At 42.6% G+C, this 67926-nt stretch overlaps 9 protein-coding genes across 14 annotated transcripts in view; 5 read left to right on the top strand and 4 right to left on the bottom strand.

The window, feature by feature from the left end:
* mapk8ip2 (mitogen-activated protein kinase 8 interacting protein 2) overlaps window positions 1-6312 on the bottom strand; it is a 32184-nt gene extending 25872 nt beyond the window's left edge. For 2 of the 3 annotated variants that reach the window (XM_086208799.1, XM_086208802.1), the window contains exon 1: window positions 5918-6311. In XM_086208799.1, coding sequence (XP_086064925.1) covers window positions 5918-5982 — 65 coding nt within the window. In that variant the 5' untranslated portion in view covers window positions 5983-6311. Of the gene's footprint in view, window positions 1-5917 lie in introns of all 3 variants that reach the window. The other variant, XM_086208798.1, reaches the window with a different exon arrangement.
* Window positions 6313-13926: 7614 nt separating this feature from the next.
* LOC147258776 (zona pellucida sperm-binding protein 3-like) lies at window positions 13927-16695 on the bottom strand. Its single transcript, XM_086208805.1, has 8 exons — window positions 16182-16695; window positions 15844-15962; window positions 15621-15724; window positions 15287-15464; window positions 15065-15182; window positions 14516-14598; window positions 14255-14424; window positions 13927-14119 (listed from the first exon to the last, which is right to left on the bottom strand). The coding sequence occupies exons 1-8, from the start codon at window positions 16632-16634 to the stop codon at window positions 14058-14060; spliced, it is 1287 nt and encodes a 428-aa protein (XP_086064931.1). The 5' UTR covers window positions 16635-16695; the 3' UTR covers window positions 13927-14057.
* Window positions 16696-19536: 2841 nt separating this feature from the next.
* LOC147258775 (zona pellucida sperm-binding protein 4-like) lies at window positions 19537-21813 on the top strand. Its single transcript, XM_086208804.1, has 8 exons — window positions 19537-19929; window positions 20023-20207; window positions 20301-20398; window positions 20563-20720; window positions 20799-20991; window positions 21089-21299; window positions 21381-21456; window positions 21621-21813. Exons 1-8 carry the CDS (start codon window positions 19587-19589, stop codon window positions 21722-21724), a joined length of 1368 nt encoding a protein of 455 aa, XP_086064930.1. The 5' UTR covers window positions 19537-19586; the 3' UTR covers window positions 21725-21813.
* A 2108-nt stretch (window positions 21814-23921) lies between these two features.
* chkb (choline kinase beta) lies at window positions 23922-35127 on the top strand. Its single transcript, XM_086208797.1, has 11 exons — window positions 23922-24456; window positions 26952-27060; window positions 27201-27314; window positions 27724-27857; window positions 27946-28050; window positions 29140-29198; window positions 31705-31792; window positions 31899-32007; window positions 32683-32783; window positions 32866-32947; window positions 33032-35127. The coding sequence occupies exons 1-11, from the start codon at window positions 24011-24013 to the stop codon at window positions 33086-33088; spliced, it is 1404 nt and encodes a 467-aa protein (XP_086064923.1). The 5' UTR covers window positions 23922-24010; the 3' UTR covers window positions 33089-35127.
* Window positions 35128-35378: 251 nt separating this feature from the next.
* LOC147258773 (kelch repeat and BTB domain-containing protein 13) lies at window positions 35379-39231 on the top strand. 2 transcript variants are annotated; one of them, XM_086208795.1, is made up of 8 exons: window positions 35379-35984; window positions 36066-36257; window positions 36354-36538; window positions 36610-36961; window positions 37041-37186; window positions 37855-38009; window positions 38135-38292; window positions 38485-39231. In XM_086208795.1, exons 1-8 carry the CDS (start codon window positions 35718-35720, stop codon window positions 38665-38667), a joined length of 1638 nt encoding a protein of 545 aa, XP_086064921.1. In that variant the 5' UTR covers window positions 35379-35717; the 3' UTR covers window positions 38668-39231. The 2 variants fall into 2 exon arrangements, with proteins under 2 accessions (XP_086064921.1, XP_086064922.1); XM_086208796.1 differs by having other exon boundaries at window positions 35929-35984; window positions 36088-36257.
* A 488-nt stretch (window positions 39232-39719) lies between these two features.
* cpt1b (carnitine palmitoyltransferase 1B (muscle)) lies at window positions 39720-48115 on the top strand. Its single transcript, XM_086208793.1, has 19 exons — window positions 39720-39887; window positions 40973-41232; window positions 41331-41470; window positions 41601-41772; window positions 41862-41963; window positions 42388-42525; window positions 43009-43086; window positions 43206-43313; window positions 43479-43563; window positions 43768-43963; window positions 44045-44230; window positions 44319-44424; window positions 44677-44793; window positions 44886-45050; window positions 45134-45268; window positions 45838-45990; window positions 46083-46196; window positions 46800-46892; window positions 46990-48115. The coding sequence occupies exons 2-19, from the start codon at window positions 41092-41094 to the stop codon at window positions 47119-47121; spliced, it is 2361 nt and encodes a 786-aa protein (XP_086064919.1). The 5' UTR covers window positions 39720-39887; window positions 40973-41091; the 3' UTR covers window positions 47122-48115.
* Window positions 47910-54574, bottom strand: sephs1 (selenophosphate synthetase 1). The gene is made up of 11 exons (XM_086208794.1): window positions 54465-54574; window positions 54217-54310; window positions 52506-52628; window positions 52294-52390; window positions 51958-52061; window positions 51754-51861; window positions 51514-51668; window positions 51332-51422; window positions 51075-51174; window positions 50703-50915; window positions 47910-49934 (listed from the first exon to the last, which is right to left on the bottom strand). Exons 3-11 carry the CDS (start codon window positions 52599-52601, stop codon window positions 49720-49722), a joined length of 1179 nt encoding a protein of 392 aa, XP_086064920.1. The 5' UTR covers window positions 52602-52628; window positions 54217-54310; window positions 54465-54574; the 3' UTR covers window positions 47910-49719.
* A 371-nt stretch (window positions 54575-54945) lies between these two features.
* On the bottom strand, window positions 54946-59993 carry bend7 (BEN domain containing 7). Of its 2 annotated transcripts, none has more exons than XM_086207777.1 (10): window positions 59777-59993; window positions 58764-58841; window positions 58327-58671; window positions 57609-57728; window positions 57182-57522; window positions 56973-57080; window positions 56738-56855; window positions 56538-56651; window positions 56222-56263; window positions 54946-55655 (listed from the first exon to the last, which is right to left on the bottom strand). In XM_086207777.1, exons 1-10 carry the CDS (start codon window positions 59838-59840, stop codon window positions 55594-55596), a joined length of 1392 nt encoding a protein of 463 aa, XP_086063903.1. In that variant the 5' UTR covers window positions 59841-59993; the 3' UTR covers window positions 54946-55593. The 2 variants fall into 2 exon arrangements, with proteins under 2 accessions (XP_086063903.1, XP_086063904.1); XM_086207778.1 differs by having other exon boundaries at window positions 55581-55655; window positions 56170-56263.
* A 1007-nt stretch (window positions 59994-61000) lies between these two features.
* prpf18 (PRP18 pre-mRNA processing factor 18 homolog (yeast)) overlaps window positions 61001-67926 on the top strand; it is a 10008-nt gene continuing 3082 nt past the window's right edge. Inside the window, exons 1-8 of one of the 2 annotated variants that reach the window (XM_086208791.1) lie at window positions 61001-61176; window positions 63466-63543; window positions 63768-63794; window positions 65102-65203; window positions 66754-66867; window positions 67072-67218; window positions 67454-67522; window positions 67770-67910. In XM_086208791.1, coding sequence (XP_086064917.1) covers window positions 61111-61176; window positions 63466-63543; window positions 63768-63794; window positions 65102-65203; window positions 66754-66867; window positions 67072-67218; window positions 67454-67522; window positions 67770-67910 — 744 coding nt within the window. In that variant the 5' untranslated portion in view covers window positions 61001-61110. The remainder of the gene's footprint in view (window positions 61177-63465; window positions 63544-63767; window positions 63795-65101; window positions 65204-66753; window positions 66868-67071; window positions 67219-67453; window positions 67523-67769; window positions 67911-67926) is intronic. The other variant, XM_086208792.1, reaches the window with a different exon arrangement.

Genomic DNA, 67926 nt, shown 5'->3' with positions numbered 1-67926 from the left:
CAAATTGAGTTGGTCTGTGGGTGTAAGACTTTTCCACTTGGATGCACACAGACAGAAGAGGATTCCTATATCTGTCAGAATCCTAAGCAGTAAAATAGAGAAGAAAAGAGGACACTAATGAGCTCTTCACCCACCCAAAAGTCTTCAGGGAAGCTGTTTGTTTGTTCATGTCTGTGGGTGTGTGATACACACAGTGGAAAAACACCACATGTATCCAAGGTAGCTTCCCTCCACAAAGAAGGAGGAAGGAAGTCCCCTGTTAGGTTTTTTGGTGAAGAGCTGAGGAAAAATAGAGGGATACAGATAATGAGGAGTGACTCATGCAGTCGGTGTGACCCACACAATAAAATGATGCGAAGAAAACACTACCAATGCCTTTATAACGGTGGGAAGAATTTTTAAAGGAGTTGTAAATGGATTTTTGAAATTGTTGGGAAATGAGAAGCTTTGGCGGCAGCAGGGTGGGGGCGGGTGGCTGGGGGGTGGCGTGGCATTTGTTCTTGTTGCAGCTCCATTTGTAGGAAATTAAAAAAAAAAAAAAGCTTTACTGCATTGAGAGTGAGTTGATTGAAAGAAAAAAGATCTGCATGGCGGCAACTAAACTAATAAACATGATAAATGTGAGGTGGATATATTTTCACGAGCTTGTCCTTTATTATTGTCTATGTTATGTAATATTGCATTTTATTTCTTTTTCCCTTCATCTACTCCCTGGTCTCTCTCTACTCTCTATTGCTTGCTATCGATCTGTTGTGTTTCCAGACTCCATTTTGTCTCTCCTTGCATCTGCTTAATCTCCTGTGGCTCTGCAATGTATGCCACGACAGCCCCCATTTCCCTAACTAGGCTGACCCACCAACAACTAGTGGTTACTTTTCTTCTTTTCATTGAAAAACACATTAGAGTGATAACGGCATGATGTTTGCGAGGATTTGTATGAAACGAAGGCGCGTCCTTAAGTCTGTGGGAAACTGTTACCGTGACTGGACATGATCTCTGCAGCAGGAACTCTGACACAGCTGCTGCTTTAGATATTCATACAGTTTTTGGTCCATTTTTTTCAGCCTTAGCAAATCATCTTCAAAACACGTGAAGGGTGACAGAGTGACATCCAGAAGTCCCTCTTGAGGGACGAACGTACAGTAACTGTCAATCATCTGGGTTTGCAAAGATTTTAATGTTATGAGACGTACACAATAAATCTGCAGCAAAGTGTTACAAAAAAAAAAACCCTTGGCTTTCCTTACTATATGCAAGGCTACATCGAGGTTTAGAAAGTTAAAAAAAAATTGCGCAACAATACTTCATGAATGAGGCCAAAAGAGCGACTAACTGATGTCTTGACTCGTGCCTGTGATTCTGTGATTTCAGCATCTATGTCAGACTAGCGTATGTGTGTATGCGTGTGTGACATGTCTCGTTTGTGTTTCGACAGGATCTGATCGAGCGTCAGTCCCTGTCACACCCTGTTCTGTCAGTCCACTTCTGCTTGTGGTGAGTGTTCTCGATGATTAAGATCTGGAGAGCGGATCGTCACCGCTCTCCATTATTGTTCTGGGCAACAAGGCACCATGGGGGAAATGATGATCCACCATTATGTTGTAGCCATCACTACGAGGGATATCTGGTATCTGCTCCCGTAGAAGCCTCACGTTCCGTTGATATAGCCTTGTTTAAGAGGGGGGAAAAGGGGGTTGTTCTCAATCTCACCGAGAATAACTACATTACCCAAAATCCTTAAGTGTATCAGGAATGTCTCTGAATAGCGGAGCATGAAGTTACTATGGAAATGCAAGCTGAACTCATCACTGTTAGACATCATGACTTTCAAGAATTCACTTTTTGATGAGAAATATAGAATGTTTTCAAGTAAGCTAGCAGCAGCAAAATGGTCAGCTGGCCACAAAATGGAGTTATGGAGTCATTAGCAATGTCTTATAGGGTGAGTAGTTTCTGACATCTCAGGTTAACTATGGACACAGTCTTGTACCTTTGCTTTTCCTCCATTTTCTCAAAATATTTTTCTGTCGAATCAAATATTTTACAGGCAGGTTTCATCTTCACACTGGTTGACTCGGTTCCTGGTGTAAAATTGGTTATGTGAATTCAAATTAAAATCTTGGAGCCAGTGCCGTTCTGAACTCTTGACTGTGATACACAGAGTAAAATGACGAGATAATGGGCCAGTACAACATTTCCATTCACGGATGAAGACTACGCTGCTGGGGTGGCACACCCAGATTCACCGCCTCTCCTAAGAGCTGAAGGTCCTCAGCTTTTCTCAACATTCTCCAAACCGATTCATCCGCACAGTTACCATGATCTCTTCTTCTGTCAGTTCCAGACCAGCACATTCTCTGATACTAGTACATACTGGCTGCCTGCTCACACACGCTGGCACACACCGTCACTATCACAGCATGTCTGGAAATATAAGCTACCTCTGCTGCCAAAGAAATCTTAAATAATCCATTTAGACACTGTCTAACTTACCCAGATGAAATACACCTATTCCTTAAAACCTCAATTAGTCCAATCACAGCAAGGATTATAAAGCAAAGACCTCTAAAAAGAAGTGATTCCATGACAAAAATAAAACATAACGGATAATAATATTATTGTGGATGCAGAGGAGGATGTGGAAGCTTCCGTCTAACCATCGCCTACTACTTCACCGTGACATCATCATCTTCAAGGGCCAAGGACATGTGATGTGGTCGCTACTGACTCATTTACAAGATGAATTTCGAAAGGCTTTTCACTCAGCGTCCGTCACCGCACACAAGCAGACAAATACACACACACACACACACACACACACACACACACACACAAACACACTCAGGCACTGGCATATATGAGTCATGTATTTAACCTAATGAAGCAGTGTCTTGTTGTCTGTATCCGATACAAACTGGAGGAGCATGCCAGTTTTGAACCACCAGGACAGATGATTTCATGTCGATTTGGCTGGATTTGGAATAATGGAGTCATCAGACTGAGTCATTAGATTTAAACGAATACTGCTGGGAACCTTTACACTCATACTAATTATTCTTTTTTAATGGAAAAGCAAATGCTTATCAGCAGCTGATTTATGTGAAAAGATGACAAGTGGTGGTGAGAGTGAGTAGGGGTCAGAAAGACAAAACAAGAGAGAGGAAGCCAGCAGGGGGGGAGGCAACGATGGAACGCTTAAGCTAAAATGAATCTGTATTTGATTTAAGCCTCTTACACCATGGTAACCGTACCCATCACCCACTCCCCTCACTCAATTTTCTCTAGCGTGAAGGCAGAATTGGCTGGCTGAAAGGGAGATTTATGCACAACGAGAGCAAAAAACCAGCTCACATGTGCTTCTTTCAGAGCAAAACTTAAAGAACACAGTCAAACACCAGTCACCTCTTGAACCTATGGCTGCAGACAAATTTAGTTTGGTTTACCAAACAATAAGTTTCTTGATTAATCATGAATCCAAAAACAAGAAAAAAGAAAAAAAAATGTCCTATAGATTTTTCCCGTAAATATCTACTGTTCTTGGACCACAAGTCCATAATCCAGACATAAGAAATGCATCACAAGAGAACAAAACCAGAATATGTTCCCATTTAAGAGACTGGAACCAACTCATCTTTGCCTTGTTTTGCTTATTGTTTTTAATATTTTCTTCATTGACCGAGCCATTAATCATTTCTGCACCTTCAGCTTCATCAATTTATGCGACATCGATGTTATCATTCAAGGTCGCAATCTGTCTGGAAATCTCGGTGGAAATATTTTGTAAATTGAAAACAAAAATTTTTTAAAAATAGCAAGACGAGCCAAATTCACCAACTGGATCCAATATCAAATATTCGATCAGAACCAAACCCTCCTACAGCACATAGCTCCAAGACTCTATTATGACAGCAAAAGGAAATTACTTTTTCAAAATAGCAGCAGGAATTCATCTCACCGAAGAATCAAACCATACTGGATGTAGACCATTTCTATCTAAGTATTTCGGTCCTCAACTCATCTGTAATCAACTGTAGTTTTTGGTATTACGTGAAATTTGTTGTTCATCATCCAGGTTTGGAAGCAGGAGATGTTTTAATGTGTAACACATCTCTGGTGCTCAGGAGAGAGAGATTATGTTGCCCTTTAGAAACAGAGTTGGGGTTATGTAAGGCAGATTAATGTACCATACATCACACTAGCGATGGTTTCATCCATGAATCAGTCACATAAAAAGACACACACACACACACACACACACACACACACACACACACACACACACACACAAGCAACATTGTGACAGATGTGTACAAGAAAAACTCCACATGTATTTCAACAACTTGATCTGTTATGAGCCAAAACAAACGCCCTTCTTGAATGCACCCTGTAGTCACTGAAAGCATTTGAGTTATTGTCTCCATCCCATTCACTTATACTGGTCCTTGCTGTTCTCCAGAGATCTGTAACACTGGTTAGAAGTTGTTTTTGCTCTGATATAAGCCAATGACTAGCAACGTGCTGTTAGCCTGTGCCATAGCCTCCAAATGTTGATATCGTGGCCAAAGCTTGGTGCTGTACTCTGAACTAAGGTCACTGTGGAAGGTAGATCTATTGATCTGATATGATCTGTCCATGAGCTGAAGCTGCAGTGTGTAACTAAATCCCATATTAGTGCAGGCAGTGGAGAGAAAATCCTCTGGGACTTGGTTTAGTCATGTGATTTCTCTGACAACATAATGCAGTAATACTTTATATTAGGTGCTTGTAGTAAGCATCAATTAATGGGTAATAAGTCCCTTATATTCTCATTCGATGCTTATTACATGTTAATAACGTGTTACAAGGGTGAGAAGCATCATAAACAAGGGTTCGGGTTTAGTCTAACCTGTTAATAGTAAATTAAAGTTAATAACATCATGTTGTACTATATAATTTATTATAATGAAGTTATTCCCTAGTCATTAATGCTTATTACAAGCTGCTTAATATTAAATGTTCCCCAAAATACTATGGCATTAAGTTTCTATTGCTCCATGCATGATGAAGCCACACACTTTCACCTATTTTTATAGTTCAGTAGTTCTGTGCAGTGACCTAAAGTTAGATTCATGCAAGTCTGCAGCTGCAAAATATCAATTGTTATTAAGACAGCTATATACTGTTTGCTATCAGGGAGGGGGCTTGCAGCCCTAGAAAGGATGGACATGATCACATCACATGAAATCAGCTATGTTTCCAGGGAATATTCTTAGAATATGCCTGCAGTCAAAAGCTGATTTGCACATTGCAGCAGCCTCCACACAATTTTTTTTCCTCCAAATTTCGCAAAGTTGTGGATATAACTACGGCAGGTAATACTCAAGTTACCGGCTGCTAGTTGAATTTCTCTCAGCATTCAGGGAAATGCAAGCAGTTGTGTGCGGCAGAGGTCAGTTCAGAGACGTTTGAGGCAGCATCGCGGTGAGAGTAAATCATTGTTCAGCAACATGCCCTTGCCTGGGCTGGACTCAACAGGGCGTGGGCCTCACATTGAGAATGCGCAAGGCAGCTGACGGTCGCGACAGCTGAAGATCAATCATTTCTGTCTCCAATTACCTCATTCATAGTTTTCATAAAATAAATAAACAGTTGTTTTGAAAGATATAATAGGTTCACGAGCGCCCCAGCTCCAGAGCACAACAACCAGCCCTGTGTAACTGCAGCACCAGCGCGCGAGCAGGGAGGAGGCAGCACCAGCAGCAGGCCTGGCAGGTTATTCAGAAACATGTATTTGCTGAGATGTGCGTTCCACTGCATCATCAAAACACCAAGAGACATGTTTGCCGTCTTTCCTGCCCTTCCCTCCTTTCATCAGCATCTTCCCCCCATCCTCCTCCTCCTCCCCCGCCTGTCTCTTTGCATGTGAGCGCTTGCTTACCTGCAGCCAGGAGGAGAGAGGGAATGGAAAGTGGATAGGGAAAACATCTCAGCTCTGTCCGCCATCTTCTTCCACTAATGACTCAGAGTGACTGCAGAAAATCACGGAGGGAGCGCAGTCCATTCACAGTCACAGGGCAGAGAACGGAAGCAACCGTGGAGAGACGGAGGTTTAATTCTCTCTCTACGGCCCCACAGATGCCCCCCTGCCCGTAAGCCTTCGATCAGACGAGCCTGCTCAGCACCATCAAATCTGCAGTCAACCATCCACACAAGCAGGGAAGGAGGCGGGTGTCACGGCAGAAAAGGATCCTCAGAGATAGACGCGGTCCTCCTCCAATACGTCCAGCATAAGCGCGCAGTTCGCCTCCTCAGTGGTCTGCTGCTGCTGCTGCTGCTGAGATGCTGCGTGTGACACACAACGGAAACGGGCCAGCAGTGCGGAGACAGGCGGAGACGGGGAGGGAGGGGGTATAACGTCAGTACGGTCCTGATGAGGATGAACCTGCAGGCTCGACCAGCCGCGAAACGGTGACGTAGAATAACGTTTTCTCCACAAATATTTATATGACAGTTAAATATCTGATGCATTGACAAGATGTTTTTGAAAGTTTGGTCCGGGAGCCACCAGAGGTCCGGGATATTTGGAAGAGTTTCAAGGACACTCAAAGCAACACCCAGTAAACGGATAACCTTCAGGGAAGGTTCCCTGAAGACTTTATGAATAATGTTTAAAGCAATACTTCACCCAAAGACTGTATTTTCTCTTTCACCATTGCATCACTTCTTTGTGACTCCAAGAGCTAGCAATGTATATTTAGCTTGAAACTAATGGTACCCCATGGACACCAACTGCAACAGCAAAACTGTTCAAAAATGTGCATTGAAAAAGTCGAGTGCGAGTGAGTTGGAAGAACTGGACATGAAAATTGGCCATGCTTGGAGGTGGAGCACCGCAACACAAGGGTAGTGGTTCTGTTTTTGAGTCAAATCAAAGCGTTTGTGGATTACTGAGCATGCAGCTGGATAAAGAAGGCGTGGATTAGATGATGCACTTGGGAGTTTATTAATGCAAATTTTTGGACAGTTTTTTTGTTGTTGTTGTTGTTGTTTGTAGTTGGTGGCCATAGGGTAACATTAGCTTCAAGCTAAGTGTAAGTTTTTGGTTCTTTCTGCATTTTGGAGGTTACCTTTTGAGGGCGTGGAACCACCACATTTTTGTGAAAAATTTTATCTTGCAAGGATACAGAGGATGCATATATCTGTGACACTCTGTGAGAGAGCTGTTGGCAGACAATAATAATAATAGCAATGACAGCAATATTAAATGCATTATGATGTAATGGGTTCCCAGTTTATTTATATATGTGTGTGTGTGTGTGTGTGTGTGTGTGTGTGTGTGTGTGTGTGTGTGTGTGTGTGATGTCAGAATTATCAGCTTCTTATCTCTTAGCTTCTTATTTCTCAGAAACACTCAGGGATCCCGGCCTTCATTTTGAGAACCACTGGCATCTTCAGGCTCTGTTAACCCTCTTGTTACTGTGTCACCAGCCTATCAGTCAATCCTGCCCACCTTCCTTTGGGCCCACCCACTGACCTACTCACCATAACTCTTTATCACCACCTTTTTTGGTTTTGCATCACCCACATTAAAAAAAAAGCCCTTGGAGAGGACAAACCTCCATGAAAGTGAACTCAGATGAACCTAATGTGACACAGAAGGAAAACGAAAACTTTGGAGGATGTTGGACTTTATAAGGCTAAATTAAAGCTCGGTTGAGGCCTCAAGGACATCCTGGCTAGCCCAGAGCTCCAAAACCAAAATATCAGACATGATGATGTCATTAGAGGATGGAAAGACGGGACAGCAGTCATCCAGTCACAACCATATCTGTAGATGCTATACTTGCTGCAAATAACATTGGGCTGAGTAATCATGTAGGGTTCAGAGATTAGTCATCACTTAAAAGCATTGAAGTCCCCAAAAAGTGTATTGAGTTCACTCAGATAAGTGTATTCAGCTGACAAAGATGTTTTTCCACCCCTGCCAGACTTCTTTGTGACTCCAGAGAGCAGAAAGAGATTAGCCAGGTATATTTAGCTAAATCTAATCCTAAAGAACAATTGTAAAGACAACTCCACCAACTCCAAACAACAGCAAAACTGTTCCAAAATATTCATTCGCTTGAAACAGTAACATAAGCCTCTTTTTTTTTTTTTAGCTACAGTAGGAGGTAGAGTATGTTACGATTCATTCCTGTGCTTTTCACTACATGGCTGATTGACGATCAATCAGGAAGTATCATGTTGCTGAGCAGGCGTGCCGCACCTGCTAAACTGCAGTGAGCTCCTTGTACCACACACACGCAGTCATTGCCCTCTGTGACTGAGGCGAAAGCACTGAATCTTCGACTGAAGAAGGTTGAGCCATCTTAGGTAAGCTGAAACTTGCTTGGTTTTGTTTTTGTGTTGTGGGTCGTTAGCTGCTGGGCACTGGAGTTTCGCTTCCTCTCTTCAACAATAGGTGAGGTCAGTTGACGCGGGTCACACCCTCTATTGCTTGTTTCCCTAGTGAAATCGAGGCCTGAGAGTCTACCTGCGCGAGTCCATCGTGCTAGGACACCGACTACCGCTGCCGCCTGTCCGACCTAAATTTATCGCACAATGTGTCCCACACACATCCCGGTCATTATTGGCAATCGGAAAAAACACACAGTCTACCGGAAACGCAATCCGCAAAACCTGTCCGCACTCCCAGAAAGTGGTCCCAGCCCACACTTGGTCACGTTTGGTCTTTGGAACTGTCAGTCCGCAGTCAATAAGACAGAATTCATCAGTTCACTGATGAAACTCTCAGACATTCATGTCCTAGCCCTGACTGAGACATAGATCCGCCCAGAAAACACTGCTACCCCAGCTGCACTCTCTGAGTCCTCCACACTAAGCAACACCCCTCGCTCTACTGGACAAGGAGGCGGTGCTGGCATGCTCATTCCTGAGAACTGGTTTTTTTCTGCACTACGCCCGTCGAACAGCGAGACAACATTTGAATATCATGCTGTAAGTGTCACTGCTCCCATCAAAGCATATGTTCTGGTTGTCTACCGCCCACCAGGGGGTAATCTGGATGGCTTTGTCTCTGAGATGGACATGTTACTCTCTGACATCCCTGACGATGGCACACCACTGATTGTCATGGGAGACATGAACATTCATCTTGACAGAACTCTGGCAAAGGACTTCCTGGCACTCATCTCCTCCTTTGCACTCGAACTAGCTCCTTCTCCTCCCACCCACAAAGCTGGTAAAGTCCTTGACTTGGTGCTGACTCATAACTGCTCCATAACAGATGTGACAGTTACCCCACTCCACCTGTCAGACCATTTCTTGGTCAAATTTGCGGCTGCCTTTCCGCAATTGCAGACACCCACACAGACGGTTTCCTTCCGCAGAAACCTGAAATCCCTCACAGCAGCACAGCTGTCTGATGAGGTGAACTCCGTCATGCCTGACCACTCGCACTTCTCCTCACTTTCTGTTCATGAGGCTACAGAAACACTCTGTTCCTCTCTGGCATCCTCTCTGGACAAACTCCGCCCCCTGGTGTCCAAACCAGCCAAGAAAAAACAACCAAGTCCATGGCTCTCTGAAGTTCTGAGAGAACAAAGAGCTGGACTCAGGGCTGCAGAAAGAAAGTGGCGTAAATCCCAAGAACCCACTGACTTGTCCTTATACAAACAGAAACTTACTTCCTTCACCTCATGCTAACAGTCCACTAAGAAAGCCTTCTATCAGAACAAGATCTGTGCCACTTCTGATTCCAGAAAACTGTTTATGGCGTTTAACTCCTTGCTTTCTCCTCCAGTTGCTCAGCCTTCCACTGCGCTGACTTCAGACATGTTTGCCTCCTTTTTTTCTGAAAAGGTTGCTGCAATCAGCAACCAGTTCTCTGAGCCTGACCAGTCCAGTCAGCACCAACCTGCCACTGCTGCTTCACTCTTCTCCTTTGCTCCCCTGAGCGAAGATGAAGTCTCCAGACTTCTCCTGAGCTCAAAACCTACAACTTGTCCTCTCGATCCAATACCCACCAGCATCCTGCAGACCATTTTACCCACTATCAAACCTGCAGTCACATCCATCCATCCATCGTCGTCTTCCGCTTATTCCTTACTAGTAAGGGTCGCGGGGGGGCTGGAGCCTATCCCAGCATCTACGGGCGAGAGGTGGGGTTCACCCTGGACAGGTCGCCAGTCCATCGCAGGGCCAACATACAGAGACGAACAACCATTCACACTCACATTCATACCTACGGTCAATTTAGAGATTCCAGTCAGCCTAGTCCCCAAATTGCACGTCTTTGGACTGTGGGAGGAAGCTGGAGTACCCGGAGAGAACCCACGCAGGCACGGGGAGAACATGCAAACTCCACACAGAAAGATCCTGCGCCCGAGCCGGGACTCGAACCCGGAACCTTCTTGCTGTGAGGCCACAGTGCTAACCACTGCACCACCGTGCAGCCCCCCTGCAGTCACACTCATTGTCAATTCCTCCCTGGAAACTGGCATTTTTCCTGCTACTTTTAAGCAGGCCCCTGTCACCCCACTGCTCAAAAAGCCTAATCTCAACCCCGCCAAGGTTGAAAACTACAGGCCAGTATCACTTCTGCCATTCCTGTCAAAAATACTGGAGCGCTCAGTATTTAACCAGGTCTCTGAACATCTGCGGAACAACAACCTACTTGACTCTTTTCAGTCTGGCTTCAGGTGTGACCACTCCACTGAGACTGCACTCCTGTGAGTCACTGAGTCACTGAGACGAGCTCGAGCTGCTGGTCAGTGCTCTGACCTACTTCTGCTGGACCTGTCTGCTGCCTTCGACACGGTGAACCATCACATTCTCCTCTCCACACTCTCTAAGCTCGGCATATCTGGTTCTGCCTTGTTGTGGTTCAAGTCCTACCTCACAGGCAGATCCTTCAGAGTGTCATGGCGAGGAAAGGTGTCTAGGCCACATGGCCTATCGACTGGGGTTCCTCAGGGGTCAGTGCTTGGTCCCCTTCTCTTCTCTCTGTATACCACCTCACTTGGTGCAGTGATCCGCTCCCATGGCTTCTCCTACCACTGTTATGCTGACGACACTCAGCTTTTCCTCTCTTTTCCACCTGATGACAGAACAGTCTCAGATCGTATATCAGCGTGTCTGGCTGATATCTCCACTTGGATGAAGGAACGCCACCTTCAACTGAATCTCTCTAAGACTGATGGTCTTTCCAGCTTTTCCGTCTGTTCAGCCTCAGGTCACTGTCCAACTTGACTCGAGCCTACTTGCGCCCACAAACTCAGCCAGAAACCTGGGTGTCATGATTGATGACCAGCTGACCTTAAAGGTTCATGTGGCCTCAGTTTCTCGGTCTTGCCGTTATGCCCTCTACAACATCAGGAAGATCAGACCCTTCCTGACCCAACAGACCACACAGATTCTGGTTCAGGCTCTTGTCATCTCACGCATTGACTATTGCAACTCTCTTCTGGCAGGCCTCCCTGCATGCTCATTCAAGCCTCTGCAGATGATCCAGAATGCAGCAGCACGTCTGGTCTTCAACCAGCCCAAAAGGGCACATGTCACCCCGCTGCTGGTTTCTCTTCACTGGCTTCCAGTGGCAGCCAGGATCAAATTCAAGGCACTTCTCTTGGCTTACAAAACAATCACAAGAACGGCTCCAGCCTACCTGGAATCCCTGATCCAGGTCTATTCTCATTCTCACCCACTACGCTCTGCATGCGAAAGACGCCTGGTGCTTCCAGCCCAGCGCTGCTCCAAATCCCTAGCCAGACTCTTCTCTTCTGTTGTTCCCAAATGGTGGAACGAACTACCGAACTCTGTGCGTTCTGCTGAGTGCCTTTCTACTTTTAAGAGACAGTTGAAGACTCAATTGTTCAGAGAACACCTAGGCACTTAACCTGACTCTTCTCCTCTTTGGGGTAGAATAAGTCAGAGGGTCCAAGACCCAGCACTTAGTGATTATGTAGCAGTAACTGTGTTGTGTGATGTTGTATGTCTGTCAAAAAAAAAAAAAAAGGGGGGGGCGACACTTCTTCTGCCACTAGATGGCAGTACCTGTGACCAAATCACAACTGAAATACTTTTGCGCTTCCTATGGACTTCTCCTTAATTAAGTCTAAATTCTTGCTTGTGTTGTACATCACTTTGGACAAAAGCGTCTGCTAAATGAAATTGTAGAATTGTAGAATTGTAGAAAACCCCGGCAAAAACAGAGGCCTCCACTTCAGAAGCACAGCCTCCTGTCATCTCATGTGAAGATTAAAGTTCTTGCAGTGCATCATTATTTCATATCGGTGAACACCCACCACATTAAAGAAATGAGTTCACACAATGATCATGAAGCTCATTGCTGTCAAATAGATCTTTCTGTATCTCATGGTTGTAGGAGATGTGGTGACCTTCCTCCCTGCTCTGCCAGGAGGAGAGAAGCTGCACAGCTGGCAACTTCTGGCACTCTGCTCACTTGATAACTAATTTAACCATGTGGCAGTTACAGACTTCCCAAAAGTTGTTTGGCCAACTTGATCAAATTCCACCAATGTGGAAGTGAATCGTTTTGCCGGTTGTGTGACAAACATTTTTATTCTGTTTTCCAGCCAAAAGAGTAACAGTGGAGTTGGCAAGAGATGGTGATGTCTTCTGGTTAGTCAGAACTTGAATGTGGATAAATAATTCACTTCATCAGCTCTTACAACCCTTCCATCATTCATCCATCTATTTTCCACTGCTTATCCTGTTAAGGGTCATTGGGGGGTGGAGCCTATCCCAGCAGCCTTCAGGCGTGAGGCGGCATTCACCCTGGACAGGTCACCAGTCCATCACAGGGCCAACACATAGAGACAGACAACCATTCACACTCATAGTCACACAGTCAATTTAGAGTATCAATCAGCCTCGTCCTCTCTTGATGTCTTTGGACTGTGGGAGGAAGCTGGAGTACCAGAGAGAACCCACGCAGGAACAGGGAGAACATGGAGACTCACACAGAAAGATCCCGTGCTGGAGCCGGGGCTCGAACCCGGAACCTTCTTGCTGTGAGGCGACAGTGCTGACCACTGTACCACTGTGCCGCCCCCCCTTCAATCATTATTACCCCAACCTAATCAAATTGCTACAGTGACACGAGCCATTTGGTGGAGGCAACACATTGATCAACACAATCCATCCACTTATTTTTACAACGGAGTAGCGTACAAGGAGCCTATGACATCATGTTGCACACTACAGCTTTGAGAACCAGCAAACTGTGATTGGAGGACCCAGAGACCTCCTGGTGACATGCAGCTGCAGTTAATCTTTGACATTTGCATGCTGACTGCACAGAGACTGCACACAGTGTCAGACCCTGGACTGTGGTGATGCCTGTTTCTGACGAAGCACCTCATGGAGAAGAGCAAAACCCTCTCGGCTCCTCGTAGTCATGGATTGTGAATTTATAGTTTCCAGATTTATGAAATTGGCTCTTGTCATACTTTATAAACATTTATTTTTTTCGTATTTATTATTATGATTATTATGTAGGTTCATGTTTTATTTTCAACTGAACATGTATTTATTGCTCAGATTGAGAGAAATGTGGGCGAGTTTGCCTGTTCTATGATGGCCTTGCGCAGGTAACAAGACAAGCTCTTTATTTCATACACTTGCATCTTTATTTCCATCAAATGGAAGAATTTACAATCCCATGACCTGGACATATAGACAGATGTCTTCCATGAGTTACACTGGTATATCATTACAAAGTAGCAATCCAAAATAAAGGACATTTTAATCTGCATGTGTCTAATCTGCCAGGATCTTTGTTACATTTGTGCAGTCGATATATCATATTTTAATGTTTTATTTTCGACTGGCGACTCATCCAGGGTGAACCCTGCCTCTCGCCCAAAAACCGCTGGGATAGGCTCCACCCCCCCCCCTTAATCAGGATAAGTGGAAGAAAATGGATGGATGGATGGATAGATGTTTTATTTTCTTGTTAAAATTGAAGCAATAACAAGAAGAAAGGAATAACAATACAGACATTCATGAACCAATGATAATGTTTATTTTAATGGTCATGGCCACGGGTTGGTAAGTTAAGCTGCTGCCTCCATAATGGGGATGGGACCCAGGGTGACATCGCCCTCCCACTCAACAACTGTGAAAGAAAAGACAGAAGACATGTGTTACAGTACTGACTGTCTCGCAGTACAAAGTTGTGATCATGGAATGGTTTAAAAAAATGTACTCTGTCAAATTCATACGTATACTAATGAATATCTAAATAACATACATTGCTGAGACTGCTCCACTTCACGGGATTTCCTTCCGTGAGTAGGCAAAGAAGTTCCAGGGTTCCAGCTAGATTGACCTTTAAGCTCATGATTTGAAATAGGAATTTGTCCTAATCCAGCACTTTCACAGGAGTCACAGGCTGGATCAATTCCACTGGCCTCCTTCCACCTGAGAAGAAACGGTACAAGCAGCAAATATGAATAGAGTATTTAATCACATGTTTTTTCATGAAAAGTTATTGTCACACATGAGGACTCACCCACTGATGAAGGAACAAGCTCTGTGTTCAGCATCGATGGGACAGGCAGTAGAGGTTGCTTTCAGGTGGCAGGTAATATAGATCTGTTGGAATTTTTTTCAGATATTATTGTCATTTTATTGCATGTATGTATTCCTGTATAATAATACAAAAACTCTTGGCAGCACGGTGGTGCAGTGGTTAACACTGTCGCCTCACAGAGAGAAGGTTTCTGGTTCCAGTCCCAGTTTAGACACGGAACCCTGTATGGAGTCTGCATGTTCTCCCTGTTCCTGTGTGGGTTCTCTCTGGTACTCCAGCTTCCTCCCACAGTCCAAAGACATCAAGAGGGGACGAGGCTGATTGATACTCTAAATTGACTGTAGGTGTGGCTGTGAGTGTGAATGGTTGTCTGTCTCTATGTGTTGGTCCTGTGATGGACTGGTGACCTGTCCAGGGTGAACCCCACCTCAAGCCGAAAGCAGCAGGGATAGCCCCCCCACCCCGCGACCCTTAAGAGGATAAGCAGAAGAAAATGGATGGATGATTCTCCTCTTGGGAGATGCTTACCATGCCACTGTCAACTTCGTGGAACCTAAAGGCCTCCAGCTGGAATTGAAGCTTGTTCTCCTCAGAGCGAGCCATGAATCTAGAGTCAGAGCCTGTGACCCTGGCATCGATTAAACAGCTGCATGCAGGAAAAGATTCATTAGAGATGCTGCTTTGACGTTCTTGGTCATCTTTTCCTACACAGTTCAGGACAAACTTAGTTAATTCAAAAAAGTTACCTACCCATGGTTCTGAATGAACATGTATTTGGGGTTGGAATTCACGTCTGGTGCCAGAGTGGCTGTGCAGTGAGTCACATAAACACGGAGGGGCACGTGGTAGTACTGCTTGACGGCGGCCTCGATTCTAATCATATCTCCCAGGTAATACTGGTAGCTTGGCCTCTCAAATTTCCAGTCATCTGTGCAATGCAGTCATAGCTGAGAATTATACTACTATATTAAACATATAGATAGATAGATAGATAGATAGATAGATAGATAGATAGATAGATAGATAGATGTACATTTTAAATTCACACAGTAAGTTATGAGTAAATGAATGTATTTTAACTTACCAGTCATAAGTTTCAGAGTGAAGTACAGAAACTCTTCTGCAACCTTGACGGCGGAAAATGGGATCCAGTGTGGGTCAAGGGGCAAGCTGCTCACATTGTGCTTCCTGAAATGATGATCCATTTTTAGTGTTGTGGGGTACATTTCATTCAATGATTTCTATGTCATTTGTATTTTTGTTTGTTTGTTTGTTTTGGTCACACCTCCCACTGATAACCAACACACCTGGGGTAGTGGCACTCCACAATGACTGCAGCTTTGCTGGTCCTCACAACAGGGGCGGTACCCACAGGTCTGGGATCGTAGTTCACGGTGAAGCTGTAGATGATGAAGTCCTCTGTCATCTGGCAAATAAATAGTAAATATGATGATAAACACATCTTACGAAACAACATCATAGATGAAAAATAGTTTGTAATGCACAAATGATTAAGACGGGACAATGAACAATTATTTCAAATCATTTTCATATTTAATTGTATATGTTTAACTAGTGTACTTTTCGATGTTCTCATCGCATATAATGACCCACTATTTTTGCATTGAATTTTGCACGTACTTACCATTACTGAGCTGTCACAGTCATGCAGTTCGGCCAACAGAATGAACTCTTGATTAGCCACGTCATCTGCAGCAACAGCACAGCGTCCCAGGGTGAGGTCACTGCCGCTGATGAACTGGCCTATTCCAAACATATCCTTCTTGACGGCCACTTTCGCGTCCCTCTCCCTGCACTCGACTGAGACAGTTGCAGCAGGAACAGGATGCCTCAGTTCAAAAGGCCCCTCAGGCTTCGGGTCAGGCTTGGGGTCTTCAGGGTATTCCCATGTGAGGGGTTTCTGAAATGTCTGCTTTGACTGTTGGTTATCTGGAAATGGATTCTTGGTTTCCTGCCTTGGTGGTGGTCTTGGCTTCTGAATGTTGGGGTCTGAGTTGTAACCAGGCCACTGAGCATCACAGAGGCTGCCAAGCAGGGCCAGTGCCACAAGGCACAGAGCAGTGCATTTCATCACCATGGCTTCACAACAACAAGTGATCTGCACAGTTCACTAGGTGCTGTAAGGACGATGAAACTGCTCAGCTACTTTTATAACACTGTGAGCTGATTTACTTCCATGACATTCCCGCCCCTTCTGTTGCACATTACCCACTTGACCTGATAAGGGAAAATCTCAGCCAATGAAATCATGTTGACCAATGTTATTAAGCTGTTGAACAAAATCTGTGAAAGCAAGATAACTAAAGCCCTCTTTATGTATCTTCAGTTGGAAAAATATATTCTTTTAATCCACAAAATGTGACTTTGCCAAGAAAATAGACAGTAAAATAAAAACACAGTAAAAACACATGAAATGACACAATCATGATAAGGATAATTTAATGCTTAATGTATAATTTATTTGTGAGTACAACTTGAAAGTTCATTTTAACCTAATTGAAATTTTCTGTTTTAGAGCATTTTATACAACTCCCAGAATTCTGAACCCAGAAGCTTGTGGTCACACAAAGTTAGGCTGACCTGGGGTCAGGCCTACCTGCCCTCCACCTGACATGTCACACAGTGAATTTTGCCAAAGTACAATTTGCAAATCGATATGGACCAAACCACCATCAACTGAAATCAAATACAACCCCGGGCCAGCTGTTGAATCACATGCAGTAAATCCCAATCATGTTCAACTGCCATTCTTAGAAGAAAAACATTGACAGAGTCTGGAGCAATGAGAAAACATATTTCAAAGTCTTGCATTAGTTGGACATTGCATTGTTTGTTTAAAATATCAAGCTGTTTTAACCTGATAAAAAGCTTGCAGGGTTGATATGACACGTTTGGGGCAAATACGTTTTTTTGTTGTTGTTGTTCAATTAAAATAATAACTACTAAAACTACGAACAAAAATAACACCAGCTCTATACTGAAGCTGTGAATGGAAACCACAGTGGGGACAGAAAAGATCACGGTAATAATGACAATTGCCATGCAGAATTGTATAAAATAATTGAATTATTAAATACATTGTAAGTGTCAGAGCTCATTGCCAGTGTTTTAAGGCAACACCATTAAAAGTTGGTTGCTATTGGGTCAGTGCAGTAATGTTCTTAAGACTTACAAAAGTAAATTTAAGGAGACCAAACAATATTTTTGATGACAGTTTTAAAGTATATTAATATGTTCTGATGGTCATGTTTTCAGGTCTGTATATCTTTTGAAAGGGATCTTCCGTTTGTGACTCCTTTTGTCCCCCCTCTTAAATTTTCTTTCTTCAAGAGGGGGGGGTGTTTTTTTAGTAGGACAGTGCATCACAATTTGTGCACAGTGTGAAGCCATCAAATTGAAGTTTATGGCGATGCAAACAAAATGTGGCTTGACTTCAAATCCATCCATCCATCCATCCACACCTACAGTCAATTTAGAGTATCAATCAGCCTCGTCCCCTCTTGATGTCTTTGGACTGTGGGAGGAAGCTGGAGTACCAGAGAGAACCCACACAGGAACAGGGAGAACATGGAGACTCCACACAGAAAGATCCTGTGCCTGAGCCGGGACTTGAACCCGGAACCTTCTTGCTGTGAGGCAACAGTGCTGACCACTGCACCACCGTGCTGCCCTTGACTTAAAATATCAAGTGTAATGAAAGAAAAAAAGAATTCAAATCTTTGTCGTGATAATTGTCCAACTGATAGGTTTTAAATTTGGTAATCCCACAAGAGTCATCAGATATTCGATATTAACAAGTAGATGATCAGATCTCCAATTCAAAAGTTTGTTTTTCTGCATATTGTGATCATTTCAATGAAATATCTTGATCAGTATATAAAATGGGACTCAAATGCAACAGTCTGAGACAAACAGCTGGGATTTGCTATTGACAGACAGGAATCTCAGGATGGTGAATACATACGACATGGAAAAACAGAAAAGGGGAACAAGGGAATGATGTGCAGGTGGATGGAGGGGCAACTCTGGGATCGGTGCAGTGCAGGAGTGAATGGCACAAAGAACACAGACACCATGGACACTGAAAGAGTTCATTCATATCTTAAAATTCTCCACATCCTTTTAGTGACTAGAAAAAATCAAAAATGTGGAAATTTTTTTTTTTAAAATTTCATCTCCATGAGGAGACGAAAAGTAGCTTAACTGCGGTGAATATGAAGAGAGGCTACAGTGTATTGATAATTATTTGTGCTATTAGTCTATATTGTGTTGCTGGTAATAACCATTTATTAATATACATTAACGTCCCACACACCCTGTTTTTTCATTGCCTGATGTATGTTAACATGTGTTCCTTCATGTGAAATGTTGACAATTTCCCTACGAACTGCAATGTTATTCTTCATGTCAAAATGCACACGTATGTACATACTTGAGGAAAAAATTGTGTCCACATAGACAGAAATGGCAACCCTCTTTCACTGAGATTCTACTTAAATGACGCATGTCATTTAGTTGTTAACAGCTTCATTATGTTCAAAATTTTTAGCAGAGGCAAAATGTTCTTGAAGATAAGAAGAGGTGTTTGTCTTGGTCAGCCATCCTACGCAAAGACCGTGTGACCTGCTCTGTGCAGGTCACACAGACCCATGTGAAGGTTTTTACTTTGAAATTGTTCAAACAACCTGGAATTTCAGTCAAAGGTGATCAATAGTAATTGCAGAGTAGCGAAAATAATCTGAATTTAATATTCTATAATTACTATTTTGTCCATATCTACAGATGCATTATAGCAGTGAATATGTCATTTTTTTATGCTGTAAATCTACTTCATGGAATCATAGGGATCATGCCATTGCTTCATCACACACCAATCAGTAACAACAACCTTTGATTGGCAGCTGTGGACAGCAAATAGGATGTGCGATATCAATGAGTCAGCGAGGCCAATACCTTATAAAAGTCAACATATCAGCACCCTGTTTTCCACAGCATTCAGTCTGAGTCCCAGTGCTGTGAAACCAAGGCAATGAAGTTGATTTGTGGTTGTGCTCTGGTACTTGGCCTCCTTGGCTGCCTGGTGGATGCTCAGTATGGGGGCAAGAAGGGCCAGGAGCCTAAGAGGCCCCCGCCAGTACAACAAAAGCCTACAATCCAAAGGCCTACATATCAAAGGCCTACACAACAGCAGCAGACACAGTATGACCAGAAAGGCGGCCAGGTCCCTCAACTACCTGCTACAGAAACATTTCACAGCTGTGAAGTGCATGAGCAGGAGAAGATACTGTGTGGCCCCACAGGGATCGGTGCTAGTGACTGTAGCGCTATCAACTGCTGCTTTGATGGACGCAAGTGCTTTTATGGTAAAGCCGGTAAGTATTTATTATACTCTTCAAGTTTTGGTAAATGGACATTTGACATATCTAAATAATCAACACTGGTCCTTCCTAACCTCCTGCTACCAGTGACTCTTCAGTGTACCAAGGATGCCCAGATGATTGTGGTTGTGGCCAGAGACGCCACCCTACCCAACATTGACTTGGAGACCATTTCCTTCCTTGGAGAAGATCAACGCTGCAACCCAGTCGGCACGACTTCAGCTTTTGCTATCTATCAGTTCCCTGTCACTGCTTGTGGCACTGTGGTTATGGTGAGACCTGTGACCCATACTGTTCTTTGATTAGCTTTGTGGTCACTTTGTCTCCGGTTATAAAAAGTCTGAAATACTGCCAATTTACTGTAGGAGGAGCCTGGAATTCTTATCTATGAGAACAGGATGTCTTCTTCATATGAAGTCCTTTTGGGACCCAATGGCCGCATTACCAGGGACAGCAGCTATGAGTAGGTGTTTCTCTGTCTTAAAACACTGAGTGGCCACTACATGTAGGCTGAGGATTAAAAAGCTTCCAATTATTGAGCGAAGATTTAATTCATTGCAATGCTTTTCAAGCATTACTCAAAGTTTTTTACTGTCTGAATGACACTGATGATATTTTTTGTCTCAGGCTGCTTGTGCAGTGTAGATACATTGGCACCACAGTTGAGGCTTTGGTCATTGAGGTTGGTTCAGTTCCTCCACCACCTCCAGTTGCAGCTCCTGGACCCCTACGTGTGGAGCTCCTGCTGGGCAATGGAGTTTGTACTGCCAAGGGTTGTGTGGAAGGTTAGTGCTCAGTTGGTGTGTGGTTTGATCCCCCTTAAGCCGAGACTGTGTAACTAACTGTGTTCTCTGTTTCAACAGTGGATGTCGCCTACACCTCCTTCTACCAGGACACTGATTACCCAGTCACAAAGGTGCTCAGGGATCCCGTGTATGTTCAGGTTCATATGCTTGAGAGGACTGATCCCAACCTTGTCTTGACTCTGGGGAGATGCTGGGCAACTGCCAACCCCAACCCCCTCAGTCTTCCTCAGTGGGACTTGCTGATTGATGGGTAAGAGTAAGAGCTGCTCTGACTTAAGAGATGAAATCAGCACATTTTATCTGTCTTTCTTTCTTATTATAGAATACTAAATTATTTTTCTTCTTAGCTGCCCCTACGTTGATGACCGCTACATGACAAGCCTGGTCCCTGTGGATGCCTCATCAGGGCTGGCATTCCCAACCCACCACAAGCGTTTCGTTTTCAAGATGTTCACTTTTGTGGCAAAGGAAGGAGGTTCTGAGCAGCAAAAGATCAAGACAGTCAAGGGAAGCCTTGGAGGGGCTGCAGATGTCGTTCTGACACCTCTGGATGAATTGGTAGGATGCATCTATGAAGGAGTTTTTGTGTTTGTTTGTTTTTTAACCGCTACTTTAACATCAATCTTTGTTTTCTACCAGGTGTATATCCACTGTGACGTAGCTGTGTGCCTGCCCTCTATGGGAAATAACTGTGAACCCAGATGCTTCAGAAAGAGTAAGTGTAGTCTTCAGTTCTATACATCACCAACATGGCGTTTGATGTTGCTTCCTTTAAGCTGGACAGCAATCAGAAGAGGAAGCCGATCATATATGTAACAGTGTGGCTTGTAGCGCCAACGACAGTTGTTAACATCTGCCGTCATCTTTTGTTTCTCACAGAGAGAGACATTGCTGCCTCTGTCATAAGAGCCGCAAGAGCTGAGACCACGGTGGTGAGCAGTAAAGGGATTATCATGCGTGAGGAAGAGGACGCTCTTCAGTAGCATCATCCAGACAGAACAATGGCACCAGGAAAAATCTGGCTCTGATACTGAAAAAAATGATTTGAGTTTGCAATAAATATTCAAGCCACTGTTTTTTTTGTCTGATCTCCTCAACCCTTTTAACCCAACCCCCCATATAATATTATATATAATACACCAAAGTAGCACGCTAAAATAGTTGAACATGTGTTATTTTGATCAACACGACATATTTCAAATCCACATTCAATAAATCTTAAATTCCTCGACTATGAGGGAAAAAAATAATGGCTTTTATCACTCTACCTGGTGTAGCCTGTTCGAATATCCGAATAAATCTCCCCCATCCCATCGTCATCTTCCACTTATTCCTTACTAGAAGGGTCGCGGGGGGGCTGGAGCCTATCCCAGCATCTACGGGCGAGAGGTGGGGTTCACCCTGGACAGGTCACCAGTCCATCACAGGACCAACACATAGAGACAGACAACCATTCACACTCACAGTCACACCTACGGTCAATTTAGAGTATCAATCAGCCTCATCCCCTCTTGATGTCTTTGGACTGTGGGAGGAAGCTGGAGTACCAGAGAGAACCCACACAGGAACAGGGAGAACATGCAGACTCACACAGAGAGATCCCGCGCCCGAGCCGGGACTCGAACCCGGAACCTTCTTGCTGTGAGGCCACAGTGCTGACCACTGCACCACCGTGCCGCCCCCGAATAAATCTAATCCATTAAATGAATAAAAAGGATGTCAACCTTACACTTGTTTGAAGAATGTTTGTATAGAATACAAGCAGTATCCAACATTATTATCAAATGCATTATATTATACACTCATTATGACCGATATTTTGGGTTTCATTCGTCTTCAACATTCAGTTTTCTTCAAGGACAATAGCGATGTTCTTAAATTTCCAAGTCACTCTTACACCGTTGACGTCAAACATAAAAACAGGCTACCATGCAAATGATAAACGGTGAACTCATTATGCTGGAAATCCCCTTGAAGATCACGTTGGCTCAAAAGCTCTGTCAGCAAATACAATAATGTGTGACTAACATTGTGCAGATAAACAATGATACTTTCAACAGTAAAATCCATGTGTTCTACTTCTAAAACCAGTTCGTTCTCACTCCCTGAGAACTGGAGGCTTCGTAGTTCCGTATCACATTCTTATATGCTGAGCATGTGGACCAGGATCAGTTTCTAAAATATTCGTGATGTCACAAATCATCCACGTCGAGATTTTCACTGAGCAAAAAATTGACACTTTCACCGGTGCATGTGAAAAAAGCCTCCTAGCGCAAAGCTCTACACATACATCCCTACACACAGACGCTCCAACTCTCAATTATGAGAGTAAGAAGAAAAACAAAATGTTGACTGGAGAGGTCATTTGAATATCCGGCTCAATAAAAAGCAGGCTGTAGTGTGCAGCCATGTAACAGCTCAAATAGGTTAATTTTAGAATGTGATAAAAAAAAAAAATAGAGGCGTGTGCTATATTTAGGGTTGTATTATTAGCTGGTGCTGATTTGGGGTCCAGAGGTCAACTGAAGTGGAAGCTGTTGGAAAAAACCAAAACAAAACAAAAAAAACCCAAAACAACAGAATTTTGGCAGTACATGAATCAAGAATATTTTTTACACTGAAATCCATCAGCAAGTTCTGAAGGTGGTTCTGACCGTATTTGGGATGGAGCTGGTGGACCCACTAAAGGAGTGCATCAAAGTTTTCACAAACACATCATTTCCTTCACTCACTCACGATGAAAGTCAGCCTCTCATTTATTCACCTACCAGGGGTGTGAGAGTCTGCTCATCATTGCTTGTTTCTCCTTGGTTGTGGCCCACCTTGGAGGAGGAGAGTGAATTAACTCCAAGTATGACACAGAATTAAAGTTGTAAAGTTAATTTCTACAATGCTGGGAAAAAAAGTCGAATCTGTTAGAAACCACATATTTGGGAGCCACAATGTGATGAAAATCGAAGGTCATAGCTTTTTTCTAGTGCCCAGTTGAACACTCGAATTTGCCAAGAATGAACTAAAATCGTCGCCTGATAGAAGAACTCAATTACCCAAAACCCCCATGACTCCTGTTTGTGACGTTTAAGTTTAACGAAAAGAAGAAAAAAAAATCCAATCGTATCATCATGTGAACGCGGAAACGACTCGTGATTGGACATTAATAAGGGCTGTTTGGATCACGTGACCCGGTCTGTGAGCTAGCCAGGAGGAGGAGAAGCAGCACAGCGGTCTACTCAGAATGAGGCTGTAATACTTGATGTCTCTCGCTTTCCATGCGGTTCAGGCCATCGAGCTATGTTTGGCTCTTCCGGTTAAGCAGCTTTACGGGCGTGCTGAGTCCATCAGCTCGTCACTCCAGCCGTCTCACTCCGACTCTTCAACACGCCTTTCCGCTTCTCTTTGTCCGGAAAGTCACGATGCTTTCCGGTCGTAATGTGAGCAACAGCGGCAAATTCGGAGAGGACCCCGATGCTGGCCCTCCGGCGGAGAGGAAGCGACTGGGAATCGCTCTTATCGATAACGAGAGAAGATCGAGGACCCCAAGTCCCCTGTTAGGAGCCAACTGTGATGACGACTCGGAGGCAGAGTCGTTCCGGGATGGAAGAACCGAGGATGTAGACCGGGAAACGAGGGGCAGGGCGTTTACTTGGTGTCGGGACTTTCTGTCCGGCTCATGGAAGGCCATCCAAGAAGCGGACTTTCAGATCAGCATCGTCAGGTGAGGAAGAGGACCAGAGAGTCCCTGAGCCCCTGAGTCCTTCAGCATTGAACTGTCCCACATAGAAGTGCCACATGAGACACGATTGACGTTTGAAGAGCGTTTTCTGACACTGACATAATGATGATGTGATAGTAGAAAGATGCAGGTGCAGTTGTTCAAGAGTGATTTACTGTTAGAGTTTTAAACTGGATAATATTTAAATACGTTATTTTAAAAATATATTCATATCATATGATATGTATTCTTTTTTAACAGGGTGAAAAACACATGTAAACATTGTGAAATTGATGAAAACACATATTCATGACTTCCAAATTACCTGGAAAGGAAACCAGGTGCCCTTAAATCTTATATTTATCGCATCAACTGGATCGAAGCAAAGTAAAATCTGGTCAACTGGACGTAAGTTTATCTTGAAGACGTTTCACCTCTCATCCGAGAGGCTTCTTCAGTTCTAGTGAAGAGTGTGGAAACTCCAGCTTATAAACCTATGTGGGCGTGGTCAGTGCTATTGTGGTGGAAACGACCCCCCCGAGACTCACCTGGCCTCCCCAAACGACAGTCGTTGTGAGGTGTCAGGGAGTTTCAGGGGTGGTCGTTCGGGAGTTTCACCGACCACTCAGATGCTAATGGGCTGTGCTGGCAGCAGCCGTTCCACATGGGTCTTTCAGCTGAGCTCTTTGGGGAAGCTTTGAAAGGACTTGGTTGTAAATAGGTGAAAGGAAACGTCGCAGTCCACCTACTCTGTTCAAAGATAGTTTCTCTATCCTGACGTGGATGGCTTCTTTAACTCCTCTTTCAAACCATCTGTCCTCTCTGTCGAGGATTTGGACATGGTCGTCCTGGAAGGAGTGGCTTTCCTCCTTGAGGTGGAGGAAAACCGCTGAGTCCTGTCCTCCAGAGTTGGCTCTTCTATGTTGGGCCATGCGCTTGTTGAGGGGCTGTTTGGTTTCCCCTATGTAGAGATCCGTGCAGGCCTCACTGCATCTGACAGCGTATACCAGATTGCTTTTCTGGCTGTGAGGGGTGGGATCTTTGGGGTGAACCAGTCTTTGTCTCAGAGTGTTGTCTGGTTTAAAAGACACAGGGATGCGGTGCTTGTTATAGATTCTCCTTAATTTCTCAGAAACCCCTGCCACATAGGGGATCACTATGTTTTTTCGTCTGCCTTCTTCATCTTCCCTCCTCCTGGAGCTCTCCTCCTTTCTGGACCTGGAAAAGGATTTTACAAAGGTCCAGTCTGGGAAGCCACAAGTTTTAAGTGCTCTTTTCAGATGCTGCTGTTCTTTTTTCCGGCCTTGGACGCTGGTGGGGATGGTCTCTCCGCTCGGTGTTGCAGCGTCCTGATGACACCTAACTTGTGCTCCAGAGGATGGTGAGAGTCAAAAAGCAAGTAGTGGTCAGTGTGGGTGGGTTTCCACCACAATAGCACTGACCACTCCCACATAGGTTTATAAACTGGAGTTTCCACACTCTTCACTAGAACTGAAGAAGCCTCTCGGATGAGAGGTGAAACGTCTTCAAGATAAACTTACGTCCAGTTGACCAGATTTTACTTCGCTTCGATCTACGATGACCTGGATGAATGAGAACCTACACAGACATCAACTGGATCATGAGCAAAAAAAGAGAAGACTAAGCAGTTTCTGAATTGCTATCACAAGATTTACAAGCACAACTTTCCAATCGGCAATTTTTTAAGTGCAATTAAAGTACAATTATTTAACGGTCATGGACCATACAGTTTTGAGATAATCACACATTAAGTTCATGTTCAACGTCTCAAATAAGAAATAGCAGAGTAGAAAGTATTGCTCAAGAAACTATTCAGTTTGATTGCATAATAAAATAAAATTAAAAAAAAACAACAACATAATGGCGTGCTGATGTTATCTTGCATCCTTGCTGTTAAGTCTACTGAATTTACAGAGACAGACATTAGGAGTAGATTTCAAAAATAATCTTTACAGCCCGAGACTTCTCTATTTTGAACTGGTGTTTTACCATCTTCTTTTGAGTTCTATCGCAAGTAAAGGAGTCGCCAAAGTATTTTTAAAAAAACACAGTTGGAGTGAGTTGTTTTTTCCCCCCAAAAAGCTCCGGCACTGATGCAGTACTTCATCCACAATGTGTATTTGTCCTTTCATGTGCTCACAATTTGGAGGTCACAAAGATGTTTTTACACTCAGCAAACTTCTCTGGAACCCCAGAATGCAGGAAGAGCCAGCCATGTATATTTAGCTGAAGGCTAAATGCATCTGATGGACACCAACCTGAAAATCTCAGTTTACAAACCTTCAGGAGCATTGTCTGCTGTAATCCTCAGCTTTTGAATCTCTCTCCATGCTCAGTAGTCCACAGATACTGTGATCTGAGCTAGCAACAAACTCGAGCACTTTAGTTTTGCACGATTGTGAACGAAAGTGTTCACAAAACGCAGCTTTTTGAGTCGTGTGATTAAATGTCGTCCTGCTGTTTTTGGTGTTTTGCAGCGGCGGACTGAGTAATCTGCTGTACCTGTGCAGTTTGCCGGATCACGTGCACACTGTGGGAGAAGAACCTCGCCAGGTTCTCCTCAGAGTCTACGGCGCCATCCTACAGGTTGGTCCGCCCACATCAGGGGCATCCTTAGGAAAACGTCGCCTGTGAATTTGTGTTGTGTTGTGTTTTTTATGATCGGGGGAGAAGAATGATATTAATCTGGTGAAATGATGTCATCTCTGTGTATCTCCTTGTCACAGGGCGTGGACTCTCTGGTACTGGAGAGTGTGATGTTTGCCATCTTGGCTGAACGGACTTTAGGGCCAAAACTTTATGGCATCTTCCCAGAGGGACGCTTGGAACAATATCTCCTGGTATGACACACACACATAGAATAGTAGTATAATGTGTGGAATACTATTACAAGAACTTGTATATCAAGGAATATCCGGATGATTTGATGACATAGGGTGTTTTTCGACTGGTGACCATCGTTAGCGTTGACAGCAGCTAGCTCTCCTAGCTTCCCGCATGCTAGCTGGGCCTTGATTGGCTGTCTTCAACCGGCCAGTGGTTAGTGACTGTGCTTTATCCAGATAAATAACCTCCGATTAAAGTTAAAAACACCTACATTCTCTTGTAAAATAAGCTAAAAGTGTTGTCAGTTGACTCCGGTGTTTACCAACCCATGCTCAGATCTGGTGAATCAGTTAAATTACGATGTGAATGTAGAGGAAGCATTCATAGAATCAGTCATTTTCTTTCCGTCTCTGTTTTTCTAAGAACACCCGCATGCGCACAGCTCAACTGTCCGACCCCGACATCTCAGCTGAGATTGCCACCAAAGTGGCTCGTTTCCATGACATGGTTATGCCCTTCAACAAAGAGCCCAAGTGGCTGTTTGGGACCATTGACAAGTAAGACCGCCTTCGTGTGTCCCTCTCGTCTCTCCTGCTGCTGTCAGGTATGGACAGTTGATAGCTGATGCGTGTTGATTTCCCTCAGATACATGGATCAAGTGATGAAGCTCAGTTTTGTGCGGGAGGCTCACGTGAAGAAGTACAAGAAGCTCATGAAGTTGAATCTGCCCGCTGAGCTGGAGAGCCTCCGGTGAGCTCAAATGATCCCATTTGTGCCCCCCCCCCCCCCCGGTTCACTTCCAGCAAGAAATAACTAAATAAACTTTTCAAAAACAAATAAATGGTAGAACACCACCATGACCCGGCAACTCAGCCCAGTGTGTCTTGACACTCTGCTGATGAAAGTACAACCTATCCTCCCGCAGGCCCCCGCCTGTGTGTGAGACCAAGGACACCATTTGGTTTGCACCAGACAACTCCTGACTGGTGACCCAAAGCACAAGTAACAACAAGTTGAGTTGGTCATGCGTACATGCTGTTTCCACTCGGTCACCGACCTTTGTCCCGGTGACTTCATGACTCCAGAGTCCTCCAGGCAGCGTGTCCTCAGCAGAGAATCAGCCCACTGTTTATTGTCTTTATCTCTTAACATGCCATCGTGAGGATGTGTTCCAGTTCCATGCTGAAGCAGACTGAAAATGTCATCAGCACTGCATGTTCCCGGTTTATCACACCTGGACTTGCTTCATGCAGCTCAGCCAATTCCGTGATATTGTTATTATTTTTATTAAATCTGTTTTAGTTCGTATTGATTTACTTGTTCATGTCACGTCAAACCACATAGCCCCTCACTGATTTTTAGCTAACACAATGTTCGATTCTGACGTGCGTCTTTGTATGTGAACAGAGAACAAGAGAATATACGCTCACGCAAATTTTCTTAAAAAGGTACGGAAAAGTTATGGAGATGTATCTTTAAAACGGATCCTGCAAGCGTAGATATGGACTCAGTTCGAGGTCTCTCCGTTGCGCCATGCATGCTCCACATTAGCAAGCGGAACATTAGAGTGGGTTGCGCAATGCAGCTTGTCATCAGCACAACACGGTCAGTTTTATGTTGCGGTACACTGAATGTGTGCGTCTTATTGTCTCATCTTCTTTCTCTTCCATAGAAAGTCTTCAACTGACGAAGAGTTCGCTTGGATTTGTATTCTGTGCATTTCTAACGCTAACATCCTCTTTCCCTGCTTTTTCACTCTCTCTCTCTCTCTCTCTCTCTCTCTCTCTCTCTCTCTCTCTCTCTCTCTCTCTCTCTCTCTCTCTCTCTCTCTCTCTCCAGTGCACTACTAGCAGCGACTCCATCACCTGTGGTTTTCTGCCACAATGACGTCCAAGAAGGTAGTAAAAATAAAACTTCCTTCTACCTCCTCGTCTTTTTTCTTATACGGCCGGTTTATCCACCCTTTGGCTCTGTTGGCGCATTTCCCTAGAGTAGCAGGAAGGAATTCTAGTTTGCAGTTATTAATAGTGACGGCTCATGTTCTTAGGCATCATCCTGTGAGGTAAATTGAGCAGCAGAAGTGGACGAGATGACAGTCGGACATTTAGGTTTGCCATTGTTGTGGCTTTCTCTGATCAACCGCCAACCTTAACATGGCTTAGAGAGAGAGAAACACAGAGAGGGAGGGAGAGAGAGAGAGGGATCGTTCCACCAAGTGTGTGTGTAAATATTTTCACCTGTTTTATTGATACTCTGACTTGAGAGTGTCAGGCCTCTTTCATATGCACTCTGCACTCTCACGCTGTGTAACCTGAGCTGAGCCCCATCAGAATTGTGTTAAGTTTTACATCACTTCCTTCGACCACGTAGGTCCACATGCAGACTCATAGTACCACACGACACAACCACTGGACAGCCAGTCAGCTGCAGTGTGTCGCTGGCTGATAGTGCTGAGTGTGTTTACACCGTGAGTAAATTTACACGAAACACACTTCCCATATTACACTGCATATGAGCATGTGAACACATGCCATAATCCGATTAAGGTCATATTCCAGTTACTAAAAAGCAGATTCAGACAAGTGGCATTTGCCTGTATTAACCGGAGTACTGACTCGTGTAAACACATCACTGCATTTGAGAATATTCACTGGGGACTTTTACTGTATCACCTTAGTATTTCTTATGGCAGTTTAGCGAGGTTGCCTAGCAATGAACTGGAAGAGGAGCAAGTTCACTGTGTGTGCTTCTTCCCACATGCAAAGACTAGATTATTGGGAATATGCCAACCAACATGGAAACGGGAATATTTCTTCCGCTTCAGCACATATCAAACATGTGGAATATTACTTTCACCAGAATATGGACCTTTACTGGTGTGTGTGTGTGTGTGTGTGTGTGTGTGTGTGTGTGTGTGTGTGTGTGTGTGTGTGTGTGTGTGTGTGTGTGTGTGTGTGTGTGTGTACGCGTACGCGTACGCAGTCCTTACGAGGAATGGGGCTGATTAGACACGCTAAACACTTTGTTACACTTGCAGTTCCAACCTACCCAGGTGATTAAGCTTGTGGGACGAGCACCACTGCAGATACACCTTGCTCAGGGCGCCAGTCCCATAGCAGCTTGGTGAGGGACGTCAGCAAAACCAGAATGTTCCGTCATCCGGAAACATGGGGCCTCATGCCGGAACCGTTGGTGCACGCACCCAACCCTTAAATCACTTGTAATCAAACCGCCTTTCACCCTCCTAGTGGAATGATGACTGAGTTATGTCCCATTCATCACTTTGAGGACATTTTCAGTGTGAATACATCAAGTAACACAATGTGGTTACAGTGTCACTGTCATTCATGGAACGCCGGAGTCAATGTGTGTTATGGACATTAATCTGGTTTCTAGGCTGTAAAATAAAAGTTAGGGGTGTGTGTGTGGGTGTGTGTGTTGCTGTTGCTGCTGCTGCAGCTGCAGCAGGCATCAAGCTGGTATCCAGAGGTGCATCAGCTGCAATACCTGACAGTGTTATCATACGCCACTCATCCTCTGTGTTAACAGTCTGCTCCGCCATGTCTGTGTTAGTTCTAAACGGTGAGCGGTCACGGCACAAGTCAGTTTTTCTCATCCCTTGGATTTCTCGGGAATTTAATTCTACTTACCCTTCTCTTCTTCAGAGCTGGAAAAGTTCCTCATCTTCTGTGTTGTTCCCATTAGCTCAGCTGACCTTACATGGTATTGTGAGGGCATCCGTTAACGCTAATTTTATTATTTTCGGGGGAAAGGAGGGATCCAGCGTGCTAAGCAGCTACTTTCCGAGTGTTTCCTGGTGATTCAAAAGTTGGGGAATCTGATGTGGCAGAATCCCATCTCTCCTCCTGACGAAAACTTAAACTGAATATGAGTGTACAAAAAAAACTTCTCACCTTCTTGCATGAGGCCCATGGTGGCTTTTCCTCTGTCCCGGTGTTTTGTCATCAGAATATTACACATCAATGTCCTGTTCTTACCACTTGTGACAGCAGAGGCTGCTGTTTCTTCTTTCTTCAACAGTCTTACTTTTAAAGGATCCGTGTGAGCAGTGTCCCAGTCTTGTGCCATCTAGGACTTAATTTGGAGATTGCAGCCCCTCCTTCCTCCCTCAGGGAAACCTCTATTTGCTTAAAGGGCATTCACTCATGGTTTGTCAGCAATCATTTATTCAAAATTGGAAAAATAAACAACCTGGATTGATTCACTACAGTTTCTCGAACAAAGTTTGGAAGGAGTTTAGTTTTGAGGTTGAAATCTCTAGAGATTATGGGGAATGCAAATTTAATCCAGAGTGAACACACTCAGTTAACTGGCGATGATGGTTTTTCTGTCGTTGTTGTTGTTGTTGTTGTTGTTTTTTAACTTCCTGTTTTGTCACTGCAGGTAACATTCTGATGCTGGAAAACGGGGACCAAACCTCAACTGAGCGACTGATGCTGATAGACTTCGAGTACAGCAGTTACAACTACAGGTGTCGTCTCTTAATTACTGTCATTTCTCGTCAACAACATCAGTACCTCTTACTCCGAACGATGTGGGTTGTGCCTGTGAAGTGATCAGTATGTTGTTTTGCTCAGGGGCTTTGATTTCGGCAACCATTTCTGTGAGTGGATGTATGATTACACCTACAACCAGTGGCCTTTCTACAAAGCCAAACCAGAGGACTACCCCACCAGGGAGCAGCAGGTCAGCCTACACGACCTCCTGCTTGGTAACGCTACAACATCTTTGATGATTTCACGAACTCGCGTACCTGGAAAAGGGATGATCATCTTCCCTCAGCTTTTGTGGACAGGAGCAGCCGCTACGATCAAATATCACGTTGCCAGATTTCAATCTCCAGGCCAGAGAAATTCCTCCTCACGGCCCGGTTAGGCTCCTGCATGTCGTAAACTTTAGGGGCCTATTTTATGAAAATATACTGGGGCGTGATATTCAAATGAAGATTGATTTCAACCGCCACATTTAACAACGCCAGATCATTGGTACGCTGTAATTGGTAAGACACACACAACTCTTCTGAGCATGGATGGATGATGCACCTGTTCTGGCCTTCTGAGGCCCTCTAGTGGTAAATTGTGGCAATGAAACTTTGTGTTCAACGGGAGTCTTTGTCTACTGTGGCCTATTCTGGTGAGGCATGTACTATGATTTAAATCCAATCTTACCTAATCAGAGGTATTTTAGGCAGAAGTTTTATTGACGGGGATCATAAACAGTATCTTTGTACGAGTGGAATGAGCTGGAGGTTTTAAAATGGTTTTAATCTGATACTGAAACCGAAAACATTTCTTCCAAAGACATTTTTGGGATTCGTCTCTTAACATTTTTAACGCAAATATTGTGTTCTTTATATCTCAGCTTCATTTTATGCGAAGTTATTTGGCTGAGCAGAGAAAATCCACCGACGTTCCCAAGGACCAGGCGCGGATTGAAGAAGCCATGATAATTGAAGCGAACAGGTAACGCACACAGTGCTTTATAATGTTAGAGTATGATCACGAGTCATGGGGCACCTTCGTAACAGTCATCATCTCTGCGCAGGTTTGCATTAGCATCACACTTCCTCTGGGGTCTGTGGTCCATCATTCAAGCCAAGATATCCAAGATTGAGTTTGGATACATGGTAAGGGGGGGTCCTTCTGTTTTTAATCTGATGCTCACCGCATGTGTTACAGCTCCTACATTAATGTTCTTCATTGTGTTGCAGGACTATGCCCAGTGTCGTTTTGACGCCTACTTCAAGCAAAAAAAGCTCTTCTCCTAAATCCCTCCTCATCACCTCTTTTTTATTTTGTTCTCGTGATTCTTCAAACCCCCCCCCGACGTTCCTCTGTCGGGGATTCATTTTTAGAGCGAGAGGTAATCCAGTTCCAGGCGGCTCTGCTAATGATGAGCATGTTTGGTAAACGGTCGACATTAACACTTGAATCATGCATGAGCGCAATGAAATTGTGCGGGCGGTTTCTTTGATTCAACAACTAACTATTTTCCTGTAGTTTGATACTGAGTTAAAGAAAGTATTGCTCCTAGTATTTTCTAAAGGGTCTCGGTTAATGTGTTTATTTGATCTCCCATTTGTAGATGCACTCCACTTCTTTGGACCACTTTCTTTAATGGCTGTTTGTCAGATCCTATCCTACTGTAACGATACCACTGGTTTACTGAACCCACAGCACTGTTGTGAAGGCTTTTTATGTTTTAGTGTCTCTTGTCATTCTAGCTCAGTTCTTTCTTCTGATGCGCTGTATGCAGTAGAGTGGCATGAAGGCACATTGTGACGATACACTTTAGGTGTAGACTCACCTAACTACTCAAGGCCTCGAAATTCATGCACCGCAGGTAGTTTAATTAACTTGGAAGTAAATAATGCTAATTTGATCAGCCTCTCCAGAGGCAGATTATAAAACAGATCCCCTTCTCTGCGTGCTCAAGGACACACACGGAGATCGCATGACTCCTTAGCTTATCGCAATTATGGTAGCGGACGGGTGGGTTAGCATTCCTCCATTTTGCGCTTTCTGCTTAGCAGTCACGTGTTGCAAAACGAGGACTCGACTCACAGAGTTTGCGAGTATATTCTTGGTGTTATTGGGTCACTTTAGGAGTTGTTTCAGCTCGATGTTTGGACTTAAGTAAGCTAACACCTTGATTCACGACCATTCATTGCGCTAAGCTACCTAGTGGTCTTTGGGTCTTAGCTCCCACCTGCACACACAGAGGAGAGAAGGATACCTATCCTCTTGGAGTGAACCACCTCTTCCCTGGCAAGTTGGTCTGTTCCTTCAAGAACACATTCAAATAAATCTTCACCAATTATTCAGCAAAGTTCGGTTAAAAGACACTCATTCAGCATGTAATTCCAAGAGGGCTATTTTATAAAGCATTACTGCAAATAAATGTCTGATTTACCATAAAAATGGTTATGAATTACATGATCTTAAAAGAAAACTCTACTGATTTTCAACAGTGAAGGACTCTCCAGTTGAAGGACTGTACAATTGAAGGACTGTACAATTGAAGGACTCATTTCCAAGTTTATAGGTGCAGAAGTGACATGAAGTTAATGTGTGAAAGCTGATAATTACCCAAAGAGAAGTAGACTGTAAATAAGAAGCAGGCAAAAGTGAGGAATGCTGAGGAATGTAAAAGATTGACAACGTTAAAGATGTGCAGTAATAAATCAGTGGAGTACTCCTGTAAGTGAGTAATATTGCAGCTTGTAAATGTCAGTGTTTAACCAAGCAGCACCTTTTAATTGTCTGCCCGTATTAACAAAATCATGGGTCTTTTGTGTCCGTCTTGGCATTTTTCTGACACATTTTTCTGGATTATTTCCGTTTTATCAGGTTTGTTTTTTGCAAGAGTCTGAATTATGTAGACATTTATATGTAAAATATGAGCTTAACTAATATGCAACCACATCAAAATGAAAAAAAACGATGTAACACTTGAAACATATTAATGTCACATAACAGTTTTCTTTCCTTTCAGCCTCAGATGGCCGTATTCATGTCTTTGATCTGTGGAGTCTTTTCATCCCTCTTTGTTTTAGATTCTCTGTATTTTCTAGTCAGTAGGCTGTATTAACCTGAATGCACTGCCATTAATCTCTGCCTTGGCGTCCATGTTTTACACATAACTGCATCGCAAGAAGACAACTAGAAGCTTGACTGTGCCTACCTGTTCAATTTTTCAACATCCTCCCGATACAGGTTGATGTCTGTTAAAACTTACTGTACCATTATTGGTAGTATGTTGGTCCTGTTTGTTCAAATCTAATTTAAAGGTAATAAACATTTGTTGACAACCTGTCAGTGCCCCTGTTTTTTAATCATCCGTGCTCAACATTATCATGTGTAATAATTTCACAATAAGGGATATTTAATGACACATAACTATATTGTAATGCCTGAAGTAACTTGAGTGGCTACTGATGACGTCAAGAGCAGAGCCAAGTGGGCCGTGTTTCATTTGAGGCTGACGGTTGTCCCACCTCCATGTGCCTAGAATAGACCAGCCTGAACCAACAACACTGCCCTGGGATAGAGAGGCTTTCTTATGAATCTACTGGATCTTTTACAGAACAATCAGGAATCCTGAGTGGAAATTTCACTTTATGGCAGATCTAGTGGTCTTTGAAATATCCTCACAGCTGTTTCTCTGAAAGACCACGTGACAGTGAGAACTGAGACGGGGAAATGGAGACAAGCTGCTGGTACTTGAAGTAAACTGACTGTTGCGTCTTCTATTTTTCCTTTTACACTGGCTGTTTGGAATTCATCAGGCAGTTGTCGTACCTTATTTGGTGGATTTGGAGAGCATGATTCAAGTAGTGGTTGTTCATCTTAAGACCTTTTAGAAATTTAACAAATAACATCTTGCACAGACCGTATATGTTAGTGAAACTGCTTTCTTTCATGAAACCCGTCAAGCAGTGTTTTATGAGACTCTTTAGATGGGTAAGCTTATGGGTGAAATATGGTCTAATGAGACTGTGTGGGACTTTTCCAATAGTTAATACTTGGATAGCAACCCCATGTGTTAAAACATGTCAAACAAACTCAGAGCAGTGGAAAACCAACAGGGCACTCCGCACTTATCGCCGTGGAGACGGAGGTGAAACCATGGTGGCAGTTCAAACCAGCACACATGCGTTCCATGTGAGTAAACCCTCAATCCTCAACGCTCTTGACTGTACTGGCTATTCACAGCTACTGTAGTCAATTTGGTTCATTTTCAAGGTGGATCTTGGGCAACTTTCAGAGTGCAGCGAGTATTTCCGAGCCTTGTACCAGTCCAGGATGAGGGAGACCAGAGAGAGCATCATCTACCTGGACCATGTGCCCTCCCTCGTCTTCTACAATCTCCTTGAGTTTTCCTTCCATGAAAAGTTTAAAATCCCTCAGGAGGAGGAGTTGGGGACTCATATTCAGGTATGAAAACTTTTCATTTATTCATGTTTTAATTTGCTAATAGAGTGAATGCCTCTCCTTGAAATGAACTCAGCACATCTGGTTTTGTCTCTGGAGGTCAGCAGCTACCTGCTGGCAGAGGCCTTCCTCTCAAAGATCCTGTCTGTGCTGGCAGATGTTCTCAGCCCAGATAACTGTCTGTCTTACCTGAGTCTGGCTCAAGAGATCTGCTGTGAGGAACTGAAGATGACTGTGTTCTCCTTCCTGAGTAGAAACCTGCTGGAACTACCTCACCTCATCAGGTATTAATTCATGAATTACATGATTGTGTTCCTCACTTGTTCACTCACTGAGTTTGTTTCTTGTGGTTCAGGGATCTCAGCGATGAGGACAGGGTGGAACTCACCCTTCTGAGGACTCAAGGAGACCCTCATCTCTGCAGCCTCAGGAAAGAGAACCTGATATCTTGGAATGACCCAGGAACTGAGCGTGCCAGACATATCTTCACCCTGAATGGGTCAGAGGAAAGCGGAGATTGGCGTGTTCTTACTGAGTTTCCTTTCAGGGCTGATAAATGGTGTTTCACTGCAGTGGTTCTGTTTAACTACCTGTACATCCTAGGAGGCTACAGGCAGCGTGTGAAAAGAGGTTGGGAGTTCAAACTGGCCTCCTATAGATATAATCCATCTACTCATACGTGGGTTGCCATAGCGCCTCTCATTAAGGTAAGATGGAAACGGTAACTTGGACAAGCTGATAAAGAATAATACTGTCAACAACTGTCGCCATCTGTTGCATCCACAGCACAGGAGACACTTCAGCGCGGTGGCGTGTGACGGTGGTATTTATGCTGTGGGAGGCTGGTACTTGGACTCCCTGGTGACCCCTGACTCCTGCACATCTCTCTATACAGCTGTAGAATGCTATAATCCCTGGACGGACACGTGGAGGTGTGTGTGTGTGTGTGTGTGTGTGTGTGTGTGTAAGATGTTTTTAGGGGTTACACTGAGACATATAGCTGACACTTTATACTATGTGCTTGTAATGGGAATGAATTGATAGGTCATGAGGTCCCTAAATGTTTGATAAGATGGTTCTCACATGTTGATGTGACAATTTAATTGTTAATAACGGCCCCATAAACACGTTTATTATCATATTATAAAACTGTCTGAAAGAATATAGCACTGTTAAACTTTCTAATGCATGTATCAGTAGTCAGCTTTAGCTCCAGTCGCTCAGATAACTTGTAATAATTGCACAATAGGTTATTTATTAACCTTAATAAAACGTTGCTTTCCCTTTAGATCCGATTAGTGCAAAAAGCTTTTTTTTATCTGTTGATAAGTGCAGAGTAACTGCAAACAAATGCATAAAAAAGTTTATTCTCTTTAGTCATATGTCTTTGAACGATAAAGGTATCCATGGTGCTATTACCAATGCTTACACAGTGTTATTAACGTACCGCAAGCATCTTTTAAGGACTTAGGGAGGCCATAATACCAATAAATTGATGTTTATTACGAGCACCTTAATCAAAGTGGATTTTTTTTTCTCCATGAAAAAAACCAAGTCTTCACTTAATTGTTGGTGTGAGTCGATATGATCTTTGCCTCAGGTTCGTCTCCTCACTGCCACTCAGTGACTTCCAGTTCACTCTGTCCTTGTCCCATGATGTACCTCTGGCTGCGAGTCTTGGAGACTGTCTCTATGTTTTAGGGAATATTCAGAGGACTGGAGAGAAACTGCTGCTCCAGTACAGCACGAGGCAGGGTAAGTCACAACAACCCTGGACCACCCAAGGATGTGGTTTTATATCCAGAGCTTGGATTCTCCATTGTTTTGGCCTCAGTTTGCTCATTGTAGCTCCTAACACCAGTGCACCTCCTGCCCTGTAGACTCCTGGTCTGAACTGCTTCCCACGCTGACCAGAACTGATGCGGACCTTCCAACTCTTTACTTCCTGGGTGCCACCGATAAGCTGATTGTGATTGGGGGCAACAATTCAAATAATGTGATGACGTCATTTTGTGTGGCGTCTCAGAAATGGGGAGAGGTAAGAATCAAAATGAGTGGTGACTTCCTCACATTGAAGCTCAGAGGCCCCTGAACAGATAGATGTAACAGAAACATTTAAATTCTTACATTTTAATTGATGACATTTGACTTGTTACAACTTCTTCATCTGAGCACTTGTGGGTTTTTTTTTGTTTTAAATTTGTATTTCTGATACCACATCTCGCTCCAGATTCGCACCACTCAGAAAGCTGCATATGCAGGACAGGGAACCGTAGTAGGTGACCAGGTTCTGATGCCAAGTATAGAACACAACACCATTACAAGGATGGATCTCCCAAGTCTGGAGCTGAGAACTCTTCCTCCTCTACCCATCTCCATCTGCTATGAAGCTGTCTTTTATCTTCACTTTTGACCTTGCATTTTATGTCTTTGATGTATGTGGGATTAACAATGTGTGAATATAACAAAAACCCAGTGTTTTCATGTCTTCTATACATTCTCTCCTCATGGGTTTCTAAACCCTTCAGTTTATAATTTGCCTCCAAACACAGATAATAATCTTACCTTGCATTAATGTTCTCTCAAGTTTCCGTTAAGAGGATGAATATGAACATCCTAAACCTTTACAGAACATTGGGCAGAATTCTCATAACATCTTCTATACTATACTAACTATATGGAAACATTTGCTTTAGGTTCCCCGACATTCCAAGAGCATCACCTTGTAAAATGTCAGCGTGTAGCGGAGGATCATCGCACCAGGATGTTCCCTCTTGGTCTTCACACCAGAACATTTCTGGTTGGTCGAGATGTTGAGATCTAAAGGGAAGGAGCATTCTATCTGGGTTGAAGGAACATTCAGGATGCTCAGGAAACATCAGATGATATTTTATGGAAAAGTATTTTAGATGTTCCCAAGTTTCCAGAACCTTTAGTGATATTACAGGAAGCTTTAGGGTACCAAATAATAACTTTCATCTTTGGATCTGTTTAGGTTCTAGCATCAACTTCCCTTTACTCTGCCTTGTACTCTGGGATGCCACCTTTTAAATAAATAAACTGAATTGAGCTGCTCAGTTCCAATTATATGTTCTCTCAGAGAACCACAACTGCCTCACCAACAACAGCTTTACACTTGTCACTTGATTTTTAAAAAAATGTTTTCTATATTCTCTTGATAAACTCCATTAACTATTAAAGCGATCAAGGCTCATAAAAACAGGCAGCGTCTCAATTGATTGAATTGATTGAGAGGAAATGTTAGATTCTCAATTCCCATCATAACACGGCGCTGAGGCAGATAAGGTTACACAGCAGAGACGTCACGGCACATGAGGTTAGACTCTGTTTATGTTTGGTGTCCTGTTACAAGAAGAAGCGTGTCAGAGAGAGAGAGAGAGAGAGAGAGAGAGAGAGAGAGAGAGAGAGAGAGAGAGAGAGAGAGAGAGAGGTTGGGGAGTTCAAAGCCCAGTAGAGGACGCCTCTAATGTCACTACCTGAGGAAAGCGCCACTTCAAGGGCAGTGGAGTCGCATAGAGCACACAAACCTGAGCACAGAGGCATTCAGGTGCCTCGGTCCCGGAGTCCCAGCCTTCCTCTACCTCACTGGGTCACACCGATCCCTTGACTAAGGTAAAATTCTCTTTTGTGTCACTCATGTGTGCGTGTTGTGTCAGCTGCAGGGTCGTTTCATGGCTGTGTATCTTAACACACTGATGATGCAATTATGATATTACAGCGAGGGGTAAAAAGTTTATCAAAAAGAGGACGAGAAATGAATGGCATATTTCATTATGACCATCACTTGTACGCAGACATCACGATGGGGAAGTTCTGAGACAAAGTCAGGTGATGGAAACCACATTTCAGCATTTCTGACAGGATGTAAAGGACCAGTCACCTCTGACCTACTTGTCCATCCCGTCCTCCGTGTCCTATGATACCAGAGGGGTCAGCACGCATTTATTGTCTGTGCTGTGTTTACATTGTCATGCCCATCTGAGGCCTGCGCTCTGGCTCGGCCTACCCTGCTATATCTGGCCAGTGAACTTTGTCCCACTGAGAGACTCTTCAGTCATATGACATGGAAAAAGAAATCCTAGACCAGTCACCGAGTCAGTGACACTACGCGGTTTATGAACTCGAACAGTACAAATATCATTGTTTGGAATTTTACACGGTTAACTTCCTCTTCTAGTCTTTATATTATTTCAGTTCTTAGAAAGTCACTCGCCCCCTTTGTCATTTTAACAAACCGTGCAGCTTCCTGCTCTACGCTCACTTGTTCGAAACATGAGTCAAGACACAACCGACACATTCGCAGATTCGGAGCAGATCAATGAAGCAGGACAGGCAAAACGCGACCGGGGGGGGGGGGGAGGAACTGCAGCGACTAGGAAGACGGACGCGGTCTGCGTCGGTACCGGAACGCGGCGCGGCTTTGACGACTGGAAACTTGGGGGTTACACACCACGCACAGTTAAACTATCGTTTATCTAGTGCGACTCCAGATTCCCTCTTGAATGAATGTGATGGTTGACTTTTTGAGTGTATTTCAGGCTCCACGTCTTGTGTATGTTGTGTTTGTTGCATGTACGTTACTGTGTTGTGTATGTTGCACAGCTGTAATAATTCAAAAAAGAAAAAAAAGAGCTCTGGGCCAGATTAGCGGCTAATAAACTTTGGGATTATTTAAATAACTACTTGTATTTATGCAGAAAAACTCCAGAGGGGCAACTTTGCCAAAGAGTGCTAATGGGCTGTTGCCCGGGCAACAATAGCCCGCACCTGTGACGACCACCGCAAAAATCACCTTGAGCGATTGTGACCTGCAGACATGGCCGAAGCCCATCAAGCGGTGGGCTTCCAGTTCACCGTGCGACCGGATGGCACGGATCATAAACTGAGTCAAGACGTCATCAAAAACATCTACCTGTCAGGGGTGACAGCATGGAAGAAGAGAGCCATTCAGTTCAAGGTGCACCAACCCTATGCAAAGGGTTACAGTAAAGTTCTGTTTGTGCTCTAAGTGATCAAAAACCATGACCAAAATGAATGCTCGCTTTCCTCTGACAGAATGGCGTTCTAGCAGGAGTCTACCCAGCCAGCCCCTTCAGCTGGCTGATGCTGGTGATCACAATGATGAGCAGCTTGTACATTAGACTGGACCCTTCTTTAGGAATGATTAACACCATCAAGGAAACCCTTCCACTCAGGTCAGAATCCTCTCGTCATTGATTACTGGTTTTTTTTTGTGTTTTTTTTTTAATTAAACAGATGTCTGACATTTACACGCTGCAGAAAAATTCTCTTTTTGATTAAATCTTTGAATTTGTCCCCGAGCAGAGAGTACCTGTCCATGCAGGCCCGAGCAGTGCTGAGCTCCATCCTGTTTGCAACGGGACTGTGGCTCTTTCTGATTTATCTCCTGAGATACACGCTGAAGGCTCTCCTCTCCTATCACGGCTGGATATTTGAACCGCATGGAAAAATGAGCACACCTACCAAACTGTGGCTGGTGGGTTTCTCCTTCTGTCCTCCAGTCAGACTGCTTGAACCGATTTATTTCATCTTTGTGCTAATCAAGTGTTGTTTATTTGTTTGCAGAGCCTTGTAAAGATGTTCTGTGGACGCCGCCCGCTGCTTTACAGCTTCCAGGCATCCTTACCCAGACTTCCTGTGCCCAGTGTAGAGAACACAATTCACAGGGTATGTAACAAAATTGTGCCCCTTTATGGCCATATAGAAGTATAACGTGTATAAAAAGTGGCTGTATTTTAGAAGAAATGGATTCATACTTACTTCATAATGTGTACGTGTGTGTTTTTTTTGTTTTTTTGGAAAGGACTTAAAATTTCAGCTGTGAAAGTAGTGTTAAATGAAGAGTCATTTCAATTGAAGCTAAGAAAAATAAAACTAGCCAGAATGCGGTTTGAAGGCAAGATGGTGTAGTCAATACTTGTCTGGATGAATATGACACACACACACACACACACACACACACACACACACACACACGTACGCGTACAGATTTCTTTCAGATTCAATGTTTTATTTTTCAGAGAGCGTGTGGATTGTCTGTGACTGTGTATTTACATGACAGTGCTGCTTCAACTACGTTCCCCCTCCACAGTACCTGGAGTCAGTTCGTCCTCTGCTAGATGATGAGCAGTACAACAAAATGAAGACTTTGGCTAATGATTTCAAGGACACCAAGGCAGCCAGGCTTCAGAGATACTTAATGCTGAAATCTTGGTGGGCAACAAATTATGTGAGTATGTTGAATTGATGCAACGTTTGGGTTCGAATGAAAAAAAAAAGAAAAAAAAAAAAAAGCTCCAATTGAGCAAGCTGGGATGAAAGCAGGAGGTTTTAAAACTGCAGACAAAAATGTGAACTGCCCCAGTGAAGCTGCAACAATCAGTGGGTTCGTCGATTGATAGAAAATGAATCGCCGACTATTAGGGTTGTCAATTAATTGCTTCCTCTATTTTTCAACCAACAATATCAAACATTTGCTGGTTCCAGACTCTGAAATATAAGGATTGGCACCTTTATGGGAGGGAACCAATCTTAATCACTGAGCCAAACTGCTTTAAAATTAGTACAACTTTGACTGAAAAACAGAAAAAAGCAATAACACAGACATAAGCAATAGCAAAAAAGTCACCAAAGTGCAGCAAAAACATCAACTGATCTAAAAGAAAAAGTAGTAATATTGTCATTCATCAAATATGTTTATATATATTTTTAGGTAAGCGACTGGTGGGAGGAGTACATTTACCTCAGGGGCAGGAGCCCCATCATGGTCAACAGTAACTTCTACGTAATGGTGAGACCGACTGACGTTGTTGTACAGTTGGACACATAAATGACAGGAGTTCTTCTTCTTTGATTTCGTTCTGTGCTGCTTTTCCTGTCTCCAGCTAACCTGTGTGTCTCTATTTGAAGGATCTCTTGTACGTGACTCCAACTCACCGTCAGGCCGCACGAGCAGGAAACGTGGTTCACGCTATGCTGCAGTACAGACGCAAACTGGAACGTGGTGAACATGCGCCAGTAATTATACTGCAGCTCTTTTATTTGAACCTCAATCACCCATTGATTTTCCACTAATTCCGCTGGTTTTACCACCCTCAATACTCTCCTCAAATTATACAGAGACAATGAAGCTCATTTTCATTTGAACTTGAGGATCTTTTCCTTTCTTTTGCTTCCCCTCAGCTGAGGGCACTGGGGACTGTTCCTATGTGTTCCAGTCAGATGGAGAGGATGTTCAACACCACCCGTATTCCTGGGATTGAAACAGGTAAGCAACTTTAGTTTACAATTGAAAGAGTAAACACTTAATCCCAATGAGGTAGATATCTTCTAATGCACTTGGATCTAACTTCCTGCAGTTTGGTTGTGCCTCTATCTTGCAATAAAATTTGTCTGCACATATGAGATCTATGACTTTCTGGATCAAGTATTAGGCCTTCACGCAACCTTATGTTTTTTTGGTTGCTTGCAGATATTGTGCAGCACCTGAATAACAGGAAACACTTAGTAGTCTACCACAAAGGTCGCTTCTTCAAAGTGTGTCTGTACACTGGAGGGCGCCACCTCTTACCCAGTGAACTTGAGATGCAGTTTCAAAGGATCCTCAGCGATACATCAGAACCACAGGCAGGAGAACTGAAATTAGCTGCAATGACTGCCGGAAATAGGTATGTAATGTACAAAGACATGTATTGTTCACTTAAATCTTCACAAAAGAACCGGCAATGATAAGGTTTGATCCCTTCCAGAGTTCCGTGGGCACAGGCACGGATTAAATATTTCAGTCAGGGAGTGAACAAAGCATCCCTGGATACCATTGAGTCAGCTGCCTTCTTCCTGACGTTAGATGACAAGCCGCAGGGTTATGATCCTGAACGAACCGATTCACTCGACAGCTATGCCAAGTCTCTGCTTCATGGAAACTGTTTCAACAGGTAGGCTGAGATATCAAGGTGTAAACCCCAGTTGGTGAAAACACTTCATTTGATTGTTTGGTTTCTTTCTTTCTTTCTTTCCTCACAGGTGGTTTGACAAATCCTTCACGCTGATTTCTTATCCGAATGGAAAAATGGGAGTAAATGTTGAGCATTCTTGGGCTGATGCTCCGATAGTTGGACATCTATGGGAGGTATGAAGCCTTTGACTACTTTTTTTTCCCCTGTAAAATGGAACCTCTTTCCATTTAAGAATATATAATTTCACTTCTCTAAGGTATTTGAAATCATTTGCAGCTGGGATTCATTCGCAAATACATCAGTTTTGTTTGGAGTATTAACATAACACATTACATAGATACTGATCGAATTATCAAATGGGCGTTTTTCAGGTCACATTGTGATAAGGATTGCATTATAATGCTGTGATCGTCTGGTTCGTGTAGTATGTCATAGCAACAGACTGCGTCCAGCTTGGCTACACGGAGGAAGGACACTGTAAAGGAGACGTGAACAAGGGTCTGCCTCAGCCTACACGACTGGAGTGGCGGATTCCAAAAGAGGTAGATTTATTTCTTTAGAACATGTCCATGTAAATTGTTCAATAAGTTATCTGTGTAGGCACATAATGCCCTTCTGTTTTCCTCTTGGTCAGTGCCAACGCATCATTGAGAGCTCATACCTAACTGCTAAACAGATAGCTGATGATGTGGACTTCCATGCTTGCCTGTTCAGTGAGTTTGGGAAAGGTCTTATCAAGAAGTGCAAGACCAGCCCTGACGCCTTTATTCAAATGGCCCTGCAGTTGGCCCAGTTCAGGGTAAAGCTGTAGTCCATGTCTCTACACCAGAAACATGCCAGTATTTTAACATGTAACTAAATTTTAATCCTCCTGTTTTATAGGACCAGGGAGTGTTCTGTCTGACGTACGAGTCATCGATGACTCGTATGTTCAGAGACGGTCGGACAGAGACAGTGCGCTCCTGCACCTCTGAGTCTGTTGATTTTGTCAGATCCATGGAGGACACGAAATCAACAGTAAGCAGGACACTCACACACCGAAACACTTCAAACCAGAGAGCTTCGGTAGGGTGTGTGTGAACGTGTACCTGTGGTGGTGAAGTCACAAACTGGTTCAGCAGGACATTGAACTTCAGCCGGTGTCTCACCTCTGCAGCTACGTCTGGACTCCCAATCTAGAACCACTTTGAGAGGGCGGAGCTCTCACCTTGACAGACAAGCTCCTTCAGCCAATGGCGTTACCAAAACATGACGCCTTCACATGACAAATGAGAAAATGTCTCACGTTGCAGCATCCCCCGGTTTTGTTCAATAACTGTTAATGAGCCTGTACTTGAAGCTGTGTTTATATTCTACTAATATTAACATTACTGCTTCTTCTTGTTTCAACTTCTCTGTTGCCAAAAAGAGAAAAGAGCAGTTAGAACTCAGTCCTGTTTGGTTCAGTTACTTTCTAATTAATTGCCGACATTTTAAATAGGAGGGAATCAGGCTACTTTCAGGCTTTGATTAAAGCACAACATATCTGGTTCACAACATTCAATCACCACACATGATGGTTATTTGTCTGTTGTTTTGGCGATCAGATCCCCCAGAGACTTGCGCTCTTTCAGAAGGCAGCAGATAAACATCAGAACATGTACCGCCTGGCTATGACGGGCGACGGTATCGACCGCCACCTCTTCTGCCTCTACATTGTGTCCAAGTACCTGGGAGTTGACTCCCCATTTCTAGAGCAGGTAGGAACCAGGATCCTCTAAAGCAACCTATCACAACCATACCCCGTTCTTTTTGATCCTTTCCCTCACAACGTTCCATGTCTTGGTTCTAGGTGCTTTCAGAGCCCTGGAGGTTGTCCACCAGCCAGACGCCTCAGCAGCAAATCAACTTAGTTGACATCAACAAGTTCCCTAAATTTGTGTGCGCCGGAGGTGGATTTGGCCCAGTGAGTTGAACCTTTACACTTTAGAACCTGTTCCCTTGTCATCCAGTGTCTTGTGAAAAAGAAAAAAAAACCAACAACAACGATCAATTAAAAAACTATAGTAGTAGACAGTTATAAGATGAAGTTATATACTATGATGTAATTGCATGAGTATGGCTGAGGCTGATACTATAGTTTAAGAAACACAATGTCAGACACTGTAATAAAAAAAAACAGACACATAGCCGCTACTACTTTCCTGACTGGGTGCAGTGATTTGACACAGCACCTCCAGAGCCCCACTACAACATCAGTTAGGAAAGCTAAGATTATTAATCATGGCTGAGTTGAGAAAGATTATTCCTGGACAAACCAAGATCCTGAACCTGTTCTTTTAATGACTTTTGACAGCGATATGCTAACACTTACCACCCACTACCATTCGTTGTGCTAAGCTAACTAGTGGTCAGCTAGTCTCTAGAGTCTCAGCTCCCTACGGTGCAAACCGAGGAGGGAGGAGTATCTATCCTTTGTGGCTCTGAGGATGGTTGGCAAATCAGTGCATCTCCCAAAATTTGGTATATTTCTTTAAAATGAATCGTAAAAATACCTTTATCTCTCTAGGTGGCGGATGATGGGTATGGGGTGTCTTATATCATTATTGGAGAAAACCTTGTCACATTCCACATCTCCAGCAAGTTCTCCTGCCCAGACACGGTAAAAACACCAAATCCTTGCATATGGTAGGGACATCTTGTACTTTAGATTATTTTTGATAACTGGGTGCCTTGTTTCTGTTTCCCCTCACCTGCAGGACTCATACAGGTTCGGTCAACACATTCGGAAGGCCATGATGGACATCAAAGCACTTTTCCAGCTTGAAAATAATAAGACAGGGAAACACAAAATTCACGTGCAGCTGGAAAATGGGAAGAAACACATCTAACACTGAGATGTATACGGATACTTTTATACAAAGGACTTCGCCATAATTTAAAGTAAATTAAATAAATTATGTAATATTTAAATGAATGAAAAAATAAAGAAATACTTGTATAAATGAAAGGCCCAATACACCAGTAAATGTACAGGTTAATTTAAAAATTATGCACAGAAATAGATTTGAGGGGGAGGGGCTACCTGGGGAAGAGGCGGTACTAGGATAGGAAATAAATGTGAACAGAAACACAAAAAAAAGGGAACTATCTCAATTAAAAAGTAGGTAATTTGACACATGAATATACACAATTGTCATTTTACATTTTTCTATTCCTCTGCACATTTATTTGATGGGGCCTTTTATCTGTCCGTTTCTTAACAGTTTCATTTACATATTTATTGTATGATTCATCCAATGATGATGGCAGTTTTCAGCCCTACTTGATCGTATCATACGAGCTGGTCATTCCACCCAGTTGAACACAAGGACTTCTTTTTAGTCCTCTAATTTATTTATATGTATATTATAAATTATATATAAATATTGGGATGATTTGTTTTTTGTAAAGTTTGTTTCTCCCTCCTTGAATCTTTTGTGCCAGGATATGAAAACTGTAAATATGTACTGTACACCTGAGTTTACTACGGTGGGGAAAATTGAAATTATTTGTAGTACTTTGCTGCTGATTAGAAGTACCTACACATGTACATATAGCTTGCTCGCTATCACTAGCGTTAATAAAACAGATGTGACAAATTGGATGAATCATTGTGGTGATGCTGGAGGTTATTAACTGAGACAGAAGAACGGTCTATTTGAAGAGAAGTTTATTTTACCGGGTGGGGTGGATGTTCTAGCTAATCCACATGAATATTTACAGAGGCTGTCATGATTCATCCTTGCTATTCACATTAAGACAAATCATCTGGACTTTTGATTTGCTGGAAGCTTCGTGACAGTAAGTCAGGTTGCTTTCTTCTGGCAAAACTACATGAATAAAGGCGACAGGTTCAGGGATAAAGAGTGCTTATTGGCGAATAAGCCAGAGGGCGCCTTGCAGCTGCACAACTCAGATATCCTATAATGTAAACTCTAAACATCAGCGTACCCTAAATATGAGCATCAGTAGGGAACATAGATGGCAACCGTTAATCTCCTGAGGGGTATGACATAAGAACACAATGATTAACACGTAGCTCAGTCGGGAGCCTGTACTATGAAGCAACATCAGCGCATCCAAGGTATCTTCAAGTTACCTGGGATGATAAAAGCAGACAAGTGCAGTTAAGAATAAGTGGCACGATGCTAATCTGGGCCGTCTTTGAGGGGGTTCACATGAAAAAGGCGGAGGCGACACTGAACGACCAATGGTAGGAACGGACAACAATCCTCCACAAATATGAATATACATCCATAATGTGCAGCTGCTGCAGTCGAAGCAGGAAGGAGGGCCGGCGACAAATGGCTGGCCGTGGGAATGTACTTTTCAATATCACCGTTCGTCATTAAGGCACAAGTAGATTCAACAATAACCACGTTTGACATTTAAGGAATTGGTGGTGATTATGGTGTATATATCAACTTTAGCATTAATTTTTCAGCTGCAGCTGCATTAATAAAATGTGCATGGGTTCACTAACTTGCAAATGTAAATAATACCCACCACAAAAAAATTGGTTTTGATCAGAGGGAACTCCTGAGAGACCCTCCCATGACCCTCTAGGTGTGATGACAACATCGCCCGTGAGGCGTGATTGGTCAGTTTTATTGTTTTGACCTCTTATCTTACCTCTTGGCTTATTGTAGAGCAGGTTAGCTCTGCGGCACAAGTTACTAGGGTGATATACTCCACATCGTAGTACAGGAAACCCCGAGTTGGCCCTTAAGTTTCCTCACCAACCCTCTAACCCTGCTTCATAGTACAGGCTCCTGATGAGTGCAGCGAGCAAGAACAATTCATCTTCTATTTGAGTATTTATTAGTTTAGGTGGGGATCAATACAAAAAGTCAAAGTAATAAAAAAAACAAACCATTCTGGTCACACTCTTTCAAGGCATCAGTTATGGCAATGAACTAAAACTAGGCTTTTATATCTGTACAAAGTGAAGGGACAAACAGAAACACCATGGTCACATGGCCCGATTGCTTGATGAGAGTAATCTAGAGGCCACCACAGACACCACCGACATCTTCCTCAGATTCAAAATGAATCAACAGTCTCAGATCTTCATTGCTCTCCTACCAGAAGCTGCCTGCCAGTCAAGCACATCTAACACAACAGAATACAACAGACATGAAAGGCAAATAGATTTGAGTGATGCTCTGTTTCTTACCAATTTCTATCATGGGGGGTACTGTAAGTTGAGTCCATAGAGTGATGATGTCATGGCCCTCGGCCCCCCGCCCTAGGGCAACTGCATGGGGTTGTTTTTCATGTAGATACATGCCAGTCCAGTCTTCTTTGTGCACATACTATTTGTTGTAGATGCTGTACTTCAACACTCTAGGATGGTTCTGAAGTTTGATGTGTCTAAAATCACTCACCAGAGCTTTTATTTAGGGGGGGGGGGGGGGTTTAAGGTCTGTGACGCAGGGAAAAGTGGATTAAGAAGTTGCACCAGGAGTTGGGTTGACATTCTGCGTAGCAGCTTGCGGCGCCACCTCTATGATCCGAGGTTTGTCAATGATACGAGCAGTGCGGTTGCCTTTCTCTACAATTCCAATGATCCATGCCTGGTGACCTTCGCCGTATTTTGGGGATTTGATCTCGGCACAGAAGCGGGCGGCCTGCTCTCGAGGGAGACAGATCAGCAGCCCTCCTGTAAATGAAAGGAGACACTCAGTTACAGGGATCCTAAATATGTGTGTGGTGATGCTGGATCCTGGACGGAGTTAACAACCAACCAGCACAAGACCACATAGGGGGGAGCAGAGCTGTATGTAGAGCATGAAGATTTGTCATTCTGGCTCACATAACTAAACCTTTATTCTGTCAGTTTCATTCTTGACTTCACGAGCTTCACATTTCACATCATATCAAAACACAAATGAAACAAAAGAGCGTCATCATTAATAAAATGCTCAAAATGCTTAACAAATGCTAAATGCTAAAATACTGGTCACGGTGCTAAACTGCAGTCTAGATGCAATATGGCTTTGACCATTGTGCCAGAAATATTTCTAACAGGAGCGACATCATTATCAAACTGATTAAGAAATCGAATCAAACCGTGATTTTCTGAATCCAAGTCAAGTCAGAAAATCAGTATCGATACCTCACCCTCCCACCGGACACAGCATCAGTAGCTAGAGAAATGCTGGAAGACTTTTATTAATAAGTGAACAGATTATAGTAAATATGGTATAACATATTTCTCACCATGCTAAAAAAGAACAACAGCTTTTGTAGGTAAATAGAGATTGACGGCGCAGGTGTGGAACAAGAACAAGAGTGACTGGAGGTAGTTGAATGTTTTAGTCGCAGACAACTGAAGGCCAGCCCTACAAGCATGTTCCGAGGCTCCTTCTGAAACACCTGATTGAACTGTCAGAGAAGTTAGGTAGAAGACAAAATCCCGTATACACACCTGATGTTTCAGGGCAGGTGCCGTGCATGAGTCCAAACATGTTCCCACAGGCCTTGGACACTGCAGCCATCTTAGCGAGCACTGGGAGGTTGTGGATGACAAAAGACACTTCACTTCGCTGTTGTCGCGCCAGAGTCTGAGCGTGGCCGAGGATTCCGAACCCCGTGATGTCAGTGGCCGCGTGAGCGTTGAAGGTGTGCATGAGACCAGCCGCTAAGGAGGAAGACAGGGATGAAGTCTTAGACCCATGGTAAGTTTGACAGTTTACATTACTGTGTTGTGCGAAATGTTGTCCAGCCTTACAGGGTTAGTCCCTGAAAAAAAAAAACGTACATGTTTATGTACGTCACAGTTAATCAAATGCGTTTGTACCTGTTCTGTTGAGCCGAGCCATGTTCATCATTGCTTCATGGTAGGCCAGCTCTACGTCTTCCTGGGTTACCACTAACTTTATTTTATTCCACTTCTCAGGCTGACAGAAAAAGAGGAGACAGCAGCAAAGACATTGGTGACCATCAAGTATGTCCATATGAGAACAGAGTGACTGGAGGTAGTTGAATGTTAGGTGGAGGAGAGGGTTGTGTGTGTCGTGCAGGGCTCAGGTTGGTCTGAATATGGAGCAAACGTACGATATCTAGCCACTGGTGCACTGCAACGGCCACTTGGGTTCCTAATGGCTTGGTCAACACCAACACGTCTCCCGGCACTGCATTGTCTGGCCTGGGGGGAGAAAAAATAATACAATCATTAGCAAATGTTTTCTAAAGCAGCTCTGAAAAATGGAAGAAAAGAGAGAGTATGGGAGTCCTACATGATAAACTCATTAGGCTGGCAGACTGTTGTTGCGACTCCCCCCATCACCACCCAGGGGTTGAGCACCGTTTGTCCTCCTGTTACAGATGTGCCCGCCTCTTCTGATGCGTCCTTGAATCCCTGAATAATCAGCGGCATGACTTTGTCTCTCTCCTGTAAACCCAGGAAGAGCATCATTATTACCGATGTGGGTTTTTTTTTTGTACGCAACTTCAAATAAGAAGGACATGCTTCTTACCTTCTCTGACATTTTGTTGCTGACTCCTAAAAGCATCAACATGTTGTCACATTCTGTCACTCCCATGGCGTACAGGTCACTTAAAACATTAGCACAAGCGATTCGTCCCTACAGATAAAAAAAGAAAAAGAAAAGAGAATGAAGCAAAACAGATTTGGCATGAGTAATGTGTCAACAAAAATCCAAAAAGGAGGAGCTTTATACCATCATGTAGGGATCATCCACGATAGGGTAGATGTAATCTGTTGTCTGGACAAGTGAAAGGCCTCCGTGTCTGAGGGGGATCACACAGGTGTCCATGCCTATGCCTGCAAAAATACCACAGCTTGATATGTTTTGCCCCACTGATGTATGTTTATTGATGTCTGTTCGTCTGACCTTGAAATGAATGATTTCAGTCGGACTAACGTGTTTACAAGTATTTTTAAAATGCAGTTTTAGTTACACTAACACAACAATTCCACCTTCTCTAACATCATGGAAACATACTGAATAGCCTGTGTTGCCTGTTCTGATGATGCGATTTAAAGCTTAACTTACCTAATCGAGGCATAACTGCTCCCAGGAACTGTTCATCCTCCTGATAGTGGTTCTCCTGTAGGTTTTCTAGCAGCTTCTGTAAAACCTCTTGAGGCACCTGTGGCAGAGGGCAATAACAACCACTTTACACACATTTTTATCAGCTGGGGTGTCCAAATACTGGTATATTTATATAAACAAGTGTTCAACATATGACAATGAAGAGAGCCAACCTTGCAGCCTGTGCCCTTGAGCTCGGCAAAGCGTGTAAGCCTAAAGTTCTTGTCCAACTCATAGCTTTCGGGATTAAAGGACTCCCTCACAGACATGACTGAAGAAACTCTGGGCCCTCACCTCTGAAAGCACAGGAAAATAACAAGATGGAAGAAATGGTGGAGGACCAGAATCACAAATGTGATGATGATCTGGAGAAAAGCTGAGTCAATAATTAAGCTGTAAAATAACAGGATGCCCATTTAATCTTGGCACATCATCAATATCAACAAATTATGGTCATTTAAAAAAATATATACATATTGGTCCAATACTTTTGTTCAGGTCTGTCCTGATGAGGGAAACAAATATAATATGATTTATGGGTTTTGATTTTCCATGTTATATTGTAATATTGTCATCATATTAGGTCTAATAAAGGTAATTTCAACACTGCTAAATATTGGCTATTGGACAAAAATCTGTATCAATTATAGCATCTCAGATGTTGGTAAAAATATTAAGACATTGTGCATTTCTTAAATGACTGAAAATCATAGACTATTTCATATTTTATGCAAAAACATAATAAACTTAATATACGCTAAAAAATATATTTAATATATGATTATACAACAATATAACATGAGAGCAAAGTACCTTCAGGCTCAGGCCCTAATGATACATCTGGGCACACCAGAGCAGAACATTTCAAGATCAAAAACGTAGATAGATAGATAGATATGATGCAGGTTATAAACTGTAAGACTAATATGTAAGGGGTATTAAACTGATGTACAAACTAAAGTAACAAACACATGCAGTCCGTGTTGCTAAGAGTTTAATGTGCACACACATTGCACCACAGCCAGAGCGCACATGACGCAAATCTGGCAACACTGAACTTCACAATGAGCTGATGAACGCTGGGCTGATACATTAAGCTTCGTTTCATGAAAACAAATAGATGGCGTACTCCAACATGGGAATATGAAACATTCGGGTATCCTGCACAGATGACAGTTGAGTTCGTGGTTAGTCATGACCCGGTTTGATGTTTTACTCAGGGGGGGCCTCCGCTGACACTCTGAGGGAGTGTTCAAGAGACAAATGCTGCCAAGTTCATTCAACCCCAAGGCTAACAGCCGAGGTTAACTTCTCTGTCCTGTGTTATGAACACCTCACTGTCAACAATTGTAGGCTCAACTATGTGACGAATCTACTGATAGTAACAGCTACATCATCCGCATTGGTGTGTGTGTGTTTTGGTGGATGTGCATCTTTCGTTTCCATGCTAGCTCAGGCTAGCTAGCACCGATCAATGAGGAGCATTAGCAGCTCTATGAAACAAAGAGCTAAGTGTCTAAAGCTCTATGAACTCTGACACCTTTAAAAACGCCACATGTGTGCGCTACGGCCCAAATATACCACATACTTGTGAGGCATAACGCAAGCTGGTAACACATGAAAGTTACAAAGTTGCCGTAGAGCGCCGAATAAAAATGTCGGCGGCGGAAAAAATTAACCCTTTGCTGTCCCACGCCATGCGATGTGTGCAACATCAGAGTTGATATCAATAAAACAACGTTGAACATGCGAGTTGTGCAAAGTTTATAATGGCATGATGCATCAGAAGTGTTTACAATTGCTCTATGTGTAATTTAAGGACCAAAGTGAAGTTATATTCTTGCAACATTTCCCCTTTAAGTGAACTGACCAGTTTATCCTTACCAGCTTCAAGTCAGCGCTGGATCCCGACACAAGAGCGGGGACGGCAGCAGCAGGCATCGGGGCTACAAACGGGCGTCCTGCGAGAAAGCCTGACCTAAAATGACAGAAATTTGTTTCCTCAGTCACGTCTAGAGGGAGTAAATTCGAGCTATTAAGTATAACGTCACACAATTTTAACGAAGGTCTGCTTCCGATATTTTCGTCTTCGTAAAATAATATATCGACGAAAATATAAAGAGGAAACTTACGCGATCTCAAAGGGTCCTCCGACAGCGCACTGGCGGCTTTAACATCCCCTTTAACGAGCTGTGAAGTCTGGCAACAAAATCTCTACAATGGAGTGTACCTTTAATTTGCTGTTTTCCCTCCAATTAAACCTGCAACAACATGACACTGTCCAATTTAAAATGTGAACCTTTACAAAGACCTGGGTAAACATACCGAGGTTTTCTAACTTGTAGTTTGATGCAGTGTTGTCCATACTAAAAGTTAAATTTGATCAGAGTGGTTTCCGCTGTTGTTTTGTTTTAAATTATTTTTACGACTGAGAAGTTCAGCCATATGTTTAAGTTGCTGGCCTATTTTCTTGGTTTTAACTTTAACTATAAAAACAACTCGGACACAAATTGTCAAGAAACCACATTTAATTATGTGAGCAACAATATTAATTTAAGATGCACATGAGCAGAAATATATATATGTATATATAAAAATGCTTTAACTCCACAATATTGACAACAAAACACTGATGTGCATAAAGCATTCTATAGGTTATAATAAATAAAAGAAACATTTATTGATAGACTAATATATTTTTTTATTATGTCCAGGCAGATGTAGCTTTTCAAGCAATTTTATTTTGCAAAAATCGATTCAATATATCAAATATTTTTACTTTTCGGAATGAAGGTGAATGCCGCACTACACATTACACCCACTGTTAATGGTCATTCAACAAGGCACAATCTACAATGGATACTTTCTCTTAACATACTGTGTAAAATAACCTATGTGTGTTTGTATACATACGTATGTATACCTTGCAAGTAATGTGAGCTAAGCAGAAATGTCTTTAAAGCTGTGTTGTCTATTGTGAGATCAGTAAGTCATTTCTGAACTTGAAAATGCCTTGAAATTTCTTAAATGATATATAACTCAGTGTCTGCTAGCACATAATTCTATTCCATTGGCTTCCATATTAGATCATAAACATCATTTGGAAGTGTAAACAGACACAAAAGGCAGTGTGTGTATATGGATATGTTTTGAACGTGTGTTTGAAACCCATCCATAACCGATCAGTTGACAGAAAAATTTAAAGTGGCAGATTGAGACGATCATCAGATCTTCTGTAAGGCCATGGAGGCAGCCCTTGAATCAACCAGTCATGTTGTTCACCACTGTCTCTTTCACACTTGAAGGGTTGTTGTAGTTGCAGCCTGAAAAAAAGTGAAGATATGTACATTTCAAAATAAAAGCTTGCATGAGTCTTAAATTCTTGATCATCTGTTTGCTATTTGTCTGACTGCAGACCCCCCCCCCCCACGCCAAAAAAAGTGTCATGTAATTTCATTTATCTTTAAAACCTTAATGAAAGCATGAGACAGCAGAAAGAGGAATTGTAATGGGGAAGGCAAAATAGAGAGGTGAAAGAAGGAAGATTGTGCACGGTGTGAGGATAATTAGCTGACATTTTGGGAAGCTGCGTGAGAATGTAGAATGTCACAGTACCGGCGTGATAAAGACATATGAGCCAATGAGCAAGCCAGTGTGTGCGTACGTGTGTGTGTGTGCGTGCGTGTGTGTGTGCGTGTGCGTGTGCGTGTGCACATGCATTTTGAGACAGAAGCTAGAGACATTGTGAGCTCAGAGGGGAAGTGATGGAAAGATGTGAGATGGTGTGCTGATGTTTGAGGAAAGATGCAGAAAGAGATTCAAACGCATACGACTGACTAGTGAATAGAAGAGGGTAGTGTGTGTTGACATTTTCATGTGTGGTTTATACTTGTTGAAGGTCCGTTTAAAACTGCCTCTGCCTCTGCAGCATCTGAGGAGCAATGAAAAAGCAAGTTTTACCTTCGCAGAAGTTGCAGTGGGACATCAAAGATTACAGGATGAAAAAGGGAACTGTGTGACAGATCAGAGTCACAGACTGTCAGGGAGGTTTTGTGATGTCACACAACCAATGGCCAGGTACTTCAAACAACAAGCAAGGCAAGAGATAAATGAGTGGGGCATGAAGTGGTAATGGTTGTGGTCAAATTAATAACATCAAAATCAATGGACTTTTGATAAAAGACGCAGCAGACTAGATAGCAAACCTCTTTTCAGCCTTCTCCTGGCAAGTTTGATTTGATCTTGAAGGATCTGAACCCAGTCTCGTGGTCCGGGCAACTTCTCTATTCTGTGCTCTGTGCAGTATTTCTCTGTAAACACTGGGCACAGATAGCATGACAATACATGATGTTTCTGCAAAAATCCCAATGTCGAGATCTATTTGATACATTTTTTTTTCACATACCTTTAATGGCACCCACAATATTCTGGTCTAGGCCTTTACGGTTGTCATTAAGTCCTCTCTTCCTTTTACCGTTTGGCAAAGAGTTGGCCAGGGTGGCATCATCAAAGAAGGCACACACCTAAACACAACTCAGTTCACTAAGATACAATTTTATATAGTAGGTCCATATTAAAACAGCGCTTAAACGTAAGCAAACTCAACTTTTTTTCTTAACATCAAAGTTGTAGATGCGTACCAGTTTCCGGAACAGCAGGCTGCCAGAACGTGTATAGTTGACCAGTATTGAATCTAGCTGAGTCTTCGATATAAAGACGTCATAATCCTCCGCAAGGCGCACCTCAGACTAAGAGACAATCAAATAAAACAGTGTGACTTTTGATCATTCGGGAAATCTTCTGAAAATTCAGGGGTAGACACACCCTAACTCATGTAGTTTACCAGTACCTCTGCGTCCTGAGGTTCCCTCAGTTGGTTCAAGAGAGAATTCTGTGTGTTTTTGACAGTTACTGGATTACTGCGAGGAACCTGTGCAGAAACCTCAGTGGAGATTGGATGACTGTTGGGTGAGGACGAGTGTTTCTCACAGTCCTCCCTCTCTTCAGGTTCTGCAGCTATAAGTGATGATGCTCCCACAGGGGAAAGAGTTGTTCTTCTAGTCCCTGACATGGTTAATGGTGGCACTTTATAGATTGTCCTCCTCTTACGGGGTCTACAGCGAGGAGTAGGGCCAGGGATGAGGCGAGGTTGGCATGGTGATGCTGCTTGCTCTTGCCTCTCCGAAGATGCTGGAATAAAGACCATAGCACATTTTATTTGCACTGTCTCTGTCCTATGTCTCTCCCTTGCAGAATATTTGTGCTCATTCTCTGACCTTTCTGAGTCTGCATTAGCCGTCTCATGGCCTGCAGTTCTTGCAAAATTGCCTGCAGGGTGCCCTCGCAGTTACACATACAGCAGGGAGTTTCTGGCACAGCAGGAGGGACCATATCAGCTGGAAAATGAGTGGTTTGTTAGCTAGTGATTGTGTACTCAGACACGCACACTCAGAAGGTTTTCATGTCACTTCTCTAATGACAGGATGTGTGGTTGTAGTGGACCTCTGTAGCTACAATTATGCACTGACTGTCATGCCAATAAACCTGGCTCTTTGTGGTCAGTTTGTAAGAGTTGACTCAGGAGATACTGGTTTACAACCAGGAGGGAAAGCGGGACGTTTGCCTGGAAGCCATCACACCGAGTGTGAGAGACATATGAAGGACCTTAGGTATGTTGACCCTGGACTCAGGGTCCCTGGAGGTGTTTGGGGCAGCCTAGGATAGAGGACTGAGTGGATCTGTGAGGTCACACTTTCCAAATGGGAGGGAAGTGTGACAGAGTGCTGTCATGCTCTCCTTGTGGTCAGTTAGCAGGTTCTGGACCCTGTAGGCCTGGGATCACTACTCTCTCACAGTGGGTTGCAGCTTCTCTACAGCTGAACCACTCAACGTTCTGTCTCTGACTTAATTCACTAGACCTGCTCCCTGTTTTGAGACAAACATTTCCCTTCGCAGATAGGAGTTGTATGAGTCGTCTCCTCTCCGGTATCCTACCATTAGTCTCATTCACTTTGATCTGATCCGTGTTTATGATCCTCAGGCCTTTGGAGCCGGTGCTGTTCTGGGCACAGTCTGGACCGTTGGGGATGGGGGTGGACACGGTTAAAGGTGAAGGCCCTGCATCCCCTGCAGAGTTGCAGCTGTTGATCTGGTGGTCCTTTGAAGCAACAGAAAAAGGTGCAGGCTGCATCCAGGTCAGATGCCTGTCCGAGGGTGTCTTTGTCAAACTGTCTTGCTCTGTTTCAACACGTTGATAAACCCTGCTGGTCTTATCACTCAGAAGCCTCATCATTCCGGTGATTTGCTTTTTGATCTCCATGCCCTCATCCCCCAGCCAAACTAAAAAGAGAGACAGTTTGAATGTAATGTACACTTAGTCAAAACCTTTCATACAAATAGCTGATAAACTCAATTCTTAAAATGACACACACCATCAGGCACAGCAGCATCTTTAGGCTGTCCGTTGGCACCTTTGCTGCTAGAATTCATCAAGTATGAAGGGTTGAAATCTGCAAGAACCGCAAGGATTTTTGTTGAGATACAGTATTGTTGTAATGAAATAGTAATAAAACAAGGGTTTTCAAGATCATCATGATATGTGTGCCTCTGGACAGACTCAGCTGAGGCTCAGTCAAATTATATTAGGTATGAAATGGACATCAAGTAGAGCGGCCCAAATGTGTGTGATCTGGTTAAAGATCTGGTTGAAAAATATAAAAGTATGGATGTAATTTACCCGTCTTTTCCTATTTTCCAAGCATCAAAAACTAATAAATAACACAGAACAGCTCATTTTCATGTATTTTGTGTTCTCTGAAATTGTTTGAAACATTAACACCGGGTTAGCTTGGCTAAATAATTGACTGACGATTGGATCAGATAAGATAATAATGAACCTAAAGGCAGACACAAAACTAGTAGTAATGTACGGAGGGGTAGGGGGGCACCTTATTCCAAGCTGTCTGCAGGGAGGTCGACCATCTCAGACTGAGAAATCCCCTGGCCTACAATAATAATGAAAAACTGAATGACAGATTGTAATTTTACTGCCTTTCCTGAACCTTGTGCTGCTTATGGGATCTGTGATGTCAAACAGAGCACAACCCCCCCCCCCGCCCAGCCCCCCTCCCTTCCCATGAAGAAACCACCACCTGTAGGTGGTATGAACTAGTGAGAGAGGTGGTGTAGCTTCATCAGTGAAGTGAACAATTGAAGCTGTGTGTTAAGAATGTGCAACATGTTTGCACGCTCTTAAGAATCTCAGCAGAATGAGCTACATTAAATCACACCTCCAGGAATGTTTTACATGCCTTGATTCATCACGCATTGTCGCGTCCATTGCTTTTGTTTACAGGGTCGCCTGAGCTGGCACATAGCAGCGCCAGACGACCACCCAGACACAGACGCGCATCTTGCAAGGTCTTGCATTCATTCAGCAGCTTACCTTCATCCGTGACCAGTTTAAAGCTCTGTGACTTCCTCCTCCTCTTTCTTTCCCCACTCTCCATCTTCGTGCAGCTGAAAATCGCTCTTCAGAAGACGAAGTGACTGTCCCTCTGCTTTATTAATCAGTTAAATGTATTCCAAGGCTGCGCTAAAGATACGGTCATCAGCGGATTTTCACAGCGTTTAGCCAAAATAGACTGGATGGATCCTATTGTTTGATCTACTCCCGATCGCATTGTGACGCCGGTTCTTCCCTTTCGCCATGTAAATAAATTAATGACTTTTATATTACAAATTCTCCAAATATATCCCTTTGCGCCACCTGATGGTATCACCCAAAAGGTCCACTCAGACAAACTGTTGTGTCCAGACAGGTGACTTGCATTTGGAATAAGAGAATACAGTTTAAAGAGGGTTGAACTCCCTCACATCCATCATTATGTTTCATTTGTGGGTCGTTTTGTCACACGTCACATCGTTAGTCACAATGCGCACGTGTGTCACATTTCTGCAGTTATACTAAATATTCAACAACAGCATAAATGTTGTTTCCACATTTCTGTTGTTTGTAAGAACTTGGTGAGTACAGCGTCAACAAGAGCAGCTGCGCGACGTATCGGATCATGACAAGAGCTCTGCCTCGTGGCCATTAATAAAACGCTGAAAAGTCAGTATGGTAATCAAGGAATTAATACATCACATCATTAAAAAAAAGTGGAAAAAATGCAATTGAAATCTTTTTCACCAACTGATTAAATTTACATATGCCACCCATCCATAAAACACTCACTTTCAACACATTTTTTGTACTAATCTTATGATCATGGAATCAGCACCTGACCAGAGAGGGTCAGACTGATTGAGAATCAGTGAAATCGTTAATTTATCACAAAAATGTATTCCCTTTATTATTATTATTATTATTATTATTATTATTATTATTATTATTATTATTATTATGGCTATAACTCCTCATCTACTATATACAAAATCGTGGGAAATATCTAGGTTATGATTATTATCTTCTCACAGTTCAGTCAGACATAGTCAGCATTGGGAGAATCCGTGTAAATGCAGATGCATAAAAATTTATCATATGGCCTTAATCATATACGTACTTGCATGGGTTAAAAAAAAAAACAACAACTCACTTTATTTTGAAATATTTATTCAGAAAAATGACTCATATATTGAAATTCCATACACCAGCTTGAAACCTCTTCCGGTTGAAGCGAAGACGAGGTTACTGTTGTGTAGGCTTTAAGCCAGTTGTCAAGTAGTATGTCTTTATTTTCGAAATAAACTAATAACGACCTTTATAATCTAACCAGAATGGATATACTTAAAGCCGAAATCGCCAGGAAGAGGAAACTTGCCGAAGAAAAGCAGCTTGTTGACGTGAGTTGCTCATAAATGTGATTTGTTTGCTAGTTAGCATCATTGCTAACGGGTCTTGTCCAGCTAATGGTTTGTGTGTGAATTGTTCGTCAATCACAAGTACTGAATTTGTCGACATAGACTTTTACAGTTGTAACTAGCAAACAGATGGCCAAGTTAAAGTGGAAACTAGCGAATAACTTTTGTTATTGACCAATATTTTGATAAATGTCGTAGTTTGACGTTAGTAGCCGCCATTGCGGTTCTGCTTCAAATAAACAAATAATCGCTATTGAGGGATTTTTAATCTACGTTTTCACGTGGCGCAGAACTTAAAAGAGTGAAATAAAAGAACTAAATACCGTGGTGCTTTGCAGTAAGACCAAGGATGCACGACATTGACTTTTTAACCGACGTTTTACGGGGTGGCCGATATGAACTGTCGATATTGTCTGTATCAAGGTAATTTATGTGAAGTCATAGTTTATGGTAAGTTGATTAAGTTTTCCTATTTTTAAAATTTGGGTTTGTCATAGCTGCATTATCTAATAAATAAAGCAGAAGAGATGACCAAAACTGGGATGATACTGAAATACATAAGAAATAATCAATATCCTTCTTAATCAGGGCTGCCAGTATCATTGTGTATCGTTGAATAAGAATATCTGAAACTCTATGAGCCGATGATATTCAAGCCTTTGCTCCAGAATTGTTACATTTTGGGTCTGTTCATTGTTTTGTCTCAGTAGTTTGATGCAGAATCTATTGGCCCATTTTAACATATAAAAACAAAAAGGAATGGAGATAGCAATATAAATGCCTAAAATGAGATGTCTAATTTGTTCAGTCTAGGGCTCGATCAATATGTTGGCCATTATCGATCCTATCATTGATGAAATGTATCAGCAATATGTGTTTTCATATATTCACTGATATCAAGAAAAAACAACCTCTACAGCACAAAAAAATGCAGCAAATAATGACTATGGTATTTTTAATTGCTGTAACACAGTGTGTCCAACAGAGAGCACTCTGGTGCCTCTGTCTAGTTAATTTAACAATTTCATTTATTTAAATAGTCATGTGTGACAAGGTAAAACATTTTTTTAAGTAAATTATTTCAGACATCATTATTCTGACTTTACATCATCATATAGATACAAAACTGGTGCACAGTGATCATAGAAAGGATCTACTTTAAAGTCAAGCTCAAAAATTCACTATATTGATTGTAAATATCAGTAATTGGTGATTTTTTTTTCTTTTTCATTTGACTTCTTAAATCATCCCACAATAGGTACCGTAGTGGTAGTGGTGCAACATTACTCATATTAATCATGATGCCAAGCATGAATTATAGATGCTTATTCTCAAACAGAGCTTTAACTTCATAGTTTTGTTAGTCGCAGCTCTCATTTGAAGTTATTAGCCATGTGCTGAAGCTGCTGAACTGTGACCGCTCCGCCCTCAGGCTTTCAAGAACGCTACACAGGGGAGATGTTCAAAAAGTCAGGCATCTGGAAGAACTTTCTGCAGAGAAAATGTACGGTGCCACACAAAGCTGGCTAATCACAAATCCACTGCGAGTTTAGCTGAAAACTGTAAGACACAGCTGAGCACTTACTAGAAATTTCTATGGGTTATGTGTGCTAAGTTATTGCGATCTTCATTCTATTCAATGTTTTTTGGGTGAAGCATTAATTTAAGCAGGTAATCAACACCTTAACTTTTGGAATAGCCTTATATTTGTCCATAATATGGGCAGATCAGCACAAAGATTTTGAAAATGACAATAATTCAGTCATTCCATTTTTGATGGCGTCAAAATAAACACCCTAAGGGGTTCATTAACCTTCATGAACGGCCAGCAAACTTGAAACCAGGTAGAAGAAGCAGCTGGATCTGAAATGAGTTACTGTCAAATATCCAACCTAAAATGGCAGCAGTGCAACCTAATTGTTTTTTCAGAGATAAACTTTACACTGTCATATATGTGTATATATATATATACATATATACATATATATATATACACACACACATATATATATATATATACACACACACACACACACACATATATATATATATATATATACACATACACACACACACATATATATATATATGTATGTATATATACACATATATATATGTATGTATGTGTATATATATGTATATATGTATAAATATAAATAAAGCCTTTATAGTGTTATCACCTTTCTCTTTACAAGGTCATATCCAAAGGAGCTAGCTATTAGCCATTCAGTAAGTTGTGTACAAACCAGCTAACAAAGTTTCTGTTAACAGGACACCAAAAGATACTTCAAAAGGGCTGATCTTGCTCGCAAGGAGCAAGATGATTACTTTCGTAGATGTGGATACAAGGTCAGTTGTTATCAAAACACACACAAACACACACACACGCCTATTTCTGCAGTTTGATCTGCGGCTCGGTATTTGCTGACCAGCCTTCTCCTTTATGACAATACAGTAGCCAAACATTTTTGCAGTGAGAAGTTGAGGCATTGCTCAGGTGTGTATTAGTGTGTATTAGTCTGTGTTTACTGTGCTGTTTCTCCCCAACCTGCCTCTGCTGCCTGCATCTGTAGGTTCAGAGCGAACCTCCTGAGAGCCAGGTATGGGCCTGCACAGTGACAGTAGTTGACAGGTTGCATGATCACAGGCGTGTGTTTTAACACACACTGTGTCCCGAAGCTTCTGCTTCCTTGGAACCCTTTTTGTCTTGCTAAGACTGGTGAGGATGAAGGCCGAACAACATTGTGGACTCCTTTTTATTTTCTACACTCAATCCAAATACATTTTAAATTGATTTTAAATATATAATTTCCAACAGCCCTGTTGTAAATATAGGGTTTTTTTCAGGTAATTTTTAACCTTAGTTTTTTGTATTCTGTAAACAATTGTTATCAAAGTGTAACTAATCAACCTGCTTTATGTGAAATTGTGGAACTATTTTCTGCCGGTTCTTTACCATAGTCAATAATAAGGCTTCTAACAATGTATTTATATACACAGCTACATCAGCTATGATGACACAATACCAGGCTAGTTTTATGGTACAAGCTATTTAACAGTTTTAGCATCAGTCACCAGTCAAAAACAAGGGAACCAGGAAAGGAAGTCACAAAGCCAAACAGGGACACAGCCTCAATGTGGATTTCAGCATGAAGGCTGGAAGTCTTGTACAAAATAAATCTGTTGTCAAGCTGGCCTTTTGCTTTTGCACCTAACCTGATGACAGCAGCTTTATTACTAAGACCAACGTTGGCCTTTCTCAGGTTTTGTGTCACTAGTTTGCTTTTCCTTGTAACAGTTGCTCTCTGGGAAACAAACTGCATTGCTGTTTTATTTTGTGCGACTCATGCGAGGCTTAATATGTCAGACTTTGCACACATGCGATAAGTGTTTCTTTGAGCAAGAGTCATTGTTTGTTTTGAAGTCTTTTTTTGGCATCAGTTTCTTTTAGATTGTGCTCCTTAAACCTCAGTCTAAGAGAGCCCAGATGCATGCGCTTCTGAAAGCATGATATAGTCGCACACTTTGACTTTCTAGTACTTTACACTGTTGAAAGACGACGTGTTTTGGTGGTGATTATGATTTGGCAGTGCAGCAAGCATGGACGTTCAACTTGAAGAAAATTGATGATAATGTTAAATATAGTGTTGTTACTGCTAATATATTAGTTGTCTTGTTTTTTTATTGAGAGTTGAAGGTAAGATGGAATACGAATCTGTGCAGTCTAATGTTTTATCATGACACACATCATCCCTAGGTCACTCTGATGACGACGCTGGAGATAGAGCACTCTTCGCACATCTTTTTTTTTATTGGTTTCTTTATCACCTGACCTGAAAGAACAACCCTTTAACATTTCTATTAACTCAAATGTACCCACCTCTCCCAACCTCACGTTCTCCTGAAGATTGATAAAAATGAGGAAGATGAACCATCTACTTCAGCTAATCCAGTGTTAGAACTGGAACTGACAGAAGAGAAGCTGCCAATGACGCTATCACGACAGGAGGTGAGTTGACATTTTTTTACACGTGAAATCCCAACGTTTCCCGCAGAAGCTCTTAGGAGCTTATGTTGACTGAGTCAAGTAAGGTGTGGACTTCTTTGAGCGCGTCATTTTGGTCGTAAAAAATCCATTTTAATCCTGGATAAGAGAAAGAGCTTGGTCGAGAGTGTCTGCACTCCTCTGCCGGGAGCTCAAGCAGCTGCTCACCAAGTAAAGCTGCCAAGTTGTACACTGTTGCTAAATATACTAACATCATATTGGAAAAATGAAGTACATGTAAGTTCTTGTGTCACACACTGAACAATAGTACACTGAAATTTAGCTATCATAACATACATGGGTCACGATTAGGTTTTTCAGGATATATTGCCATACAGCATCAACACCAGGAGCTGGAATAATGATACACTATTGAGGAGAAAAGGAATGTATTATATTGCTGTATCGATATTATTGCAACATGACACTGATGCCGCTTCAAATTGTGCAGTAAAGTGGTTAAGCACATTAGAGGTGGCAAAAATGATTATAAATATTATAGATAGGCCTCAGTTAATGAATAGAGCTGTCACAGATCTATAGTGGCAGTGGTGGAAGTACAGGGTTTCTGCAGATGTTTAAAGAGTTTTCAGCATGTTAGGTCATTCATTTCTAGGCGATATCTGTTCACAGGAGAATCAGGCCTACATAACTACAGTATTTCTATCTTGATATGGTTTGGTTTTCTGCTTAAAACTAAAAAAACAAATTGAATTGGATGGTAGAGATGATGTGATGCAAGGCTGATGACACAGCCAGGAAGAAGACACCAAATCCTCTGTTATGTCTGATTGTGTTGTTTCTGAATCTGGATAATAGACCAGCGCCAGGAAGGTTTGGGGATGGTTTTGAAAGATTGACGTGATTTAGACCTGGTGCAACATGGAGGTTATTCCATCGTTCAGACCTGAATGTGCATGCATCCCTCTTTAACATCTAATGTTCCTCCACATCGGTTTAGATGGTGCTTATTGATTAAAAAAAAAAAAAATACCAGTATGGAAAAGGCAAGCCATCATACATAAAAGTCAGAGGTTAAGCTTTATTTCATTTTTATGTCATGATTCTCGCTGATACTCAGACGCTGAGAAATAAAGATCTGAGTGGATGTTGGCAATTCTGTAACGTTTTCAGAAATCCCTCAGGTTTTGAGAGGTCATTTACAAAATTGCCACAGGTTTTTCTAGGTGTTTTAGTTGTAAACAGTGGGATGGTAAAGTGGATGAAAGGTATGTTAACCATAGTGTGTATTAATGTTGAAAATTAACTGCAGCCTACACTGTGAGAGTCTGAACTGCCTTAGTGTTTTCCAGTGCGCTGTCAAATTTGATAATTCCAAGCAAATCAGAATTATTTTTTACAATTAAGGCTTTTAGTGACAAATGCAGCTGGACAGAAAAAGTAATATCAGGTTGAAAACCGGTGAGACTCACTCTGTAAGCTTGTCAGAGTGGGTGTTGTGCAGCAGAGGCTAAAGTTACCAAATTATTGCATGCCTTGCTCTGTTTGTGTAGGTAATTCGGCGTCTGAGAGAACGAGGGGAACCCATCCGACTGTTCGGGGAGTCAGACTACGATGCTTTCCAGAGACTCCGAAAGATTGAGATTCTGACTCCAGAAGTAAACAAGGTAGGACTGAATGCATCTTTGGATTAGACACAGTCCACCTTTTATAATATTCTGATTACAATGTGTCCAGGAGGAAAACATTCACACTGCAGCTTGTAAACTGCAGTTCTTCTATATATCAGTGTACCCTAATACAGTATATTGTGTGGAGTCTTTAACTGTTTTGAGTGACAATGTTTTCATCTCTGCTGCCTCTGTGTCTAGGGCTTGAGGAACGACTTGAAGGCAGCCATGGACAAGATTGACCAGCAGTACCTGAATGAAATCGTGGGGGGAACAGAGTCAGGGGAGCTGGACACACAGCACGACCTGAAAGTGCACGAAGAAAACACAACTATTGAAGAACTGGAGGTACATTACATTGATAACGATGGAGGAGTTTCCCTCGAATAAAGTATTTTCTTTCAGTTTTGGCAGTGTGTTTTAGAGAGCTGATAGAATGTTGTTTGAGGGTACATGGCTGCACACATTGAGGTGCAACGTTTGATCACAAATCTAATATGTTAAATATCTATCACTGGCTACAGGATTCTGATTCCTATAGGAGGCTCCGGTTGTAACTCTGAATTTTAAAATTCTTCCCCAGGCTCTTGGAAAAACGCTGGGGACAGGGGACGATCATGGAGACCAGGATGTTATCGAAAAGTTTCTGAGGGTAAGTGAAGAAAACTGTGCTAGCTTTTGATCCAGATTTAGCCGTTGCATAAGTAAATTTTTTATTCATGTCGTGGTCTTTTACTCATTTATAAGATTAATTTGTGTCGAATAAATAGTTAATCATTTCATGTTCTGATGATGACTTGGTGTTTTCTGCACTTTTCATAACCACAGAAAGTGAAGAATGAATAGTAGCAACACTGTTGAATATCTTGTTGATTGCAGTATTTCCTGTTTGATTCCAGTTTCTTCTTGGTGTTTGGGCCAAAGATCTAAACAGCCGAGAAGACCACGTGAAGCGCAGCGTTCAGGGGAAGCTGGCCAGCGCCACCCACTCTCAGACTGAGTCTTACCTCAAGCCTCTGTTCAGAAAGCTCAGTAAGAAGGTAACGTTTGTGGATG

The sequence above is a fragment of the Aulostomus chinensis genome, chromosome 7 (genome assembly GCF_037954235.1).
Source record: "Aulostomus chinensis isolate RoL2024-O1b breed Wild chromosome 7, RoL_Achi_v1.0, whole genome shotgun sequence".
Classification (NCBI taxonomy): Eukaryota; Metazoa; Chordata; class Actinopteri; order Syngnathiformes; family Aulostomidae; genus Aulostomus; species Aulostomus chinensis.
The sequence above is the reverse complement of the archived record's forward strand: the minus strand, read 5'-3'. Positions and strand labels throughout refer to the sequence as shown.

Coding starts and splice junctions, on each gene's coding strand:
- LOC147258773 (XM_086208795.1), top strand. CDS start 35,718: ATGTTAGTGAAACTGCTTTCTTTCATGAAACCCGTCAAGCAGTGTTTT. Junction 37,187..37,854: donor CCCTGGACGGACACGTGGAG/GTGTGTGTGTGT, acceptor TCTTTGCCTCAG/GTTCGTCTCCTCACTGCCAC. Junction 38,010..38,134: donor CCAGTACAGCACGAGGCAGG/GTAAGTCACAAC, acceptor CCTGCCCTGTAG/ACTCCTGGTCTGAACTGCTT.
- LOC147258776 (XM_086208805.1), bottom strand. CDS start 16,634: ATGGTGATGAAATGCACTGCTCTGTGCCTTGTGGCACTGGCCCTGCTT. Junction 15,465..15,620: donor CACTCTGAAACTTATGACTG/GTAAGTTAAAAT, acceptor TGCATTGCACAG/ATGACTGGAAATTTGAGAGG. Junction 15,183..15,286: donor ATGTTCATTCAGAACCATGG/GTAGGTAACTTT, acceptor TCCTGCATGCAG/CTGTTTAATCGATGCCAGGG.
- chkb (XM_086208797.1), top strand. CDS start 24,011: ATGCGGTTCAGGCCATCGAGCTATGTTTGGCTCTTCCGGTTAAGCAGC. Junction 24,457..26,951: donor TTTCAGATCAGCATCGTCAG/GTGAGGAAGAGG, acceptor GGTGTTTTGCAG/CGGCGGACTGAGTAATCTGC. Junction 32,948..33,031: donor AGATTGAGTTTGGATACATG/GTAAGGGGGGGT, acceptor ATTGTGTTGCAG/GACTATGCCCAGTGTCGTTT.
- cpt1b (XM_086208793.1), top strand. CDS start 41,092: ATGGCCGAAGCCCATCAAGCGGTGGGCTTCCAGTTCACCGTGCGACCG. Junction 42,526..43,008: donor CTTGGTGGGCAACAAATTAT/GTGAGTATGTTG, acceptor ATATATTTTTAG/GTAAGCGACTGGTGGGAGGA. Junction 43,314..43,478: donor AACGTGGTGAACATGCGCCA/GTAATTATACTG, acceptor GCTTCCCCTCAG/CTGAGGGCACTGGGGACTGT.
- LOC147258775 (XM_086208804.1), top strand. CDS start 19,587: ATGAAGTTGATTTGTGGTTGTGCTCTGGTACTTGGCCTCCTTGGCTGC. Junction 20,208..20,300: donor CTTGTGGCACTGTGGTTATG/GTGAGACCTGTG, acceptor AATTTACTGTAG/GAGGAGCCTGGAATTCTTAT. Junction 20,399..20,562: donor ACCAGGGACAGCAGCTATGA/GTAGGTGTTTCT, acceptor TTTTTGTCTCAG/GCTGCTTGTGCAGTGTAGAT.
- bend7 (XM_086207777.1), bottom strand. CDS start 59,840: ATGGAGAGTGGGGAAAGAAAGAGGAGGAGGAAGTCACAGAGCTTTAAA. Junction 56,856..56,972: donor GCCTGCTGTTCCGGAAACTG/GTACGCATCTAC, acceptor AGTTGTGTTTAG/GTGTGTGCCTTCTTTGATGA. Junction 56,652..56,737: donor TATTGTGGGTGCCATTAAAG/GTATGTGAAAAA, acceptor ATCTGTGCCCAG/TGTTTACAGAGAAATACTGC.
- sephs1 (XM_086208794.1), bottom strand. CDS start 52,601: ATGTCTGTGAGGGAGTCCTTTAATCCCGAAAGCTATGAGTTGGACAAG. Junction 51,669..51,753: donor GCAACAAAATGTCAGAGAAG/GTAAGAAGCATG, acceptor CTGGGTTTACAG/GAGAGAGACAAAGTCATGCC. Junction 50,916..51,074: donor GGCTCGGCTCAACAGAACAG/GTACAAACGCAT, acceptor CTTCCTCCTTAG/CGGCTGGTCTCATGCACACC.